Below are 72,089 nucleotides of genomic sequence, written 5' to 3'. Positions count from 1 at the left end.
GGTTTTCACGCTCCGTTTGTTGTTTTGTATATTTAAGTTATTTCATGTTTGTTCATTTTCATTAAAGAACATGAGTAACCACCACGCTGCATTTTGGTCCGCTTCTCTTTCAACGGAAGAAAGCCGTTACATCAATATCAGTCAGGAAGTTAAAGCTTGGTCACAAATGGGTCTTCCAAATGGACAATGACCCCAAGCATACTTCCAAAGTTGTGACAAAATGGCTTATATTGTAGTGGCCATCACAAAGCGAGCAAGGAGGCCTACAAACCTGACTCAGTTACACCAGCTCTCAGGAGGAATGGGCCACAATTCACCCAACTTATTGTGGGAAGCTTGTGGAAGGCTACCCGAAACGTTAAACAATTTAAAGGCAATGCTACCAAATACTAATTGAGTGTATGTAAACTTCTGACCCACTGGGAATGTGATGAAAGAAATAAAAGCTGAAATAAATCGTTCTTTCTACTATTATTCTGACATTTCACATTCTTCAAATAATGTGGCGATCCTAACTGACCTAAAAAAATGAATTTTTACTAGGATTAAATGTCAGGAATTGTGAAAAACTGAATTTAAATGTATTTGGCTAAGGTGTTTGCAAACTTCCGATTTCAACTGTATGATCACTTGTTAAATCCACTTCAATCAGTGTAGATGAAGGGGAGGAGACAGGTTAAAGCAACACACTGCTTGGAGTAACCCTGGATTGTAAACTGTCATGGTCAAAACATTTTGATACAACAGTATCTAGGATGGAGAGAAGTCTGTCCATAATAAAGTGTTGCTCTGCATTCTTAACAACCCTATCAACAAGGCAGGTCCTGCAAGCCCTAGTTTTGTCGCACCTTGACTACTGTTCAGTCGTGTGGTCAGGTGCCACAAAAAAGGACTTTGCAATTGTCTCAGAACAGGGCAGCAGAGAGATTCACTTCATCATCATCATTCATCATTTATGAGAGTTATTGACATGTTGAATGCACACAGCTGTCTGTTTGAACTATTGGCACACAGCTCGGGCACCCATACATACCCCACAAGATATTCCACAAGAGGTCTCTTCACAGTCCCCAAGTCCAGAACAGACTATGGGAGGCGCTCAGTACTACATAGAGCCATGACTACAAGTAACTGATGCAAGCAGTAAAATTAGATTTAAAAAACAGATAAAAACCACCATACGGAACAGTGTGGACGCAACACAAACATTGGCACAGACATACACATACACAATAACACACTATACACACACACACACACACACACACACACACACACACACACACACACACACACACACACACACACACACACACACACACACACACACACGGATTTAGTACTGTAGATATGTGGTAGTGGTGGAGTAGGGGCCCGAGGACACACAGTGTGTTGTAGATATGAGGTAGTGGTAGAGTAGGGGTCTGAGGACACACAGTGTGTTGTAGATATGTGGTAGTGGTGGAGTAGGGGCCTGAGGACACACAGTGTGTTGTAGATATGTGGTAGGGGTGGAGTAGGGGTCTGAGGACACACGGTGTGTTGTAGATATGTGGTAGTGGTGGAGTAGGGGCCTGAGGACACACAGTGTGTTGTAGATATGAGGTAGTGGTAGAGTAGGGGCCCGAGGACACACAGTGTGTTGTAGATATGTGGTAGTGGTGGAGTAGGGGTCTGAGGACACACAGTGTGTTGTAGATATGTGGTAGTGGTGGAGTAGGGGCCTGAGGACACACAGTGTGTTGTAGATATGTGGTAGTGGTGGAGTAGGGGTCTGAGGACACACAGTGTGTTGTAGATATGTGGTAGTGGTGGAGTAGGGGTCTGAGGACACACAGTGTGTTGTGAAATCTGTGAATGTATTGTAATGTTTTTAAAATGGTATAAACTGCTATAATCTTGGTGGACCCCAGGAAGAGTAGCTGCTGCTTGGGGATCCATAATAAATACAAATACAATGAAGGATTTTTAAGCCATGAGACAATTGAGAAACGGATTGTATATGTGTGCCATTCAGACGGTGAATGGGCAAGACAAAATATTTAAGTGCCTTTGAACGGGGTATGGTAGTAGGTGCCAAGCACAACGGTTTGTGTCAAGAAATGCAACGCAGCTATGTTTTTCATGCTCAATAGTTTCTTGTATGTATCAAGAATGGTTCACCAACCAAAGGACATCCATTCAACTTGACACAACTGTGGGAAGCGTAGGAGTCAACATGGGCCAGCATCCCTGTGGAATGATTTCGACACCTTGTAGGGTCCATGCCCTGACGAATTGAGGCTGTTCTGAGGGCAAAAGGGGGGTTGCAACTCAATATTAGGAAGGTGTTCTTAATGTTTGATATGCTCAGGACTACAACTCAGTATATATTAAAAAGTTGCTACAACTTCACTGAGGGGTAACTCTACTTTACATCTTTCCAACCAATACAATTCCTGAATACAATCATTATAATAATATAACAAATGCCATTTAGCATTTTTATCCAAAGCGACCAGGAGTTCCCTGCTTTTCTTAACTTGTTCTGAGCACCTGAGATTCACGATGCAATCTGACGCACGTCAAATCAGTTGCCTTGATCTTTTGATATTTGCGAGGACTATGACCTATGCACAGATCTTTACAGGAAACCAACTGATCGCAATAGCTTGTTGAGGGCTGATAGCTGTCACACGCCTCCCTTGAAACACAGTTATAACCAATTCTGTTGAATCAAAAGAACCTGCAAAAAACAATCACACATTGACTTTGATCTGAAACCATTCCTGTGATTATTGTGTTTTTGTAAATAATATTGTGTTTAATTATGATGAAATCGTATCTATGATCGTCTGATATCCATTCATTTATGTGTATTATGGATAGTTCTAAATTGACCAATGATATCATGCCACAGTCGGTCATGATTACAAACACCTGCACAAGTCCAATGAAATCCTGAAGACAGCTTGCTGTTGAAACGTTGGTGAATAATACATGATTGCGTCAGAGCTCTTGGAGTCGGCAGCTTCTCCTTGTCTTCTGAAGTTTCCATAGCGACTCACAGTAAAGTGAGTGTGTACATCTTTGTGAACATGGTATATAGTGCATCGTGCATGAATACATCTTTACAAAGGGGTGGTCACGGGAATCAAACCCACTATGCTGCATCTACGGTCCACCTAAAAATACTTTGTCCACATACAACAATCACGTTAAAACACTGTTTTTCTTTGATGAATTGGTAACGCTTCATTTGAACTGTTTAAATATAGGATGTACATTTCAAACAAAGTGTTTTCCAGAAAAATAAATACATTGAAAGCATCTCAGAGTAATAATTGGTGTTAACTGTTTACTGTAAACAGAATGACCTTAGTTTGATACTCAAAAAGAGCTAACACTTTACTTGACACTCAGTGTCATAACATGTCATAACAGCTGACATAACTGCTAATAACCTGTCATAATATGGTCATAACACTGTCATGACACATATATTTAGACCTGTTATGACATATATTGAGTTATTTTATGGCTGGTTATGACACCTACATAAGAGTGTTAAACCCACAAAGCAAAACATTCCATTACACCATAGCCTACGTGTCAACAGTATGTTTATGTTATATATTTAATTGCCCATATTAAATTACAATTGTACTGTAATTATGTACAGATTGATGTCGGACATGCACCTATCCCAGTTCTCTGTTTCTGGTGACTGGGATGAATGCAGGAGCAGATTTCAGGAGCAGGACAAGACACCCTCTTTTAGACTGATGACTGACATAAGGGCGTGTACGTGACAGGCCTATCTGGATTATATGATTATGATGTCATAATGCTTCTTGTCAGAGTGTATTTTCTTCATGTTATTTAAAATATGTTGGAAAAAAAATGTCTGTAAAAAAATATTTACAGCAGCAACAAAGAACTTTCAAACGAAAGAGAACTTCTTGGCAGGGAAAAATACATTTGAATAAATGTGGGTTTTGACACTCTTAAATAGGTGTCATTAACCAGCCATAAAATAACGCAATATACGTCACAACAGATGTAAGTATATGGGTCATGACAGTGTTATGACCCATATTATGACAGGTTATGTCAGCTGTTATGACATATTATGACATGGTTAGGACCATGGTTAAGATCATTCTGGTCTTTCCTCCACTACTTTGCTGCAAACGATTCATCTTTTATTTATATTCCTTGTGTCAGCCTAATTCTTCTCATTGCCTCATTGTTGAATAATTAATATAGTTTAACCGTATTCTCACAACAATGTTATCTGATAATGGAACTCATGAACATAGCTTATTTAACATTATGAATGTTCATAACAGATTTGCAGCTTCATTTAGAGAAAACGATAAGACAAATGAACCATTCAAAATCATATACACTGAAAGACTAAAGGCTTCATCACCTTCCTACTTTGTTGCACCTTAATCTCCTCTAGTAGCTCCAGAAAACATCTCCTCTAGTAGCTCCAGAAAACATCTCCTCTAGTAGCTCCAGAAAACATCTCCTCTAGTAGCTCCAGAAAACATCTCCTCTAGTAGCTCCAGAAAACATCTCCTCTAGTAGCTCCAGAAAACATCTCCTCTAGTAGCTCCAGAAAACATCTCCTCTAGTAGCTCCAGAAAACATCTCCTCTAGTAGCTACAGAAAACATCTCCTCTAATAGCTACAGAAAACATCTCCTCTAGTAGCTACAGAAAACATCTCCTCTAGTAGCTCCAGAAACATCGATCCGAAGCTCTCGTCACTATTGTACTTTGTACTGCATTGGTGCATTGTGTTTCTGGGTTCTGCTTGTATCCTGTTGTTTTCAGTTCTCCTCTGTAAAAGGGATTCTCAAATCTCAACGTAATCTCCTGATTAAACAAAGGAAACAAAAGTGGAATGCCATGCTTGTACTTACTGTAGAGGATGGTGCCCTGTGTAGCTCTGGTTTTGACAGTCAGATACAGGGTAACAGTGGTGTCTTTGGCAGGGTGAGAGGGATCCGCGCTGGCACCAGGAGACTGCAGCAGAGAGCCAAGGGGAGGCAGCTCCAGGTACGACGTGCCGTTGAAAGAGGGGATGAATATTGTGGTATCTGAAAAGAAAAACATTCATTATAAAATGATTCCTGACTTGAATGAAATCAAACAACATTATATTAAACATCCCTGTGACATCACGTATAGCAGGACTAAAACTAACAGGTCAATATTCTATATTAAAACAACCCCCGAACATCACATACAGCAGGACTAAAACTAATAGGTCATTATTCTATATTAAAACAACCCCCGAACATCACATACAGCAGGACTAAAACTAATAGGTCATTATTCTATATTAAAACAACCCCCAAACATCACATACAGCAGGACTAAAACTAATGGGTCAATATTCTATAAACATCCCCATGACATCACATACAGCAGGACTAAAACTAATAGGTCAATATTCTATATTAAACATCCCCATGACATCACATACAGCAGGACTAAAACTAACAGGTCAATATTCTATATTAAACATCCCCATGACATCACATACAGCAGGACTACAACTAATGGGTCAATATTCTATATTAAACATCCCCATGACATCACATACAGCAGGACTACAACTAATGGGTCAATATTCTATATTAAACATCCCCATGACATCACATACAGCAGGACTAAAACTAACAGGTCAATATTCTATATTAAACATCCCCGTGACATCACATACAGCAGGACTAAAACTAATGGGTCAATATTCTATATTAAACATCCCCATGACATCACATACAGCAGGACTAAAACTAATGGGTCAATATTCTATATTAAAACATCCCCGTGACATCACATACAGCAGGACTAAAACTAACAGGTCAATATTCTATATTAAACATCCCCATGACATCACATACAGCAGGACTAAAACTAATGGGTCAATATTCTATATTAAAACATCCCTGTGACATCACATACAGCAGGACTAAAACTAACAGGTCAATATTCTATATTAAACATCCCCATGACATCACATACAGCAGGACTAAAACTAATGGGTCAATATTCTATATTAAACATCCCCATGACATCACATACAGCAGGACTACAACTAATGGGTCAATATTCTATATTAAAACATCCCCGTGACATCACATACAGCAGGACTACAACTAATGGGTCAATATTCTATATTAAAACATCCCCGTGACATCACATACAGCAGGACTAAAACTAATGGGTCAATATTCTATATTAAACATCCCCATGACATCACATACAGCAGGACTAAAACTAATGGGTCAATATTCTATATTAAAACATCCCCATGACATCACATACAGCAGGACTAAAACTAATGGGTCAATATTCTATATTAAACATCCCCATGACATCACATACAGCAGGACTAAACTAATGGGTCAATATTCTATATTAAACATCCCCATGACATCACATACAGCAGGACTAAAACTAATAGGTCAATATTCTATATTAAAACATCCCCATGACATCACATACAGCAGGACTAAAACTAATGGTCAATATTCTATATTAAACATCCCCATGACATCACATACAGCAGGACTAAAACTAATGGGTCAATATTCTATATTAAACATCCCCATGACATCACATACAGCAGGACTACAACTAATGGGTCAATATTCTATATTAAAACATCCCCGTGACATCACATACAGCAGGACTACAACTAATGGGTCAATATTCTATATTAAAACATCCCCGTGACATCACATACAGCAGGACTACAACTAATGGGTCAATATTCTATATTAAACATCCCCATGACATCACATACAGCAGGACTACAACTAATGGGTCAATATTCTATATTAAACATCCCCATGACATCACATACAGCAGGACTACAACTAATGGGTCAATATTCTATATTAAACATCCCCATGACATCACATACAGCAGGACTACAACTAATGGGTCAATATTCTATATTAAACATCCCCATGACATCACATACAGCAGGACTACAACTAATGGGTCAATATTCTATATTAAACATCCCCATGACATCACATACAGCAGGTCTAAGACTAATAGGTCAATATTCTATATTAAAACATCCCTGTGACATCACATACAGCAGGACTAAAACTAACAGGTCAATATTCTATATTAAACATCCCCATGACATCACATACAGCAGGACTAAAACTAATGGGTCAATATTCTATATTAAACATCCCCATGACATCACATACAGCAGGACTACAACTAATGGGTCAATATTCTATATTAAACATCCCCATGACATCACATACAGCAGGACTACAACTAATGGGTCAATATTCTATATTAAACATCCCCATGACATCACATACAGCAGGACTACAACTAATGGGTCAATATTCTATATTAAACATCCCCATGACATCACATACAGCAGGTCTAAGACTAATAGGTCAATATTCTATATTAAAACATCCCCATGACATCACATACAGCAGGACTACAACTAATGGGTCAATATTCTATATTAAACATCCCCATGACATCACATACAGCAGGTGTAATGATCCTCGTATGAAGGAGTGGAACAAAACGCAGCGTGGTAAGAGCTCATGATAAATGTAATCCTCAAAACACTCGAACAAAATAACAAAAAGGGAAAACCGAAATAGTCCTGTCAGGTGCAGACACTAAACAGAAAACAACTACCCACAAAACCCAAATGAAAAAGGACAACTTATATATGATCCCCAATCAGAGACAACGATAGACAGCTGCCTCTGATTGGGAACCACACCAACATAGAAATAAAGAAACTAGAATGCCCACCCGAGTCACACCCTGGCCTAACCAGAGGTGCGGACTCCAGCCACAAAACCTGACTCTAAAAGGGAAGGTCCGGGTGGGCATCCCTTCACGGCGGCAGCTCTGGTGTGGGACATAGACCCCCTCCGCCCGCAGATCCCTCCGCTTTGGTGGCGGCCCTGGTGCATGGGCCGCCACCAAATCTGACATATTCGTTATGTCACATAGCATGTTTAGGGTAAGAGACAGAAATATCATAAAACTAGGTTGTAAATATGTGTGAATGAATGGTCTTCTGAGCTCAGCGTGATGATAGTGTTGTCTAATGAGCGAGTGGCATGTCTAGATTAGAGTCTTTATTATCCCACATATCTAGAGTAGTCTTTATTATCCCACATATCTAGAGTAGTCTTTATTATCCCACATATCTAGAGTAGATTAGAGTCTTTATTATCCCACATATCTAGAGTAGAGTCTTTATTATCCCACATATCTAGAGTAGAGTCTTTATTATCCTACATATCTAGAGTAGAGTCTTTATTATCCCACATATCTAGAGTAGTCTTTATTATCCCACATATCTAGAGTAGAGTCGTTATTATCCCACATATCTAGAGTAGAGTCTTTATTATCCCACATATCTAGAGTAGAGTCTTTATTATCCCACATATCTAGAGTAGAGTCTTTATTATCCCACATATCTAGATTAGTCTTTATTATCCCACATATCTAGAGTAGTCTTTATTATCCCATATATCTAGAGTAGAGTAGAGTCTTTATTATCCCACATATCTAGATTAGAGTCTTTATTATCCCACATATCTAGAGTAGTCTTTATTATCTCATATATCTAGATTAGTCTTTATTATCCCACATATCTAGAGTAGAGTCTTTATTATCCCACATATCTAGAGTAGAGTCTTTATTATCCCACATATCTAGAGTAGAGTCTTTATTATCCCACATATCTAGAGTAGAGTAGAGTCTTTATTATCCCACATATCTAGAGTAGAGTCTTTATTATCCCACATATCTAGATTAGTCTTTATTATCCCACATATCTAGATTAGAGTATAGTCTTTATTATCCCACATATCTAGAGTAGAGTATAGTCTTTATTATCCCAAATATGGGATAATAAAGACTCTACTCTAGATATGTGGGATAATAAAGACTCTACTCTACTCTAGATATGTGGGATAATAAAGACTCTACTCTAGATATGTGGGATAATAAAGACTCTACTCTACTCTAGATATGTGGGATAATAAAGACTCTACTCTAGATATGTGGGATAATAAAGACTAATCTAGATATGTGGGATAATAAGACTCTACTCTACTGTAGATATGTGGGATAATAAAGACTCTACTCTAGATATGTGGGATAATAAAGACACTAATCTAGATATGTAGGATAATAAAGACTCTACTCTACTCTAGATATGTGGGATAATAAAGACTCTAATCTAGATATGTGGGATAATAAAGACTCTACTCTACTCTAGATATGTGGGATAATAAAGACTCTAATCTAGATATGTGGGATAATAAAGACTACTCTAGATATGTGGGATAATAAAGACTCTACTCTACTCTAGATATGTAGGATAATAAAGACTATACTCTAGATATGTGGGATAATAAAGACTCTACTCTAGATATGTGGGATAATAAAGACTCTACTCTACATATGTGGGATAATAAAGACTCTACTCCACTCTACATATATGGGATAATAAAGACTACTCTAGATATGTGGGATAATAAAGACTCTAATCTAGATATGTGGGATAATAAAGACTACTCTAGATATGTGGGATAATAAAGACTCTAATCTAGATATGTGGGATAATAAAGACTACTCTAGATATGTGGGATAATAAAGACTCTACTCCACTCTACATATATGGGATAATAAAGACTACTCTAGATATGTGGGATAATAAAGACTCTAATCTAGATATGTGGGATAATAAAGACTACTCTAGATATGTGGGATAATAAAGACTCTAATCTAGATATGTGGGATAATAAAGACTACTCTAGATATGTGGGATAATAAAGACTCTACTCTACTCCACTCTACATATATGGGATAATAAAGACTACTCTAGATATGTGGGATAATAAAGACTCTAATCTAGATATGTGGGATAATAAAGACTACTCTAGATATGTGGGATAATAAAGACTCTAATCTAGATATGTGGGATAATAAAGACTCTACTCTACTCTAGATATGTGGGATAATAAAGACTAATCTAGATATGTGGGATAATAAAGACTCTACTCTACATATATGGGATAATAAAGACTCTACTCTAGATATATGGGATAATAAAGACTATACTCTATATATGTGGGATAATAAAGACTCTACTCTAGATATGTGGGATAATAAAGACTCTACTCTAGATATGTGGGATAATAAAGACTCTACTCTAGATATGTGTGATAATAAAGACTAATCTAGATATGTGGGATAATAAAGACTATACTCTAGATATGTGGGATAATAAAGACTCTACTCTAGATATGTGGGATAATAAAGACTCTAATCTAGATATGTAGGATAATAAAGACTCTAATCTAGATATGTAGGATAATAAAGACTCTACTCTACTCTAGATATATGGGATAATAAAGACTCTACTCTAGATATATGGGATAATAAAGACTAATCTAGATATGTGGGATAATAAAGACTATAATCTAGATATGTAGGATAATAAAGACTCTAATCTAGACATGCCACTCGCCCATTAGACAACACTATCATCACGCTGAGCTCAGAAGACCATTCATTCACACATATTTACAACCTAGTTTTATGATATTTCTGTCTCTTACCCTAAACATGCTATGTGACATAACGAATATGTCAGATCAGGTAACATATAACCAACTACATTGGGAGACAACTATCTAGCTTAGCGTAAATTTGTGTCTCTCAGCTTAGCAACATACCTCATAATTGTGAGCACCAGGAGCGTCCGTGTAGCCTCTCCCAAATACATTGGTTAAATGACACTATTTTGCCATATTCTAAAAAGAGCATGTTGTATATAGTTCATAGTGAGTGATGAGTCCAGAGACGAGATGAGGACAATTACCATCTGGTTAGCACTCTATTTCTCTGACCATTAAGCTTTTCTTCAGCTCATTTAATCAGCTCATCAGATAACATGGAAAGTTATCAATCATACAAGTAGAATAAAGCAGTTTGGAAATACTCCTAGTATATTACAGTGAACATACTCCTAGTATATTACAGTGAACATACTCCTAGTATATTACAGTGAACATACTCCTAGTATATTACAGTGAACATACTCCTAGTATATTACAGTGAACATACTCCTAGTATATTACAGTGAACATACTCCTAGTATATTACAGTGAACATACTCCTAGTATATGACAGTGAACATACTCCTAGTATATTACAGTGAACATACTCCTAGTATATTACAGTGAACATACTCCTAGTATATTACAGTGAACATACTCCAGTTTTTTTTATTATGAACACATTCCTCTGACTTTTTTCCATCACCACAAAAATATAACTGCAATAATCTATCATCTAAGCAATTGTAAATACTACTGGCTAAAATAAATAAGATAAAATGTTCAGAAAAAGCTCTCCTTCCCTCTCCCTGTCCCCTCTTCCCACCCTGACAGTTAGGCTATGAGCAGTCAGAAGGGCCCAGTCAGGTCTGCCTGGCCGCTGTGTTATCTCCCCAGAGGATGACAGAGGGTGATGACTTTAACAGGGTCTGGATGGAGGGGTCTGGAGGAGAGGGTGATGACTTTAACATGGGCAGGTTGGAGGGGGGGTGGAGCAGAGGGGGATGACTTTAACAGGGATGGAGGGGCTGGAGGAGAGGGTGATGACTTTAACAGGGTCTGGATGGAGGGGTCTGGAGGAAAGGGTGATGACTTTAACAGGGTCTGGATGAGAGGGTGATGACTTTAACAGGGGCAGGATGGAGGGGGCAGAGTAGAGGGGGATGACTAACAGGGATGGAGGGGGCTGGAGGAGAGGCTGATGACTTTAACAGGGGCTGGATGGAGGGGGCTGGAGGAGGGGAGATGACTTTAACAGGGTCTGGATGGAGGGGGCTGGAGGAGGGGAGATGACTTTAACAGGGTCTGGATGGAGGGGGCTGGAGGAGGGGGATGACTTTAACAGGGTCTGGATGGAGGGGGCTGGAGGAGGGGGATGACTTTAACAGGGTCTGGATGGAGGGGGCTGGAGGAGGGGGATGACTTTAACAGGGTCTGGATGGGGGGGCTGGAGGAGGGGGATGACTTTAAAAGGGGCTGGATGAGGGGGCGGAGGAGAGGGGGATGACTAACAGGTGGTGGATGGAGGGGGCTGGAGGAGAGGGGGATGAGGGAGAAGTGGATGATGGTGGAGGATGATCCTACTCAGGTCAGGGACTCCACCAGGTGGTAATGATGATCTGTTGGCTTCCACACAAAGGACCAAAGACTGGTGACTGTCAGGGTACAGTAGTAACATGTCAGAGGATTAGGACTGGTGACTCTGTCAGGGTACAGTAGTAACATGTCAGAGGATTAGGGCTGGGGTCTGCGGCTAGAGATGGAGGTTAGGGGCTGGGGGCCGAGGGCCGGGAGCTGGGGGCTGTTCAGTCTTACTGTCAATGCTAATGGTTTGGACTGTTCAGTTCCTGTCAATGCTAATGGTTTGGACTGTTCAGTTCCTGTCAATGCTAATGGTTTGGACTGTTCAGTTCCTGTCAATGCTAATGGTTTGGACTGTTCAGTTCCTGTCAATGCTAATGGTTTGGACTGTTCAGTTCCTGTCAATGCTAATGGTTTGGACTGTTCAGTTCCTGTCAATGCAAATGGTTTGGACTGTTCAGTTCCTGTCAATGCTAATGGTTTGGACTGTTCAGTTCCTGTCAATGCTAATGGTTTGGACTGTTCAGTTCCTGTCAATGCTAATGGTTTGGACTGTTCAGTTCCATACCCCATCATTCCCCATTATTAAGCATGTATTTTGTTATAATGTAACCATACCATCAACATAATGTTCCTATAACATTGGCATAATATCCCCATAACATTGCCATAATATCCCCATAACATTGCCATAACATCCCCATACTATCCAGAAATGCACCTTTGCTTGTTTGCGTTTGTTTTAAAGCGGTGGGATTAGGGACAATCTGAGTTTGTTAGTAGTAATCAAGCCCTTTCTGTTAATTTCAACAATGGGCCAATATCCTCCAAATGCAAAACAAACCTATGAAGAGTTAGGACTTGGGGAAATGAGGCGTGTTGAGGGTCATGATGGATACAGAAACCAGTGTGAATAATTAGCTGCTTCGCTGCTCATGACTTCTTTCCTAGCCCCCATCCTCATTTTACTCTGCTACTCATTTTGGCGATCACTTAGCTTTCAATTTAAGGCTTACAGACCCGACAGACTCTTTTGTCAGGGTCTACGACCCACTGTGTCTTCCCTGATAAAGATCATTTATCAGAGATTAATGGTTTGCACACACAGCTGTGACTGAATAATACCTGTGTGACCAGGCTGCTTGAGAAAGAAAGGTCTGGCCTGGTCACCAGGATGAAGCATATGATAGGCCAGGTTCCAATGTCCATACTTGCTTAATACTGTGCCTTGCGAAAGTATTCGGCCCCCTTGAACTTTGCGACCTTTTGCCACATTTCAGGCTTCAAACATAAAGATATAAAACTGTATTTTTTTGTGAAGAATCAACAACAAGTGGGACACAATCATGAAGTGGAACGACATTTATTGGATATTTCAAACTTTTTTAACAAATCAAAAACTGAAAAATTGGGCGTGCAAAATTATTCAGCCCCCTTAAGTTAATACTTTGTAGCGCCACCTTTTGCTGCGATTACAGCTGTAAGTCACTTGGGGTATGTCTCTATCACTGTAGCTAGTGAAGCAATGTATTGGTCATGCTATGTAAATGGTATGCCAGTGTGCCCCAACAAGGCTTGTAAATGGAAAGTACTATTACTGTAGTTGTTAGCCTACACATGAACATAATAAACGAGTCATTAGATGATACTGTACTGTATGTCATTATAACTAGCAGGGAGCAGAGAGAGAGAGAGAGAGTTGACTGGTCAAGTTATCAATCATGTGACAGGCATGTGGGCAGGCAGACAGGAGGCGGACAGGCAGCGGTTAGGCAGGCAGACAGGGGACAGTGGGCTGGGGGGAGACGGGGCAGACAGGCAGGGGTTAGGCAGGCAGACAGTGGGCAGACAGGCAGGGGTTAGGCAGGCAGACAGGGGACAGTGGGCTTGGGGGAGACGGGGTAGACAGGCAGACAGAGGACAGTGGGCTGGGGGAAGACGGGGCAGACAGGCAGGGGTTAGGGAGGCAGACAGCGGACAGACAAGCAGGAGGTTAGGCAGGCAGGCAGGGGACAGTGGGCTGGGGGAGACAGGGGCAGACAGGTAGGGGTTAGGCAGGCAGACAGGGGACAGTGGGCTGGGGGAGACGGGGTAGACAGGCAGACAGGGGACAGTGGGCTGGAGGGAGACGGGGCAGACAGGCAGACAGGGGACAGTGGGCTGGGGGGAGACGGGGCAGACAGGCAGGGGTTAGGCAGGCAGACAGCGGACAGACAAGCAGGGGTTAGGCAGGCAGACAGGGGACAGTGGGCTGGGGGAGACGGGGCAGACAGGCAGGGGTTAGGCAGGCAGACAGGGGACAGTGGGCTGGGGGAGACAGGCAGACAGGGGACAGTGGGCTGGGGAGAGACAGGGGCAGACAGGCAGGGGTTAGGCAGGCAGAAAGGGGACAGTGGGCTTGGGGGAGACGGGGTAGACAGGCAGACAGGGGACAGTGGGCTGGGGGAGACGGGGCAGACAGGCAGGGGTTAGGGAGGCAGACAGCGGACAGACAAGCAGGAGGTTAGGCAGGCAGGCAGGGGACAGTGGGCTGGGGGAGACGGGGCAGACAGGCAGGGGTTAGGCAGGCAGACAGGGGACAGTGGGCTGGGGGAGACAGGGGTAGACAGGCAGACAGGGGACAGGGGACAGTGGGCTGGGGGAGACGGGGCAGACAGGCAGGGGTTAGGCAGGCAGACAGCGGACAGACAAGCAGGGGTTAGGCAGGCAGACAGGGGACAGTGGGCTGGGGGAGATGGGGCAGACAGGCAGGGGTTAGGCAGGCAGACAGCGGACAGACAAGCAGGGGGGTTAGGCAGGCAGACAGGGGACAGTGGGCTGGGGGGAGAGACGGGGCAGACAGGCAGGGGTTAGGCAGGCAGACAGACAGGGGACAGTAGGCTGGGGGAGACGGGGCAGACAGGCAGACAGGGGACAGTGGGCTGGGGGAGACGGGGCAGACAGGCAGGGGTTAGGGAAGCAGACAGCGGACAGACAAGCAGAGAGTTAGGCAGGCAGACAGGGGACAGTGGGCTGGGGGAGACGGGGCAGACAGGCAGGGGTTAGGCAGGCAGACAGGGGACAGTGGGCTGGGGGAGACGGGGGGTAGACAGGCAGACAGGGGACAGTGGGCTGGAGGGAGACGGGGCAGACAGGCAGACAGGGTACAGTGTGCTGGGGGAGACGGGGCAGACAGGCAGGGGTTAGGCAGGCAGACAGGGGACAGTGGGCTGGGGGAGACGGTGCAGACAGGCAGGCAGGCAGACAGGGGACAGTGGGCTGGGGGAGACGGGGCAGGGGGCAGGCAGGCAGACAGGGGCAGACAGGCAGGGGGCAGACAGGCAGGGGGCAGACAAGAGGCAGACAGTGGGCAGGAGACAGACAGGGGAGTAGGGAGGGGCAGGAGGCAGACAGGATGCAGGCAGGGGGCAGGGAGGGGGTGGGGGCAGGGAGGGGAGCAGGCAGGGGGCAGGGAGGGTGGTGGGGGCAGGGTGCAGACAGACAGGGGGCAGACAGACATGGGGAAGGCGGGCAGGCAGACAGGCAGGAAGCAGACAAACAGATAGGGGGAGGCAGGGAACAGGCAGACAGACAAACAGATAGGGGGAGGCAGGGAACAGGCAGACAGACAAACAGATAGGGGGGAGGCAGGGAACAGGCAGACAGACAAACAAACAGACAGGTGTCTGTGACTTAATCTAATATGTGAGAGGATGCAGCAGTGTTGTTGTCACCCCGTAAAGTTGCTGTGGTACAGACATATTACTGTGGTACAATAATATACTAAGTTACTGTGGTACAATAATATACTAAGTTACTGTGGTACAGACATATTACTGTGGTACAATAATATACTAAGTTACTGTGGTACAATAATATACTAAGTTACTGTGGTACAGACATATTACTGTGGTACAATAATATACTAAGTTACTGTGGTACAGACATATTACTGTGGTACAATAATATACTAAGTTACTGTGGTACAGACATATTACTGTGGTACAATAATATACTAAGTTACTGTGGTACAGACATATTACTGTGGTACAATAATATACTAAGTTACTGTGGTACAGACATATTACTGTGGTACAATAATATACTAAGTTGCTGTGGTACAGACATATTACTGTGGTACAATAATATACTAAGTTACTGTGGTACAGACATATTACTGTGGTACAATAATATACTAAGTTACTGTGGTACAACATACATATAAGTAGACATATTACTGTGGTACAATAATATACTAAGTTGCTGTGGTACAGACATATGGTGGTACAATAATATACTAAGTTGCTGTGGTACAGACATATTACTGTGGTACAATAATATACTAAGTTACTGTGGTACAGACATATTACTGTGGTACAATAATATACTAAGTTGCTGTGGTACAGACATATTACTGTGGTACAATAAGTTGCTGTGGTACAGACATATTACTGTGGTACAATAAGTTGCTGTGGTACAGACATATTACTGTGGTACAATAAGTTGCTGTGGTACAGACATATTACTGTGGTACAATAAGTTGCTGTGGTACAGACATATTACTGTGGTACAATAATATACTAAGTTTTACTGTGGTACAATAATATACTAAGTTGCTGTGGTACAGACATATTACTGTGGTACAATAAGTTGCTGTGGTACAGACATATTACTGTGGTACAATAAGTTGCTGTGGTACAGACATACTACTGTTTTACAATAATACACTTCTAGACCAGGGCACTTTGTCAGCATGACAGCCTTTAGACTTCTACTTCAAACTTCAGGCTGTCAGTGTGTGTGAGTGTGTCAAACAGCGTCTGTGTGTGTGTGTGTGTGTGTGTGTGTACATGTGTGAGCGCGAGTGTATGAGGGACGAAGGGGGACTGACGAGCGAAGCCCATCACTAGCAGAGTGCTCAGTGCGTCACATGAGATTGCACCTAGGTTAATACGCTGGGACTGGGATGCCTTTCAACTCTATACCAATCTGTTTAACTCAGCATAAACTAGTGCAGCATGCCAGCGCTGGGATGCGTCCCAAATGGCAACCCATTACCTACATAGTGCACTACTTTGGACTGAAGCACTATGGGATAGCCCATTGCCTCTGGTCAAAAGTAGTGCACTATATAGGGAATGGGGCGCTGGTGTTTAGGGGAGGGCGGCGTTACGAGTGTGATGAACCGCGGTATAGGCTATAGAGCGTCATTAATGGACGTCTGGGAAAACAAACTCCAGGAGAACAAGTGAATGGATCTCATAGTTGTTTAGTTGATTATTATTCTTTCATTACAAATTGCTTTCGTCAATCTTAGAAAAAAAAAGGTGCTCTCTAGAACCTAAAAAAGTTATTCAACTGTCCCCATAAGAGAACCCATTGAAGAACCCTTTTTGTTTCCAGGTAGAACCCTTTTGGTGCCAGAAATGGTTCTCCGACCAATAGGGTCAGCTGAAGAACCTTTTCGGAAACATTTAGCCTTTTTTCTCTAGGAGTGTATGTTGATGTTATCGACTGTTCATTTATAAGGAAGATAAACCTTTCCTCTTAGGACCACGGTAAAGGTACTGTATCACAAAATAATATGAGATTACTGAATATAATTTAATTAGAATATTCCTGTATGACATTTTTGGCTTTTGTAAGAACCCTTCTCCACTGTGACCCAACACCTTACTAATATTGAGTTGCACCCCCTTTTTGCCCTCAGAACAGCCTTAATTCATCGGGGTATGGACTGCAAGGTGTCAAAATCTTTCCACAGGGATGCCGGCCCATGTTGACTCCAGTACTTCCCGCTCATAGCGTTCACCTGGATTCACCTGGTCCGTCTATGTCATGGAAAGAGCAGGTGTACCTAATGTTTTGTATACTCGGTGCATATGAGAGTAAATTACCAAATACACGGTACTACTTTTGACATGTTGTGACACGCTAAAATACATCCAGGTTAAGAGTTCATCTAGTACTTCCTTTTTATTCTCTGGAGACCTCTATTTCTATCTACCAGCTAGCTAGCTCTGCTGAATCAATATTAGATGCCTCTATTTCCATCTACCAGCTAGCTAGCTCTGGTGAATCAATATTAGATGCCTCTATTTTTATCTACCAGCTAGCTAGCTCTGCTGAATAAATATTAGATGCCTCTATTTCTGTTTGCCAGCTAGCTAGCTCTGCTGAATCAATATTAGATGCCTCTATTTCCATCTACCAGCTAGCTAGCTCTGGTGAATCAATATTAGATGCCTCTATTTCTGTCTACCAGCTAGCTCTGGTGAATCAATATTAGATGCCTCTATTTCCATCTACCAGCTAGCTAGTTCTGCTGAATCAATATTAGATGCCTCTATTTCTGTCTACCAGCTAGCTCTGGTGAATCAATATTAGATGCCTCTATTTCCATCTACCAGCTAGCTAGTTCTGCTGAATCAACATTAGATGCCTCTATTTCCATCTACCAGCTAGCTAGTTCTGCTGAATCAATATTAGATGCCTCTATTTTCGTATACCAGCTAGCTAGTTCTGCTGAATCAATATTATAAACAAAATTGTCACCAAGCACATCTCACTCATTAGTATAGGTCAAGTTATGTATATAAAAGTAGTAGCCACTCAGCCACCACTAACATTGAGTGGCTACTGCCAACACACTGTCAATGACACTGACTCTACTCCAGCCACTTTAATAATGGGAATTGATGGGAAATGATGTAAATATATCACTAGCCACTTTAAACAATGCTACCTTATATAATGTTACTTACCCTACATTATTCATCTCATATGCATACGTAGATACTGTACTCTATATCATCGACTGCATCCTTATGTAATACATGTATCACTAGCCACTTTAACTATGCCACTTGGTTTACATACTCATCTCATATGTATATACTGTACTCGATATCATCTACTGTATCTTGCCTATGCTGCTCTGTACCATCACTCATTCATATATCCTTATGTACATATTCTTTATCCCCTTACACTGTGTATAAGACAGTAGTTTTTTGGAATTGTTAGTTAGATTACTTGTTCGTTATTACTGCATTGTCGGAACTAGAAGCACAAGCATTTCGCTACACTCGCATTAACATCTGCTAACCATGTGTATGTGACAAATAAAATTTGATTTGATTTGATTTGATAAAATATGTTAGGGCCGTGCAGAGAGATTTTGCACACATTTAGGCTGCATACTAATATTAAACACTCAAAGAAATTCCTTAAAGGGTCTGGGTGATTATTCGGTATTTCTTTCCCATGGGACAGATGGGGCTGTAATGTAGGCTATAAATTTAGCTAGCCCATTGCAGCCCTGGAGATAATATAGGAGACTCTGTTGCTTTGTTGAGGCAAATAGAGAGACTAACAACATCTGAGAACGCACAGCGAAGGTGTCAAAAGAGGGTGGAAGGGTACACAAACAGACCTAGTACAGGGTTTTAGTTGAGACAGAGAGGGACTAAAGGTTGTGTCACTTCTTTGAACAGTGTTTAGCGACACATTCAATGTGCTTTGGAGTGTTTGACAACACTTGATTTCAGGTGTCAAAGTAGAAGGTTTATCTACTGCATGAATAGTTAATTCCTGGCTGGTTTAGAGAAAAGGTCACAGTGTCATCACATCACTTAATGATTCCCCACCAGGCTATGCAATGCAGGCTCTTCCCTTGCTGTCTATCCCAGTATTTTGCCCTGAGAGGATGTAAAGTTTTGCACCACTATGAGCTATATTTTTAGAGATCAGTTCAAATGACAGTGAAAAAGGAAAATGTTGCTAGGCAGTTATCTAACACAGTGACAACAGTGAACTGAAATGACTGTATCCAGTAGTGCCACTGTTTAAACAGCCACATCTAACTACTGACTAAAACATTTAAACAAAGTTGGGGTCCTTAATGTTAAGAAAAATCCCTAAATGAGAAACATTGTTTTTCCCCCCACAAAATGTTAATCACAGTGCAGTTATCATAAAACATATTATTTTCCTTGTTATAGCCTAACTCAGGGATGGCAACTGGTGGCCCGTGGGAAGCCCCCCTTTTGAAAGCCCTCGGCTCAGTCACCAATAGTCAGTCAATTAGCCCAGGTTCAGCTAACATTCTTTAGGTTGCTAAGTTAGCGGCCAGCTATCTACACTTGTTGTTATCATGTTATCATGAATTACCTGCCGGGGGTCCCCTATTGATTTTGTTTGTCAGTCTCACTCAGATGTCATATTAAAAACTGCAAACATTTCTCTACACCCTGTAAAACAGCAAAACATTTTGATGGGGGGGCGGTGTGGATGTGGGTATGCAGCCTCGCGAGCAGATTGTTTGTGGCCCCTACCCCCATCAAAGTCGCTAACTAGATGGTAGGCTATAAAGGCCCGGGCGGACAACACACGACTTATAAAATAGTAACACTGCTAAAGCCTCTCACATTAAATGACTGTCTTTCCAGGAGTTTGTTGTTTTGCCAACGTCGTGGTGCGCAGAAGAAACAATGTGGCACAGACAAAATTCTTCACTTGGACTTGAGGATTCTCCATACCACGCTGTCTCACTAAAACAATGATGTGATGATGCGATTAGATTTAACGTAGCTACGACAAGCTGTGGCTCAAAGCAGCCTCAAAAATGTTTTCAGTCAGACATTCATGTACAGAGTTGAAGTATCTAGCCAATACATTTTGAGTTGAATAACACAGTGTGTAAAGAGCTTGTCAGAGCTGTAACAATTTAACACTTTGGGAAGTGCAAAACCATCCTAGTAGTAGTCATCGCTACTACTCGAGATCTCATTGGCTATTGCTGATCACCGTTCTGAAATCTTGTAGTTGCATATCTCACACTACAAGATCATTGCAGATTTTGTGCTGATAAAATGTTGAAAATATTGGTCTGTCTGGGACTGCTTAAGGACTGGATAGGTAGCACACCGATCAGTTCACATTAAACGTCGGTGAGTAGCCAATGACTTGGGGATTTTGTCTCTGATCTCAACATCTCATAGTGTACACCCGAATTTAGGCTACTTTGGTGAACTTGCAAGGCATGCAAGACAAGAAATTGCGAGATACAGATTACATAGACATTCCCTCTTGCTGGCCTGCCTGCCCCCTCTTCTCTCTCCCTCGTGCTGGCCTGCCTGCCTGCACCTCTTCTCTCTCACTCGTGCTGGCCTGCCTGCCTGCACCTCTTCTCTCTCCTCGTGCTGGCCTGCCTGCCTGCCCCCTTTTCTCTCTTCCTCGCTCTGGCCTGCCTGCACCTCTTCTCTCTCCCTCGTGCTGGCCTGCCTGCCCCTCTTCTCTCTCCCTCGTGCCTGCCCCTCTTCTCCTCTCCCTCGTGCTGGCCTGCCTGCCTGCACCTCTTCTCTCTCCCTCATGCTGGCCTGCCTGCCCCCTCTTCTCTCTCCCTTGTGCTGGCCTGCCTGCCTGCCACCTCTTCTCTCTCCCTCGTGCTGGCCTGCCTTCCCCCCCCTCTTCTCTCTCTTCCTCGTGCTGGCCTGCCTTCCCCTCTTCTCTCTCCCTCGTGCTGGCCTGCCTGCCCCCCTCTTCTCTCTCCCCTTGTGCTGGCTCGCCTGCACCTCTTCCCTCTCCCCTCGTGCTGGCTCGCCTGCCCCTCTTCTCTCTCCCTCGTGCTGGCTCGCCTGCACCTCTTCCCTCTCCCTCGTGCTGGCCTGCCTTCCCCCTCTTCCCTCTCCCTCGTGCTGGCTCGCCTGCACCTCTTCCTCTCCCTCGTGCTGGCCTGCCTGCACCTCTTCCCTCCCCTCGTGCTGGCCTGCCTTCCCCCTGGCTGCCTCCCTTCTCCCCTCGTGCTGGCTCTGCCTGCACCTCTTCCCTCTCCCTCGTGCTGGCCTGCCTGCCCCCTCTTCTCTCTCCCTCGTGCTGGCCTGCCTGCACCTCTTCTCTCTCCCTCGTGCTGGCCTGCCTGCACCTCTTCTCTCTCCCTCGTGCTGGCTCGCCTGCACCTCTTCCCTCTCCCTCGTGCTGGCTCGCCTGCACCTCTTCTCTCTCCCTCGTGCTGGCTCGCCTGCACCTCTTCCCTCTCCCTCGTGCTGGCTCGCCTGCCACCTCTTCTCTCTCCCTCGTGCTGGCCTGCCTGCCACCTCTTCTCTCTCCCTGGTGCTGGCTCGCCTGCACCTCTTCCCTCTCCCTCGTGCTGGCTCGCCTGCACCTCTTCCCTCTCCCTTGTGCTGGCTCGCCTGCACCTCTTCTCTCTCCCTCGTGCTGGCCTGCCTTCCCCCTCTTCTCTCTCCCTTGTGCTGGCTCGCCTGCACCTCTTCTCTCTCCCTCGTGCTGGCCTGCCTTCCCCCCTCTTCTCTCTCCCTCGTGCTGGCCTGCCTTCCCCCTCTCTTCTCTTCTCTCTCCCTCGTGCTGGCCTGCCTGCCCCCTCTCTCTCCCTCTGCTGGCTCGCCTGCCCTTGTGCTGGCTCTGCCTGCCACCTCTTCCTCTCCCCTCGTGCTGGCTCGCCTGCCACCTCTTCCTCTCCCTCGTGCTGGCTGGCGCCTGCACCTCTTCCCTCTCCCTCGTGCTGGCCTGCCTGCCACCTCTTCTCTCTCCCTCGTGCTGGCTCGCCTGCACCTCTTCCCTCTCCCTCGTGCTGGCTCTGCCTGCACCTCTTCTCTCTCCCTCCCCTCTGGCTCGCCTGCCACCTCTTCCTCCCCTCGTGCTGGCTCGCCTGCACCTCTTCTCTCTCCCTCGTGCTGGCCTGCCTGCACCTCTTCTCTCTCCCTCGTGCTGGCCCGCCTGCCACCTCTTCTCTCTCCCTCGTGCTGGCTCGCCTGCCACCTCTTCTCTCTCCCTCGTGCTGGCCTGCCTGCCACCTCTTCTCTCTCCCTCGTGCTGGCCTGCCTGCCACCTCTTCTCTCTCCCTCGTGCTGGCCTGCCTGCCACCTCTTCTCTCTCCCTCGTGCTGGCTCGCCTGCTCATGCTCTTCGACAAAGATCTGTATATAATGAAAAGATCCACCAGTGGTGGAAAAAGTAGCCAATTTTCATACTTAAATAGTAAAGATATCTTAATAGAACATGACTCAAGTAAAAGTGAAAGTCACCCAGTAAAATACTACTATTTGGTTTTTAAATATACCTAAGTATCAAAAGTAAAGGTAATTGCTGAAATATACTTAAGTATCAAAAGTAAAAGTATATATCATTTAAAATAATTAAGCAAACCAGACGGCACCATTTTCAGTTTTTAAAAATGTATTTACGGATAGCCAGGGGCACACTCCAACACTCAGACATCATTCACAGACAAAGCATTTGTGTTTAGTGAGTCCACCAGATCAGAGGCAGTAGGGATGACCAGGACTGTTCTCTTGATAAGTGCATGAATTTGACATGTCCTGCTAAGCATAAACAAATGTAACTTTTGGGTGAGTACTTTTGGGTGACATGGAAAATATATGGAGTAAAACGTACATTATTTTCTTTAGGAATGTAGTGAAGTAAAAGTAAAAAATGGAAATAGTAAAGTACAGAAACCCCCAAAATGATATAAGTAGTACTTTAAAGTATTTTTGCTTAAGTACTATCCACCCCTGGTCTTCGCCCTAACAATGGGAGTCGTTGTCCCAGAGGTGGGAAGGCAGACAAGCTTAGGTCCAAAGGCTTATTTTGGACATATTTTGACGAGAGTAAAACCTTTCACTGTGCCTTTTACTCCCTGTCTACACTAATGATGCGAGTGTGTGTTCATTCTTTGGTCTGTTGTCCTGTCTTCGGTCGGTTGCTTGTAGAATGTCCTAGCCTATTCATTGATGATAGGCCCTGCTTTACTGAAGTTGCTTGTAGAATGTCCTAGCCTATTCATTGATGATAGGCCCTGCTTTACTGAAGTTGCTTGTAGAATGTCCTAGCCTATTCATTGATGATAGGCCCTGCTTTACTGAAGTTGCTTGTAGAATGTCCTAGCCTATTCATTGATGATAGGCCCTGCTTTACGGAAGTTGCGAGACATTGCAAGCCAAGAAATTTCAAGATACAGCATTGCATTGTGAGATACCGTTTTTGATTGCCGATAGATAGGATGTCTGATAGCTGACCTGCCTATACTGATAGATAGGCCTAGTGGACGGTTCTGACTTTCTGTCTGATAGCTGACCTGCCTATACTGATAGACAGGCCTAGTGCACGGTTCTGACTGTCTGTCTGGTGGCTGACCTATACTGATAGATAGGCCTAGTGCACGGTTTTAACTGTCTGTCTGATAGCTGACCTGCCTATACTGATAGATAGGCCTAGTGCACGGTTCTGACTGTCTGCTCCTACAACTGACTCACATGAACTGTTTGAACAGCCACATCTAGATTCTGACTCATATGACTGGTTTGAACAGCCACATCCCACATAACTACTGTCACCTTGTGTGTGTGTGTGTGTGTGTGTGTGTGTGTGTGTGTGTGTGTGTGTGTGTGTGTGTGTGTGTGTGTGTGTGTGTGTGTGTGTGATGAGTGAGTCTGATGAGTGTGAGATAGAAGTCACCCAGTCAATTACTGTCGCCCGTATTCATAAAGTGTTTCAGAGAAGGAGTGCTGATCTAGGATCAGGTCCCCCCTGTCCATGTAATCTTACTTATTATTATCTAAAAGGCTGATCATTATCTAAACTGATCCTAGATCAGCACTCCTACTCAGAGATGCTTTATGAATATGGGCCCTGCACTCTAGCAGATAACCTGCACCTCAAATCTCCCAGATAACCTGCACCTCATATGTCTCCCTGATAACACAGAAACCTAATCAGTTTGTCACCTGAAGACAGTTATTGATCTCAGCAAAATCAAAATTCTGACCTTTCAGTCACTCATTTTTATTATTTATACCTTTAATCTAACATCAATTCCTTTACTATATAACATCCTTTACTATATAACATCCTTTACTATATAACATCCTTTACTATAACATCCTTTACTATAACATCCTTACTATATCAAATCAAATCAAATGTATTTATATAGCCCTTCGTACCTCAGCTGATATCTCAAAGTGCTGTACAGAAACCCAGCCTTAAACCCAAAACAGCAAGCAATGCAGGTGTAGAAGCACATCCTTTACCATCTAACATCCATTCCTTTACTATATAACATCCTTTACTATATAACATCCTTTACTATATAACATCCATTACTATCTAACATCTAACATCCATTTACTATATAACATCCATTACCATCTAACATCCTTTACTAACATCCATTCCTTTACTATATAACATCCATTCCTTTACTATATAACATCCTTTACTATATAACATCCTTTACTATATAACATCCATTACCATCTAACATCCTTTACTATATAACATCCTTTACCATCTAACATCCTTTACTATATAACATCCTTTACTATATAACATCCATTACCATCTAACATCCTTTACTATATAACATCCTTTACTTTACTATATAACATCCATTACCATCTAACATCCTATATAACATCCATTCCTTTACCATCTAACATCCTTTACTATATAACATCCATTCCTTTACTATATAACATCCATTACCATCTAACATCCTTTACTATATAACATCCTTTACTATATAACATCCATTACCATCTAACATCCTTTACTATATAACATCCTTTACTATATAACATCCATTCCTTTACTATATAACATCCATTACCATCTAACATCCATTACCATCTAACATCCATTCCTTTACTATATAACATCAATTACATCTAACATCCATTACCATCTAACATCCATTCCTTTACTATATAACATCCATTACATCTAACATCCATTACCATCTAACATCCATTCATCCATTTATATAACATCCATACCATCTAACATCCATTACTATCTAACATCCATTACCATTACTAACATCCATTCCTTTACCATATAACATCCATTACCATCTAACATCCTTTACTATATAACATCCATTTACCATCTAACATCCATTACCATCTAACATCCACTTACATCCATTACTAACATCCATTACTATTAACATCCATTACCATCTAACATCCTTTACTATATAACATCCATTCCTTTACCATCTAACATCCTTTACCATCTAACATCCATTCCTTTACTATATAACATCCATTACCATCTAATATCCTTTACCATCTAACATCCATTACCATCTAACATCCTTTACTATATAACATCCATTCCTTTACCATCTAACATCCTTTACTATTTTCCTTCCACTACCAACATCCATTACCATGTAACATCCTTTACTATATAACATCCATTCCTTTACTATATAACATCCATTCCTTTACCATCTAACATCCTTTACTATATAACATCCATTTACTATATAACATCCTTTACTATATAACATCCATTCCTTTACCATCTAACATCCATTCCTTTACTATATAACATCCATTCCTTTACCATCTAACATCCATTACCATCTAACATCCATTACCATCTAACATCCTTTACTATATAACATCCATTACCATCTAACATCCTTTACTATATAACATCCATTCCTTTACCATCTAACATCCTTTACTATATAACATCCATTCCTTTCCATCTAACATCCATTACTATCTAACATCCATTCCTTTACTATATAACATCCTTTACTATATAACATCCTTTACTATATAACATCCTTTTTACTATATAACATCCTTTACTATTAACATCCATATAACATCCATTACCATCTAACATCTTTACTATATAACATCCATTACATCTAACATCCATTCCTTTACTATATAACATCCATTACATCTAACATCCATTACCATCTAACATCCATTACCATCTAACATCCATTCCTTTACTATATAACATCCATTACATCTAACATCCTTTACCATCTAACATCCATTACCATCTAACATCCATTCCTTTACTATATAACATCCATTCCATTACCATCTAACATCCTTTACTATATAACATCCATTCCTTTACTATCTAACATCCATTACCATCTAACATCCATTCCTTTACTATATAACATCCATTACATCTAACATCCATTACCATCTAACATCCTTTACTATCTAACATCCATTACCATCTAACATCCATTACCATCTAACATTATAACATATATCTAACATCCATTCCATTACCATCTAACATCCTTTACTATATAACATCCATTACTATCTAACATCCTTTACTATATAACATCCATTCCTTTACCATCTAACATCCTTTACTATATAACATCCTTTACTATATAACATCCATTACCATCTAACATCCATTACCATCTAACATCCATTACCATCTAACATCCATTCCTTTACTATATAACATCCATTCCTTTACCATCTAACATCCTTTACCATCTAACATCCATTACCATCTAACATCCATTCCTTTACCATCTAACATCCTTTACCATCTAACATCCATTACCATCTAACATCCTTTACTATATAACATCCATTCCTTTACTATATAACATCCATTTTTACTATATAACATCCATTACCATCTAACATCCATTCCTTTACTATATAACATCCATTACCATCTAACATCCATTCCTTTACCATCTAACATCCATTACCATCTAACATCCATTACCATCTAACATCCATTACTATATAACATCCATTCCTTTACTATATAACATCCATTCCATTACCATCTAACATCCATTACCTTTACTATATAACATCCATTCCTTTACCATCTAACATCCATTACCATCTAACATCCATTACTATCTAACATCCATTACCATCTAACATCCATTACCATCTAACATCCATTACCATCTAACATCCATTACCATCTAACATCCATTCCTTTACCATCTAACATCCTTTACCATCTAACATCCATTACCATCTAACATCCATTACCATCTAACATCCTTTACTATATAACATCCATTCCTTTACCATCTAACATCCTTTACTATATAACATCCATTACCATCTAACATCCATTCCTTTACCATCTAACATCCATTACCATCTAACATCCATTACCATCTAACATCCATTACCATCTAACATCCATTCCTTTACTATATAACATCCATTCCATTACCATCTAACATCCTTTACTATATAACATCCATTCCTTTACCATCTAACATCCATTACTATATAACATCCATTCCTTTACCATCTAACATCCATTACCATCTAACATCCATTACCATCTAACATCCATTACCATCTAACATCCATTACCATCTAACATCCATTCCTTTACCATCTAACATCCATTACCATCTAACATCCATTACCATCTAACATCCATTACCATCTAACATCCATTACCATCTAACATCCATTACCATCTAACATCCATTAATAATGGGTTTTTCATCCATTCTATAAAGTTGCAAAAAGAACACGACAACTTCACTCGGCTTCACTCATGTATAAAATTCATGTTTTCAATTTTAATACAAAAATAGGAACAAAAATAAAAAAATTATGAAATCTCTGTTTTTGAAAAGATGTGGTTAGATATTTAGAATGATTTATATTCATAAAATTATAAACTGGTATGGTCTTGAGAGAATAATAATTAATTTCAAGAACTCTTGCTCAAAGTGCAATGATACTCAGTTTTATTTGGTACCAAAGGAATGAGAAAAAGAAATATCTAGGATGATTAATGAATTCAACTCAGTGCATGACTGTGTCTGAAATGGCACCCTATTCCCTATATAGTGCGCTATTTCTGACCAGAGCCCTATGCGCCCTGGTCAAAAGTAGTGCACTGTATAGAGTGCATAGGGTGCTATTTCAGACACAGCCCATATGCGCCAAAATGTCTGATCTCGCATCGATAGAGATACATTAACTTATGACTCAGCAAATTAGCTCAGCAGCTGAACATTGACTTATTGACACCAGTAGAACAACGTGTTTAATCAGCTGATGTAGAAGATAGGAATACAATGAAAAGGCTATTAGCACAATAGAGGATAACATCAGGATGAACATCAGGAATATCACAGCCCTTAATCTGGATACAACGGGCTTGCAGTAAAGCATTTTTTAATTTTTTTTTTATTTGTCTTTTATTTAACCAGAAAAGACACTGAGATGAACATCTCTTTTTCAAGTGATCCCTGGCCATCTAACAACACACAGAGACACATTGAGATGAACATCTCTTTTTCAAGTGATCCCTGGCCATCTAACAACACACAGAGACACATTGAGATGAACATCTCTTTTTCAAGTGATCCCTGGCCATCTAACAACACACAGAGACACATTGAGATTAACATCTCTTTTTCAAGTGATCCCTGGCCATCTAACAACACACAGAGACACATTGAGATTAACATCTCTTTTTCAAGTGATCCCTGGCCATCTAACAACACACAGAGACACATTGAGATTAACATCTCTTTTTCAAGTGATCCCTGGCCATCTAACAACACATTGTGGCAACACTTTGCCAACAGGTATAACACGTTATTACATTTACAATATCTTATGATACAGATTATAACATTATATTAGACATATTTAATTATGTATCTCTAATGTAGCACATGTTTAACTGATTCAAAATGTATTTACTCGTGATCCGTATTTAGTTGTGATCAGTATTTAGTCGAGATCAGTATTTAGGTGTGATCAGTATTTAGTCCACAGGGTCAGTGGGAGCCCCAGTCAACCCCAGCATGTGTGTGAGGCTGTGAGCCTCAGAAGCCATAGAAATATAATTATTACTAGAATGGATAAGGGCAATTCCACGGTAACCAAGCGCATATGCAAAGTTTGGTAATAGAATGAGGGCACCAACAGCACAAACCGTTATTCTGTTACCAAACCTTTCATCTGCACTGTTCTTCAAGTACATTTTCAGAGGAAATTGTTAAAAGTGGTACTTGTGCATAGAGTTGTATGGTTTGTTTAACAGTGCAATCATTTGTTTTTGTTTGGAAGACATTTTAAAGTGAAAAATCAGTCTTGGCATCACTCTATTACCTTGGAATTACCCATAAGCCCCCTCATGGGTATAGTCAATACGGCTGCCGGTCCACAAATGACAGAAATGTTGACTTGAATGTGGCGTACAGTTCTAGTAATTATATTTCTATAGTACTAACCCTACTCAATACCCTAGCATGTGTACATGTTGACTTGAATGTGGCGTACCGTTCTAGTAATTACATTTCTATAGTACTAACCCTACTCAGTACCCTAGCATGTGTACATGTTGACTTGAATGTGGCGTACTGTTCTAGTAATTACATTTCTATAGTACTAACCCTACTCAGTACCCTAGCATGTGTACATGTTGACTTGAATGTGGCGTACCGTTCTAGTAATTACATTTCTATAGTACTAACCCTACTCAGTACCCTAGCATGTGTACATGTTGACTTGAATGTGGCGTACTGTTCTAGTAATTACATTTCTATAGTACTAACCCTACTCCATACCCTAGCATGTGTATATGCCTCGGAAGCAGCATTGGGGTCAATTTAATTTCAATTCGAGTCAATACAGAAAGTAAACCAAATTCCAATTCCAATTTTTCCTCATGGAAAAGCATTAAAGAGAATTGGAATGTCAGGGAACTTTTTGAATTGACTGAAATGTAAATGGTATTGACCCAACCCTGCTCATAGGACAGTGGCTCTAGTCAGTAGCCAGTATGTGTAGTAAGACAGTAGACAGCTCTAGTCAGTAGCCAGTATGTGTAGTAAGACAGTAGACAGCTCTAGTCAGTAGCCAGTATGTGTAGTAAGACAGTAGACAGCTCTAGTCAGTAGCCAGTATGTGTGCTAGCCAGGGAAGATCAGAGAGACCTGTTCACTCTTAGAAAAAAGGCTTCCAAAAGTGTTCTGTGGCTGTAGCCCATAAGATAACACTTTTTGGTTCCAGATAGTACTCTTTTGGGTTCCATGTAAAACCCTCTGTGAAAAGGGTTCTACATGGAACCCAAAGGGTTCAACCTGGAACCAAAATGGGTTCGTCAAAGGGTTCTCCTATGGGGACAACCGAATAACCATTTTTGGTTCTAGATAGCACCTACAGCCAGGGAGATGTCAGGTATCATTAGAGTTCTGATTTTTCTCTCTCTAGCTGAGAGGGGAAACTCTGCCCTTCCCCTCCACCCTCTCTCACATCTCCAGGGTCTCAATTTCTCTATTGCTGTCAAATGATAAAGGTTTGCAGTAGCAGGGTGGTAGTGGTGGTGTGATGGAGGGGTCAGACACAGAATCCAAAGAGTTCAGAGTCGCAGGGTAGTAGTAGGGTGGTGGGGGGTGGAATTCGATTGAATCCAAAGAGTTCAGATTGGCAGGATGGTAGTAGGTGGGAGGTGGGGATGGAGGGGGATGGACACAGAATCCAAAGAGTTCAGAGTGGCAGGGTAGTACTAGGTGGGAGGTGGGGATGGAGGGGGTTAGACACAGAATCCAAAGAGTTCAGAGTGGCAGGGTAGTAGTAGGTGGGAGGTGGGGATGGAGGGGGTTAGACACAGAATCCAAAGAGTTCAGAGTGGCAGGGTAGTAGTAGGGTGGTGGGGGGATGGAGGGGGTTAGACACAGAATCCAAAGAGTTCAGAGTGGCAGGGTGATAGTAGGTGGGGATGGAGGGGGTTAGACACAGAATCCAAAGAGTTCAGAGTGGTAGTAGGGTGGTGTGGGGCGATGGAGGGGGTTAGACACAGAATCTGGCATCTGCGATGTGAGTAGCCAAGGTCATCCTGTCATTTGCAGCGAGGGTTAAAGGTGATCATGGGCAAGCTTTGGGATGATCAACGCCAAGCTGCTCGTATGGATCCTTTCATTAGACGCACTATGAATAATTGACATCCTTAATAATACCAAACCTGTCTGTCTGTGTTTGTCTCTCTCTCTCTCTGTTTCTCTCACTCACTCAACTGGTGTTATGGGCTACGTCCCAAATTGAACCCTATTCCATATGAAGTGTACTACTCTTGACCAGGGCCCACAATGTAGGGAATAGGGTTCCATTTGGGACACAGTCATGGTGTCAGTCACTCAGTGTGGATTACTATTTTTAATCCTAATTCCCAATTTGTATTAAATCTGTATTCCTCTGAGGCCTTTGGTTGAAAAGAGGAAGTGATCCCAAGAGGGGCTGTAGGCTACAGAGGGAACTACTGAGCCAGTGTGGAGGTCTAGGAGAGTTACAGTATATCCTCTTCACATGAATGAGCTGAGCCTAACCGAGCCAAGCTGTACTGTGCTGGTTTGGTTACGGATCCACCACCTTAGTTGTTGGAAACGTGCAGGAATGGACAATGTGAAAGGAAGATATTAGAGTAAACACAGTAGGCCTACGGTTTGAGTGGCATGATAGTGTGAAAAGGGTATTAGAAGCCTACCTTTCTCACAGAGGAACCCAGATAAATGTCCATACTAGTACAGTAGCATACCACATAGAAAGCATGCCCAATACAAAGGGCTCGGAATTATCACGTTTCATTGGAAGCACTGGTTCTCCTATTTTCAAAAAGTTAGGAGCACCACATCCTTTTTAATTGATTGAGACATAGCCTACATTGGGCCTATGTGAATCCTAATTCATTTTTAATTGATTGAGACATAGCCTACATTGGGCCTATGTGAATCCCAGGAGTGGGAAGGTGAACGGAAAGGCTCTGGAGCAACGAACCGCCCTTGCTGTCTCTGCCTGGCCGGTTCCCCTCTTTCCACTGGGATTCTCTGCCTCTAACCCTATTACAGGGGCTGGGTCACTGGCTTACTGGGGCTCTCTCATGCCGTCCCTGGAGGGGGTGCGTCACCTGAGTGGGTTGATTCACTGTTGTGGTCATCCTGTCTGGGTTGGCGCCCCCCCCTTGGGTTGTGCCGTGGCGGAGATCTTTGTGGGCTATACTCAGCCTTGTCTCAGGATGGTAAGTTGGTGGTTGAAGATATCCCTCTAGTGGTGTGGGGGCTGTGCTTTGGCAAAGTGGGTGGGGTTATATCCTTCCTGTTTGGCCCTGTCCGGGGGTGACCTCGGATGGGGCCACAGTGTCTCCTGACCCCTCCTGTCTCAGCCTCCAGTATTTATGCTGCAGTAGTTTATGTGTCGGGGGGCTGGGGTCAGTTTGTTATATCTGGAGTACTTCTCCTGTCCTATTCGGTGTCCTGTGTGAAGTGTGCGTTCTCTAATTCTCTCCTTCTCTCTTTCTTTCTCTCTCTCGGAGGACCTGAGCCCTAGGACCTGAGCTCCAGGACTACCTGACATGATGACTCCTTGCTGTCCCCAGTCCACCTGGCCATGCTGCTGTTCCAGTTTCAACTGACTTGAGCCCTAGGACCATGCCCCAGGACTACCTGACATGATGACTCCTTGCTGTCCCCAGTCCACCTGGCCATGCTGCTGCTCCAGTTTCAACTTCCACCTGACTGTGCTGCTGCTCCAGTTTCAACTGTTCTGCCTTATTATTATTCGACCATGCTGGTCATTTATGAACATTTGAACATCTTGGCCATGTTCTGTTATAATCTCCACCCGGCACAGCCAGAAGAGGACTGGCCACCCCACATAGCCTGGTTCCTCTCTAGGTTTCTTCCTAGGTTTTGGCCTTTCTAGGGAGTTTTTCCTAGCCACCGTGCTTCTACACCTGCATTGCTTGCTGTTTGGGGTTTTAGGCTGGGTTTCTGTACAGCACTTTGAGATATCAGCTGATGTACGAAGGGCTATATAAATACATTTGATTTGATTTGAATTCATTTTTAATTGATTGAGACATAGCCTACATTGGGCCTATGTGAATCCTAATTCATTTTTAATTGATTGAGACATAGCCTACATTGGGCCTATGTGAATCCTAATTCATTTTTAAATGATTGAGACATAGCCTACATTGGGCCTATGTGAATCCTAATTCATTTTTAAATGATTGAGACATAGCCTACATTGGGCCTATGTGAATCCTAATTCATTTTTAAATGATTGAGACATAGCCTACATTGGGCCTATGTGAATCCTAATTCATTTTTAATTGATTGAGACATAGCCTACATTGGGCCTATGTGAATCCTAATTCATTTTTAAGCACATCTCATGAAGAAAAAAATAAATGTTCCTTTCAGGAAGAAAATATCACTTGTTGTTTCTTTCTGTCCCACCAAACGTTTGCATTTACTGGTACCATTTAAGCTACCAGGTTGTTAGGGCGATATGGGCAAAACAATCTAATTGTGATTTGACTTGCGATATAGATCAAAACACTGCGGTAAACGGTTTGAATCCTCTTAATAGAATGATCATTGTAATTCTATGGTTGGTGTTGTTTGGCATGAAAACACATGAAAAAGCCAGGTAGGAGTTATGACAGGGTAGGAACCAAAGTGTTTGTCAGTGTTTCCAAGGGGACCCTAATCACATTTTAATAGAGATGTTATATTTTGACAAATATTTTAAATAATAGACTACCTGATTCAGAACATGCCATAGCACAAACAATATGCTGATCACTACTGGTACCAGCCTGTATTAGATCTAACGTTTGCTTTGCCCCAGCTAGAGCATTTAGCTAAATGGCATTTAGCTAGTTTGGGATTAACATTATGCTAGGCACACGCTAGCTACCGTAACTAACTAATTAGCATTTTGCACAGAGCAAGATACACAAACTAATAGTATAACATAGAAAACATCTGGATTCACATGTAGAAGTGATGTGGAAAGCAGCATCGTTCTTGTTTTGGTAGAGTGGATAAATTGACAGCATGCTGAGAGAATAAACAGCATGGAGGAGCTGTGTACTGCCTGCTTGAGTGACAGGAGGCGGGGCTTGGTGTGTGTGGTCAGAGAACAGGAAGCAAGCAGCCGCAGAGGGAGAGAGAGGACTCTGTGGCACTCGGAGGCCGCGGTAAAGCGAAGCTTAATCATTACAACAATTATTATCTGGGTGATTTTAATTCTAGGCACACTGGTGTTCCCAAATTAAAATTCCAGGTCGCACAGAAAATTATTTATTTAGGAGCATATGCCACCAAAGTGGTTACACTTTTAGTGCCAATACACTGCTGTATTCTACTTGTATGCTACCTAGTGTAAATAGTATGTAACAGAATCATAGACCTACCTTTCTCACAGAAGCGTCCAGTGAAGTGTAGGGGGCAGTCGCAGTAGAAGGACAGAGCTCCACTGGGCCTCTGCAGCTCATGGCAGGTCCCACCGTTAAGACAGAGGGCAGCATGGCAGACTGGTGGTGGTGGTGGCTGCGTGGGAGCTGTTGGTGGCTGGGTAGGGGCTGGTGGTGGGGAATGGGTAGGAGCTGGTTGCCAGGGACGAGTAAGAGCTGGCAGTGGTGGCCGAGGGCGGGTAGTGGCTGTTTGCCAGGGCCGGGTAGGAATTGGCAGTAGTGGCCGGGTAGGCGCTGGTTGCCAGGGACGGGTGGGAGCTGGTTGCCAGGGACGGGTAGGAACTGGACTTGGTTGCCAAGGACTGGTAGGAACTGGACTTGGTTGCCAGGGACGGGTAGGAACTGGACTTGGTTGCCTGGGACTGGTAGGAACTGGACTTGGTTGCCTGGGACTGGTAGGAACTGGACTTGGTTGCCTGGGACTGGTAGGAACTGGACTTGGTTGCCTGGGACGGGGAGGAACTGGACTTGGTTGCCAGGGACTGGTAGGAACTGGTCTTGGTTGCCTGGGACGGGTAGGAACTGGACTTGGTTGCCTGGGACGGGTAGGAACTGGACTTGGTTGCCTGGGACGGGTAGGAACTGGACTTGGTTGCCTGGGACGGGTAGGAACTGGACTTGGTTGCCTGGGGACGGGTAGGAACTGGACTTGGTTGCCAGGAACTGGACTTGGTTGCCTGGGACGGGTAGGAACTGGACTTGGTTGCCTGGGACGGGTAGGAACTGGACTTGGTTGCCTGGGACGGGTAGGAACTGGACTTGGACTTGGACTTGGTTGCCTGGGACGGGTAGGAACTGGACTTGGTTGCCTGGGACGGGTAGGAACTGGTCTTGGTTGCCTGGGACGGGTAGGAACTGGTCTTGGTTGCCAGGGACTGGTAGGAACTGGTCTTGGTTGCCAGGGACTGGAGGGAGCCGGTTGCCAGGGACTGGTAGGAGCCAGTTGCCAGGGGCGGGTAGGAACTGGTGGTGGTTGGGATGGTGGTGGCTGGGTCCATACAGATGTGTTGACTCCTGCTGAACCTTGACCTCTCAGAGTGGTGGATATGGTGGTCCAATCATATGGACTTCTAGTGAAGGCATCTGGGGGACCTGGTGGGGCCCATTGGGACCTGGAATAGTATTCATAGAATACAATAACTCACCAAAAGAAAGGAAGACTTTACATGAAGTATACATCATAAAGGACTCTAACTCTATAAGTAGGTTAGAAACGGTTCATTATTTGTTTCTAGTTTATATATCTACAATAAACAGTTGAAATTGTGTGCTTGTCATAGCCTCTTGCCAAGGAATTACATTATCCCTTCATGTAAAACGTTACCAGAAAATCAATTGGCATTGACCAGTAGAGTGAAAAACAGTTTTGTAAAGGCTCACACGGTAGCACTCTGTTGAATCCAAATATAGATTTAAACACAGCAAATACATAATGCAGTGATATCAATAAAAACAACCAAGACCACTGTCCTGAAAATAGGCTTTGTGATGAACAACTCCTAACTGTCTGTATACAGGCCCTCCATGATAGTGTTCATCATGTGATGAAGGTCAGTGTGTTCTGCCTCATAGTAACAGGCATCATAATACATTCATGGTTTAACTGCAGCGATCCCACAGGAACCATAATCAATTCATTACTTACACAATGGGCAGATATTTAGGAATCTCAACATATAGGATGAGTCACAAAAGGCAGCCTATTCCCTACATAGTGCACAATGGCCTAACCCTATGAGCTCTGGTCAAAAGTAGGCTAGTGCACTAAACAGGGAACATAGTATCATTTGGGACCAGCCCTAATTTAATCCACACACAGGGATCAGCAAGGGTTTTTTACACAGTGTGTTGATTTATTAAGATCCCCATTAGCTAAGGCAAAGGGGGATACCTAGTCAGTTGTTCAACTGAATGCATTCAACTGAAATGTGTCTTCGCATTTAACCTAACCCCTCTGAATCAGAGTGGTGCAGGAGTTATTTAACCCAACCCCTCTGAATCAGAGTGGTGCAGGAGTTATTTAACCCAACCCCTCTGAATCAGAGAGGTGCAGGAGTCATTTAACCCAACCCCTCTGAATCAGAGAGGTGCAGGAGTCATTTAACCCAACCCCTCTGAATCAGAGGTGAATGAGTCATTTAACCCAACCCCTCTGAATCAGAGGTGAATGAGTCATTTAACCCAACCCCTCTGAATCAGAGGTAAATGAGTCCTTTAACCCAACCCCTCTGAATCAGAGAGGTGCAGGAGTCATTTAACCCAACCCCTCTGAATCAGAGAGGTGAAGGAGTCATTTAACCCAACCCCTCTGAATCAGAGGTGAATGAGTCCTTTAACCCAACCCCTCTGAATCAGAGAGGTGCAGGAGTCTGAATCAGAGGTGAATGAGTCATTTAACCCAACCCCTCTGAATCAGAGGTGAATGAGTCATTTAACCCAACCCCTCTGAATCAGAGGTGAATGAGTCATTTAACCCAACCCCTCTGAATCAGAGGTGAATGAGTCATTTAACCCAACCCCTCTGAATCAGAGGTGAATGAGTCATTTAACCCAACCCCTCTGAATCAGAGGTGAAGGAGTCATTTAACCCAACCCCTCTGAATCAGAGAGCCGACACCAATGACGACAGCTAGTCTTACTGGGGCCTGAAGCAGCACGGAAATACATTACAGACAAAAGACTTTACAACGTGTGTGTGTGTGTGTGTGTGTGTGTGTGTGTGTGTGTGCATCTATTAGTTCCACATACATGTCAGTACATACACACTACAAGTAGGTGACATGGGGGAGAGGCGTTGAAACAAGGTTTGCTGTTCACTTGCGCTGTATAAGATGGAAGGGAGTTCCATGCATTCCAATGGCTCTGTAAAATACTGTACGTTTTCTTGAATTTGTTCTGGACCTGGGGACTGTGAAAAGACCCCTGGTGGCATGTCTGGTGGGGTAAGTGTGTGTCAGAGCTGTGTGTAAGTTGACTATGCAAACAATTAGGAATTTCCAACACATTAATGTTTCTTATTAAACAAAAGAAGTGATGCAGTCAGTCTCTTCTCAACTCTTAGCCAAGAGAGACTGACATAGTATTAATATCAGCCCTCTGATTACACTGAAGAGCAAGACATGCTGCTCTGTTCTGGGCCAGCTGCAGCTTAACTAGGTCTTTCTTTGCAGCACTTGACCACATCACTGGATAATAATCAAGATAAGATCAAACCAGAGCCTGCAGGACTTGCTTTGTGGAGTGTGATGTCAAAAAAGCAGAGCATCTCTTTGTGTGTGTGTCACAGTGAGTCCAGCAGCCCATCCAATCAACACGCTCCAATTAAGAACACTAAGAACAAGCCTTCAACCAATGGAACACCATTGTTCTACACCATCGTGTTCCAGTCCATGGCTGTGGTGTTCAGACAATGGTCACATCATATATTGACTGTGTAGGAGCTGTTTTGGCTTGTTTATGTGTTGTGTATGAGTTGTCTGTCAAGGGTTATTTTTACTTGTTTTGTGCAATAGAGGGCACTATACTTTGGGGTCATGGGTCACTGGTCACGTGTGTACATATAGGTAACACAGGTGACCAGGAAGGGTTATCACAGGTGAGGAGAGCACATGCATTTGTTACCGTATCACAGCTTATAGAATGCATCTCTCTGCACCTTTTATATAGGAATATGTGTTTTGGAGCAATTTATATTTTATATGCCAATAAATGAGAAATTCACCCCAAAAAGAGTAAAAAAAAGTTTAGAATGCTGATGTTTGTGGACATGTTATGGACAGCTCTCTCCTGTTCAAGTGGCAGATCATAGGGAATCGCCACTACAGACTGTATCTACTGTTGGTGATACAACTGATGAAGGGATTTACCACACTATAATGTTAAAGCATTTTATATAAGGCTGTGCCCCCACCCACACCTTGCATGTAAACATGCTTTGAGATTGATGTCTGTATGCGCTCGTGTGCTTGTGTGAGTGTTTGAGTGTGTGTCTGAGTGTGTGAGCATGTGAGTGTGCCAGTGTGCCAGTGTGTATGTGCGTGATGCTTGTGTGAGTGTTTGAGTGTGTGTCTGAGTGAGCATGTGAGTGTGCCAGTGTGCCAGTGTGAGTGTTTGAGTGTGTGTCTGAGTGTGTGAGCATGTGAGTGTGCCAGTGTGCCTGTGTGAGTGTTTGAGTGTGTGTCTGAGTGTGTGAGCATGTGAGTGTGCCAGTGTGTATGTGTGCCAGTGTGTATGTGTGCCAGTGTGTATGTGTGCCAGTGTGTATGTGTGCCAGTGTGTATGTGCGTGATGCTTGTGTGAGTGTTTGAGTGTGTGTCTGAGTGTGTGAGCATGTGAGTGTGCCAGTGTGCCAGTGTGAGTGTTTGAGTGTGTGTCTGAGTGTGTGAGCATGTGAGTGTGCCAGTGTGCCTGTGTGAGTGTTTGAGTGTGTGTCTGAGTGTGTGAGCATGTGAGTGTGCCAGTGTTTGATGTGTGCCAGTGTGTGATGTGTGTGCCAGTGTGCCAGTGTGCCAGTGTGTATGTGTGCCAGTGTCATGTGTGCCAGTGTGTATGTGTGCCAGTGTGTATGTGTGCCAGTGTGTATGTGCGTGATGCTTGCATGCATGTGCACGGATCCCAAGAGAAAAAATACAGTTCTTTATTTCTTTCAAACAGGAACACTGGAGGACAAATGGGCCCCAAAAGAGGGAAACAAATATTATTAAGTCCAGTGACTCTTTGAAAATCTAATTATTTTACCTGCAGTTGTCTACGTTGCTGCCGGCAACGGCACTGGATGTGTAGAATCCCCGCAGCTTATTAATTTCAATTATTTCTACGCAGCCGGTGTAGTTGGAGAAGGGTTGGGCTCCCTTAGGGCGACAGAAACAAGACTTTTTTAGACTGTTGCTTTCAATAAGGTAGGCTACCAGGACACACATCACTACAATACTTTATTAGACTGTTGCTTTCAATAAGGTAGGCTACCAGGACACACATCACTACAATACTATATTAGACTGTTGCTTTCAATAAGGTAGGCTACCAGGACACACATCACTACAATACTATATTAGACTGTTGCTTTCAATAAGGTAGGCTACCAGGACACACATCACTACAATACTATATTAGACTGTTGCTTTCAATAAGGTAGGCTACCAGGACACACATCACTACAATACTTTATTAGACTGTTGCTTTCAATAAGGTAGGCTACCAGGACACACATCACTACAATACTTTATTAGACTGTTGCTTTCAATAAGGTAGGCTACCAGGACACACATCACTACAATACTTTATTAGACTGTTGCTTTCAATAAGGTAGGCTACCAGGACACACATTACTACAATACTTTATTAGACTGTTGCTTTCAATAAGGTAGGCTACCAGGACACACATCACTACAATACTTTATTAGACTGTTGCTTTCAATAAGGTAGGTAACCAGGACACACATCACTGAAAAGTAATATACTGTAGAACTGACTGATGTTGTCAACATATTGGAAGGAACCTAATAACCAAGCCATCATCTTGTAGGAGTGTCACATTTTAGGCAAAAGGATACTTGTATAACGTAATCCTTGTATAACGTATCGCTATAGTAGTACAAGACCCTCTTTAGAACCTTGTCCATTGCATACGTTACATTATCCCTGACATACAGTACATTATCCCTGACATACAGTACATTATCCCTGGCATGCGTTACATTATCCCTGACATACGTTACATTACCCCTGACATGTATTACATTATCCCTGACATACGTTATATTACCCCTGACATACGTTATATTATCCCTGGCATGCATTACATTACCCCTGACATACGTTATATTATCCCTGGCATGTATTACATTACCCCTGACATACGTTACATTATCCCCGACATACGTTACATTATCCCTGACATGCATTACATTGCCCCTGACATATGTTACATTATCCCTGACATACATTTCATTATCCCTGACATGCGTTACATTATCCATGACATGCATTACATTATCCCTGACATACGTTATATTGTCCCTGACATACAGTACATTATCCCTGACATACGTTATATTACCCCTGGCATGCATTACATTACCCCTGACATGCGTTATATTATCCCTGGCATGCATTACATTACCCCTGACATATGTTACATTACCCCTGACATATGTTACATTACCCCGGACACATGTTACATTATCCTTGACATACATTACATTATCCCTGACATGCATTACATTATCCTTGACATGCATTACATTATCCTTGACATACATTACATTATTCCTGACTCGGCTAATTCAGTAACAGACACTCAGGGTTGTATGATGTCATACTGCAGCTATAGGGAGTGCCCCTCATTACCCCATACTCACTACATAGTGTACTACTTACTTTTGCTAAGGACCCATTGGGCTGTATTCAAAAGTGGTGCACTATATAGGGAATAGGGTGTTTTACACTATGCCTATGAAGAGTACTGGAGCAAATGGTATACAACAGGATTCTATGTAATACAATAGAAGTACCATAAACTTCGTATTATGTTAAACACTTGGGTATTATGCATGTAGTAAATTGCACTTCATTTACACTCCAAGGAGAGGAGGTTGTGTCAGCGACAAAAGAAAGAGCATGCACAATGCCTACAAAAATTATAAAAATAAACACATTTACTGTTACAAAGTGGGATAAAATGAGATTTTATTTGGATTTGAAAGGGATTAAATGATATAGTATATATAACATCACATATTACTACCGATATGTATTGTCAATAGGTATAGACCTCAGAAACCACACTAACTCACCTGATATGGCAGGTATCGACGAGGCAAGCCCCCTATAAACAGATGGCTCGTTCTCTGTATGGTGAGTCCTGACCAGTAGTTGCTGGGCTGGCTTCTGACTCTCTCATACCCAGACACGACCACCTCCGCTTCGCATGGCGCCAGTTGTTGTCTGTAACAAATGTCCACAAGAAATATGTTAACAATAAATATGTTCACAGGAAATACAGAGGTTCTCAATATACATTTCCAAACCAGACATAAAAAATAAAAATAAATGTCATATTGGAATAGTCTCTGTATTATTAGAAAACCAACATTTTTAAAGGGTTGTAATATGTTTGCTTAATGAACGTAAATATTCAAAACTAATGATGGTGTTTTACATAAATATCACCAATGGACATTATAAGACTAAACTGCCTTATTGTAATAGGTTTCTATTAGGCTTGCCTGAGGAGTACACAATTACTTTAACAGCTTTCCTAATGCTTATTTCATGACTGTTTTGCCTTCTTAATATTTTCACACAGAAAACAGGTTGACAGAGTGAGAAGGGTACTAATGAATAAGACCAGTGTTTCCAAGGATACCAGGTATACACTATATATACCAGGTATACACTATATATACAAAAGTATGTGGCCACCCCTTCAAATTTGTGGATTCGGCTATTTCAGCCACATCCATTGTTGACATGTGTATAAAATTGAGCACACAGCCATGCAATCTCCATTGCCAAACATTTGGCAGTAGATTGGCCTCTGCCCTGCTAGAGCTGCCCCGGTCAACTGTAAGTGCTGTTGTTGTGAAGTGGAAATGTTTAGGAGCAAATAACGGCTCAGCTATGAATTGGTAGGCCACACAAGCTCACAGAAAGGGACCGCTGAAAAGCGTAGCCTGTCCTTGGTTACAACACTCACTACCGAGTTCTAAACTGCCTCTGGAAGCTACGTCACAATAACCGTTCGTCAGGAGCTTCATGAAATGGGTTTTCATGGACCCAGCAGCCCAACACAAGCCTTGCATCACCATGCGCAATGCCAAGAGTCGGCTGGAGTGGTGTAAAGCTCGCCACCATTGGACTCTGGAGCAGTGGAAACACGTTCTCTGGAGTGATGATTCACACTTTACCATCTGGTAGTCTGATGGAACGAATGCTACCTGCCCACATGTATAGTGTTTTGGTGGAGGAGGAATAATGGTCTGGGGCTGTTTTCCATGGTTCGGGCCCCTTAGTTCCAGTGAAGGGAAATCTTAAAGCTACAGCACACAATGACATTCTAGACTATTCTGTGCTTTCAACTTTGTGGCAACAGTTTTGGGAAAGCCCTTTCCTGTTTCAGCATGACAATGCTCCCGTGCACAAAGTGAGGTCCATACAGAAAGGTTTTGTCAAGATAGTTGTGGAAGAACTTGACTGGTCTGCACAGAGCCCTGACCGTAACCCCATCGAACACCATTGAGATTTATTGGAACGCCGACTGCGAGCCAGGCCTAATCACTCAACATCAGAGCCCGACCTCACTAATGCTCGTGGCTGAATTGAAGCACGTTCCTGCAGCAATGTTCCAACATCTAGTGGAAAGCCTTCCCAGAAGAGTGGAGGCTGTTATAGCAGCAAAGGGGGGACCAACTCCATATTAATGCCCATGATTTTGGAATGAGATGTTTGACGAGATGGTATCCACATACGTTTGGTCCTGTCGTGTATATTGTATACTGCATTGAGTTGAATGTAGGATATTACCCCTCTGGACTAACGTTGTAGCTACGTGACACATGCTGCAATACATCAACTTTCATTTCAACTTCTGGCTTGTACAACCTAAATGATGTTGAAACTCCAGCACTTTGGTAATGTTGAACATCGTCCCACAATGTAATGGATATCTTATAAGTCATGTTTTGGGTGGAAAGAGCTTCATCAGGGTTGCAACAAGCACCAACATGGCCTGTTGACTTAAGAGTCACGATGTGAGATTGCAGTGGTTAGGTTGAAGCTGTGTTATAATTACCAGATGTTTTTATGTGGATATGTTCCAAATGCCACCCTATTCCCTGTATAGGGCACTACTTTTGACCAGGGCATATAGGGAATAGGGTGCCATTTGGGACTCGATAGTTTAGTTCCAATAGTGTCTTTTCTCTTCCACTTGATTACAAATATGTCTCTGTTGATTGGATGCTCAACCGTGACAGAGTCACAAACAACATCCTCTCGTCTCCCTCCATCTTCAGCCAGCTATCCTCATTCATTTCAAAATGACACAGTTGGAGTGACATGTGAGAGGATATTGCAAGGCAAGCTTCGTCCGTCCATTCCGTCTGTCCGCCCCCCTCCTCCTCACTCACTCACTCACTCACTCACTCACTCACTCACTCACTCACTCACTCACTCACTCACTCACTCACTTCACACACTCACTCACACACCCCTCTCTTTCCATCCCCCCACCCAGCCCCCTCCCCCTCTTTCACGTTCTCTCTCTTCAACTACAGGTGGTCATGCCTGCTGAGAGCAGCAAGGCTGACAGCGTGGCTTGGAGGCTCATCATAACATTAAAGCACAAACACACAGGAGCAGCAACATGATGTCTCAGACCTAGCTAATGTAATGTGCTTCCACATGGAACACAAACTGAACCATATCATCACATCTATTCCCCATCAATGCTCCCAATCTAACACATTTTACCATAAATTAGGCCATTATAAATTGCTTATACATTCCCTATGTATAACAGAAAAAGAACTGGTGATCGTTTATTTGGCAACCACTGACAAGGGGTTACCCTCCAGAGACACTCTGGCACCTTCTATACATATGTCATCTAACCACATCCTCTCTACCCACATGTCATCTAACCACATCCTCTCTGCCCATATGTCATCTAACCACATCCTCTCTACCCATATGTCATCTAACCACATCCTCTCTACCCACATGTCATCTAACCACATCCTCTCTACCCATATGTCATCTAACCACATCCTCTCTACCCATATGTCATCTAACCACATCCTCTCTACCCATATGTCATCTAACCACATCCTCTCTACCCATATGTCATCTAACCACATCCTCTCTACCCATATGTCATCTAACCACATCCTCTCTACCCATATGTCATCTAACCACATCCTCTCTACCCATATGTCATCTAACCACATCCTCTCTACCCATATGTCATCTAACCACATCCTCTCTGCCCATATGTCATCTAACCACATCCTCTCTACCCATATGTCATCTAACCACATCCTCTCTACCCATATGTCATCTAACCACATCCTCTCTACCCATATGTCATCTAACCACATCCTCTCTACCCATATGTCATCTAACCCTCTCTGCCCATATGTCATCTAACCACATCCTCTCTGCCCATCTAACCACATCCTACCCATATGTCATCTAACCACATCCTCTCTACCCATATGTCATCTAACCACATCCTCTCTACCCATATGTCATCTAACCACATCCTCCCATATGTCATCTAACCACATCCTCTCTACCATATGTCATCTAACCACATCCTCTCTACCCATATGTCATCTAACCACATCCTCTCTACCCATATGTCATCTAACCACATCCTCACCCATATGTCATCTAACCACATCCTCTCTACCCATATGTCATCTAACCACATCCTCTCTACCCATATGTCATCTAACCACATCCTCTCTACCCATCTAACCACATCCTCTCTACCCATATGTCATCTAACCACATCCTCTCTACCCATATGTCATCTAACCACATCCTCTCTACCCATATGTCATCTAACCACATCCTCTCTACCCATATGTCATCTAACCACATCCTCTCTACCCTACCCATATGTCATCTAACCACATCCTCTCTACCCATATGTCATCTAACCACATCCTCTCTACCCATATGTCATCTAACCACATCCTCTCTACCCATATGTCATCTAACCACATCCTCTCTACCCATATGTCATCTAACCACATCCTCTCTACCCATATGTCATCTAACCACATCCTCTCTACCCATATGTCATCTAACCACATCCTCTCTACCCATATGTCATCTAACCACATCCTCTCTACCCATATGTCATCTAACCACATCCTCTCTGCCCATATGTCATCTAACCACATCTAATCTACCCATATGTCATCTAACCACATCCTCTCTACCCATATGTCATCTAACCACATATGTCTCTCTCCCATATGTCATCTAACCACATCCTCTCTACCCATATGTCATCTACCCATATGTCATCTAACCACATCCTACCTCATCTAACCATCCTCTCTACATATGTCATCTAACCACATCCTCTCTACCCATATGTCATCTAACCACATCCTCTCTACCCACATGTCATCTAACCACCCTCTCTACCCATATGCCATCTAACCTGTTTCACCTAGACCCTGCCCTGCCAGGGGACATACAGTGATCTCACCACTGAGATTGTGGCCACTGAAGAGGTGAAAAAAGAAAAGAGTGAATTACTTAAATAATAAAAATAGTGCAGTCTATGCTATTGCTATAGGAATCATCCATTTTTAATTTGGAATAATAATGGCTTTTATTAAATGTTATTGCCACAATTATAGTTCTATGAAATATGAAAATAAATCTTTAGTTAGTTTAATAGATCAAGTCATTTTTTCTGCAGGGTCAAGCAACAGAGCCAACAGGAGCAGACTCGGAGGCATCTCCTCCACAAAATAATTCGCCCATGAAGGAGCTTTTCGGGGAGACCTTTAAGTACAAGAACACAGGCAAGAAGTTTGCCAACACCATCAAAGAGGAGGTGGCATCCTACAAGGCAGCAAGCGGCGTTCCAGTGGAGGGTGATCCACCGGCATGGTGGAAAAGCAACGAGTGTAAATACCCTCACATTGTCATGACGACAAGATGCAACCTGGCTGTGACTGGCACTTCAGTTCCTAGCAAGAGGGTGTGTCCTCCACGGCAGGAGACATAGTGACTACAAAGAGGTCTACCCTCTCCCCAGACAATGTAGTCATCCTCATCTTGTTAAAAAGGAAGTTAAAGTTAGAAGCTCAGGTCTGCTTTGTTTTCTTTATTTTTATTGATAATGTGGACACAGGCTATTTTTTCATTCACTATGTGGTTAGATGACATATGGGTAGAGAGGATGTGGTTAGATGACATATGGGTAGAGAGGATGTGGTTAGATGACATATAGGGATGTGGTAGATGTGGTTAGATGACATATGGGTAGAGAGGATGTGGTTAGATGACATATGGGTAGAGAGGATGTGGTTAGATGACATATGGGTAGAGAGGATGTGGTTAGATGACATATGGGTAGAGAGGGTAGAGAGATGTGGTTAGATGACATATGGGTAGAGAGGATGTGGTTAGATGACATATGGAGAGGATGTGGTTAGATGACATATGGGTAGGACATGTGGTTAGATGACATATGGGTAGAGAGGATGTGGTTAGATGACATATGGGTAGAGAGGATGTGGTTAGATGACATATGGGTAGAGAGGATGTGGTTAGATGACATATGGGTAGAGAGGATGTGGTTAGATGACATATGGGTAGAGGGATGTGGTTAGATGACATATGGGTAGTGGTTAGGATGGGTGGGATTAGATGACATATGGGTATGGGTTAGATGACATATGGGTAGAGAGGATGTGGTTAGATGACATATGGGTGTGGTTAGAGAGGATTTGGTTAGATGACATATGGGTATTGAGGATGTGGTTAGATGACATATGGGTAGAGAGGATGTGGTTAGATGACATATGGGTAGAGAGGATGTGGTTAGATGACATATGGGTAGAGGGATGTGGTTAGATGACATATGGGTATTGAGGATGTGGTTAGATGACATATGGGTAGAGAGGATGGGTTAGATGACATATGGGTAGAGAGGATGTGGTTAGATGACATATGGGCAGAGAGGATGTGGTTAGATGACATATGGGTAGAGACATAGGATGTGGTTAGATGACATATGGGTAGAGAGGATGTGGTTAGATGACATATGGGTAGAGAGGATGTGGTTAGATGACATATGGGTAGAGAGGATGTGGTTAGATGACATATGGGTAGAGAGGATGTGGTTAGATGACATATGGGTAGAGAGGATGTGGTTAGATGACATATGGGTAGAGGGATGTGGTTAGATGGGGTATTGAGGATTTGGTTAGATGACATATGGGTATTGAGGATGTGGTTAGATGACATATGGGTAGAGAGGATGTGGTTAGATGACATATGGGTAGAGAGGATGTGGTTAGATGACATATGGGTAGAGAGGATGTGGTTAGATGACATATGGGTAGAGGGGATGTGGTTAGATGACATATGGGTATTGAGGATGTGGTTAGATGACATATGGGTATTGAGGATGTGGTTAGATGACATATGGGTATTGAGGATGTGGTTAGATGACATATGGGTAGAGAGGATGTGGTTAGATGACATATGGGCAGAGATGTGGTTAGATGACATATGGTTAGATGACATATGGGTAGAGAGGATGTGGTTAGATGACATATGGGTAGAGAGGATGTGGTTAGATGACATATGGGTAGAGAGGATGTGGTTAGATGACATATGGGTAGAGAGGATGTGGTTAGACATTTAAACGTGTTAACCCTCGCAAGGCTGCAGGCCCAGACGGCATCCCCAGCCGCGCCCTCAGAGCATGCGGAGACCAGCTGGCCGGTGTGTTTACGGACATATTCAATCAATCCCTATACCAGTCTGCTGTTCCCACATGCTTCAAGAGGGCCACCATTGTTCCTGTTCCCAAGAAAGCTAAGGTAACTGAGCTAAACGACTACCGCCCCGTAGCACTCACATCCGTCATCATGAAGTGCTTTGAGAGACTAGTCAAGGACCATATCACCTCCACCCTACCTGACACCCTAGACCCACTCCAATTTGCTTACCGCCCAAATAGGTCCACAGACGATGCAATCTCAACCACACTGCACACTGCCCTAACCCATCTGGACAAGAGGAATACCTATGTGAGAATGCTGTTCATCGACTACAGCTCGGCATTCAACACCATAGTACCCTCCAAGCTCGTCATCAAGCTCGAGACCCTGGGTCTCGACCCCGCCCTGTGCAACTGGGTACTGGACTTCCTGACGGGCCGCCCCCAGGTGGTGAGGGTAGGCAACAACATCTCCTCCCCACTGATCCTCAACACTGGGGCCCCACAAGGGTGCGTTCTGAGCCCTCTCCTGTACTCCCTGTTCACCCACGACTGCGTGGCCACGCACGCCTCCAACTCAATCATCAAGTTTGCGGACGACACAACAGTGGTAGGCTTGATTACCAACAACGACGAGACGGCCTACAGGGAGGAGGTGAGGGCTCTCGGAGTGTGGTGTCAGGAAAATAACCTCACACTCAACGTCAACAAAACTAAGGAGATGATTGTGGACTTCAGGAAACAGCAGGGGGAACACCCCCATCCACATCGATGGAACAGTAGTGGAGAGGGTAGCAAGTTTTAAGTTCCTCGGCATACACATCACAGACAAACTGAATTGGTCCACTCACACAGACAGCATCGTGAGGAAGGCGCAGCAGCGCCTCTTCAACCTCAGGAGGCTGAAGAAATTCGGCTTGTCACCAAAAGCACTCACAAACTTCTACAGATGCACAATCGAGAGCATCCTGGCGGGCTGTATCACCGCCTGGTTTGGCAACTGCACCCCCTCAACCGTAAGGCTCACCAGAGGGTAGTGAGGTCTGCACAACGCATCACCGGGGGCAAACTACCTGCCCTCCAGGACACCTACACCACCTGATGCTACAGGAAGGCCATAAAGATCATCAAGGACATCAACCACCCGAGCCACTGCCTGTTCACCCCGCTGTCATCCAGAAGGCGAGGTCAGTACAGGTGCATCAAAGCTGGGACCGAGAGACTGAAAAACAGCTTCTATCTCAAGGCCATCAGACTGTTAAACAGCCACCACTAACATTGAGTGGCTACTGCCAACACACTGTCAATGACACTGACTCTACTCCAGCCACTTTAATAATGGGAATTGATGGGAAATGATGTAAATATATCACTAGCCACTTTAAACAATGCTACCTTATATAATGTTACTTACCCTACATTATTCATCTCATATGCATACGTAGATACTGTACTCTATATCATCGACTGCATCCTTATGTAATACATGTACCACTAGCCACTTTAACTATGCCACTTGGTTTACATACTCATCTCATATGTATATACTGTACTCGATATCATCTACTGTATCTTGCCTATGCTGCTCTGTACCATCACTCATTCATATATCCTTATGTACATATTCTTTATCCCCTTACACTGTGTATAAGACAGTAGTTTTTTGGAATTGTTAGTTAGATTACTTGTTCGTTATTACTGCATTGTCAGAACTAGAAGCACAAGCATTTCGCTACACTCGCATTAACATCTGCTAACCATGTGTATGTGACAAATACAATTTGATTTGATTTGATTTTTTTTAGATGACATATGGGTATTGAGGATGTGGTTAGATGACATATGGGTAGAGAGGATGTGGTTAGATGACATATGGGTAGAGAGGATGTGGTTAGATGACATATGGGTAGAGAGGATGTGGTTAGATGACATATGGGTATTGAGGATGTGGTTAGATGACATATGGGTATTGAGGATGTGGTTAGATGACATATGGGTAGAGAGGATGTGGTTAGATGACATATGGGTAGAGAGGATGTGGTTAGATGACATATGGGTAGAGATGATGTGGTTAGATGACATATGGGTAGAGAGGATGTGGTTAGATGACATATGGGTAGAGGATGTGGTTAGATGACATATGGGTATTGAGGGTGTGGTTAGATGACATATGGGTAGAGAGGATGTGGTTAGATGACATATGGGTAGAGAGGATGTGGTTAGATGACATATGGGTAGAGAGGATTTGGTTAGATGACATATGGGTAGAGAGGATGTGGTTAGATGACATATGGGTAGAGAGGATGTGGTTAGATGACATATGGGTAGAGAGGATGTGGTTAGATGACATATGGGTAGAGAGGATGTGGTTAGATGACATATGGGTAGAGAGGATGTGGTTAGATGACATATGGGTAGAGAGGATGTGGTTAGATGACATATGGGTACAGAGGATGTGGTTAGATGACATATGGGTAGAGAGGATGTGGTTAGATTACATATGGGTAGAGAGGATGTGGTTAGATGACATATGGGCAGAGAGGGTGTGGATAGATGACATATCCTATGACATATGACACATCCTCTCTACCCATATGTCATCTATCCACACCTCTCTGCCCATATGTCATCTAACCACATCCTCTCTACCCATATGTCATCTAACCACATCCTCTCTACCCATATGTCATCTAACCACATCCTCTCTACCCATATGTCATCTAACCACATCCTCTCTACCCATATGTCATCTAACCACATCCTCACCCATATGTCATCTAACCACATCTACTACCCATATGTCATCTAACCACATCCTCTCTACCCATATGTCATCTACCACATCCTCTCTACCCATATGTCATCTAACCACATCCTCAATACCCATATGTCATCTAACCACATCCTCTCTACCCATATGTCATCTAACCACATCCTCTCTGCCCATATGTCATCTAACCACATCCTCTCTACCCATATGTCATCTAACCACATCCTCTCTGCCCATATGTCATCTAACCACATCCTCTCTACCCATATGTCATCTAACCACATCCTCTCTACCCATATGTCATCTAACCACATCCTCTCTACCCATATGTCATCTAACCACATCCTCTCTACCCATATGTCATCTAACCACATCCTCTCTGCCCATATGTCATCTAACCACATCCTCAATACCCATATGTCATCCGACTACATTCTCAATAGCCATTTGTCATCTGACTACATTCTGTCTACTAATCAGTCATCCGACCACATCCAAACATCATTCTCACATGATTCAGCAGGCATTAAGACATGAATTGCCTTGCTAGAGCATAAACAGTAGCAGGGCATGGTATTCACAATCTTATTTATATTATAGACATGTTAGTTCTGTTCCAATATCCACACTAATATACCACATAGAATTCATGTCAGTATATTGCCTCATACTAAGTAGCATGCTAGTGAACATGTTGAAGAGAAATGGATCTTAAGCACGTACAAAATCCTAACATATTGTACAAATGCACATAATAATTTGTAACATTTCATACGAATTGGGTATCACTGTACACAATAGTGCATGACTTTATGGGACCCGTATTGACTCGTGAGTGCATCTTACATCGTATATATCCTCGTTATTGTTGTCATTATCTTGTGTTACTTTTCTATATTTTTTTGTATATATTTTTTTTAACTTTAGTTTATTTTGTAAATATTTTCGGAACTATTTCTTGAACTGTATTGTTGGTTAAGGGCTTCCAAGTAACCATTTCACGGTAAGGTTGTACCTGTTGTATTTGGCGCATGTGACAAATAAAATTAGATTTTGATTTGATTTGATATTGAAATATTGAACTAAAGTTAAGACGTAAGGATAGTAAATCAATGTGTTTTTAACATGGCACAGTTACTCAGGGATCATTTCATGTCTCAATCAAGGCTCAGAGTAATGAAACACTAGATGCTATCATGTCATGATATGTAAGGATGTACTTCAGATACAGCAGGTATCATGTCATGATATGTAAGGATGTACTTCAGATACAGCAGGTATCATGTCATGATATGTAAGGATGTACTTCAGATACAGCAGGTATCATGTCGTGATATGTAAGGATGGACTTCAGATACAGCAGGTATCATGTCATGATATGTAAGGATGTACTTCAGATACAGCAGGTATCATGTCATGATATGTAAGGATGTACTTCAGATACAGCAGGTATCATGTCATGATATGTAAGGATGGACTTCAGATACAGCAGGTATCATGTCATGATATGTAAGGATGTACTTCAGATACAGCAGGTATCATGTCGTGATATGTAAGGATGGACTTCAGATACAGCAGGTATCATGTCATGATATGTAAGGATGTACTTCAGATACAGCAGGTATCATGTCATGATATGTAAGGATGGACTTCAGATACAGCAGGTATCATGTCGTGATATGTAAGGATGGACTTCAGATACAGCAGGTATCATGTCGTGATATGTAAGGATGGACTTCAGATACAGCAGGTATCATGTCATGATATGTAAGGATGGACTTCAGATACAGCAGGTAGCATGTCGTGATATGTAAGGATGGACTTCAGATACAGCAGGTATCATGTCATGATATGTAAGGATGGACTTCAGATACAGCAGGTAGCATGTCGTGATATGTAAGGATGGACTTCAGATACAGCAGGTATCATGTCATGATATGTAAGGATGGACTTCAGATACAGCAGGTATCATGTCATGATATGTAAGGATGGACTTCAGATACAGCAGGTATCATGTCATGATATGTAAGGATGGACTTCAGATACAGCAGGTAGCATGTCGTGATATGTAAGGATGGACTTCAGATACAGCAGGTATCATGTCATGATATGTAAGGATGGACTTCAGATACAGCAGGTATCATGTCGTGATATGTAAGGATGGACTTCAGATACAGCAGGTATCATGTCATGATATGTAAGGATGGACTTCAGATGCATACATGTCAGGTACTTCAGATGTCATGTGATATGTAAGGATGGACTTCAGATACAGCAGGTATCATGTCGTGATATGTAAGGATGGACTTCAGATACAGCAGGTATCATGTCGTGATATGTAAGGATGGACTTCAGATACAGCAGGTATCATGTCATGATATGTAAGGATGGACTTCAGATACAGCAGGTATCATGTCGTGATATGTAAGGATGGACTTCAGATACAGCAGGTATCATGTCATGATATGTAAGGATGGACTTCAGATACAGCAGGTATCATGTCGTGATATGTAAGGATGGACTTCAGATACAGCAGGTATCATGTCGTGATATGTAAGGATGGACTTCAGATACAGCAGGTATCATGTCATGATATGTAAGGATGGACTTCAGATACAGCAGGTATCATGTCGTGATATGTAAGGATGGACTTCAGATACAGCAGGTATCATGTCGTGATATGTAAGGATGGACTTCAGATACAGCAGGTATCATGTCGTGATATGTAAGGATGGACTTCAGATACAGCAGGTATCATGTCATGTAGACTGATATGTTAATTAAAAGTGTATCTGATCATTTTGAGTCTGGTGGTATGGAGATTTTAGAAAAAGGTCTCATGTCTTTCAAATGCAGTACATAATCTACATGATTCTATATGTGGATTTATCTCTGTCCCAACAGTCCTTTACAATAAGCTATTTCAACTATTTAGGGTGCCATGAGAATAAACCAATCACTATCCTGCTCCATAAACAGCAGCAACCACAACAAAAGGCCGGCCGATGAGACGGGGAAGCAGTCACATTTAACCTCGAGGTATTTTTATTCCACTTTCCTCTGGGCACATATACCCTTTTATTTTATTATACCCTTCCATTTCCCCTCTTCCTTCCCCACTTACCTCCCCTCTTACCTCCCCTCATCCCTCCCCCCCACTTACCTCCCCTCATCCCCCCTCCCCTCCCCCCTTACCTCCCCTCCCCTCCCCACTTACCTCCCCTCATCCCTCCCCTCCCCACTTACCTCCCCTCATCCCTCCCCTCCCCACTCATCCCTCCCCTCCCCACTTACCTCCCCTCCCCACTTACCTCCCCTCATCCCTCCCCTCCCCACTTACCTCCCCTCATCCCTCCCCTCCCCACTTACCTCCCCTCCCCTCTTACCTCGCCTCCCCACTTACCTCCCCTCATCCCTCCCCTCCCCACTTCCTTCACCTCTTACCTCCCCTCCCCACTTACCTCCCCTCATCCCTCCCCTCCCCACTTCCTTCACCTCTTACCTCCCCTCCTCCCTCCCCTCCCCCTCTTACCTCCCCACTTCCTTCACCTCTTACCTCCTCTCATCCCTCCCCTCCCCTCTCTACCTCCCCACTTCCTTCACCTCTTACCTCCCCTCATCCCTCCCCTCCCCTCTTACCTCCCCACTTCCTTCACCTCTTACCTCCCCTCATCCCTCCCCTCCCCCTCCCCACTTACCTCCCCATCCCTCCCCTCATCCCTCCCCCCCCCTCCCCTCTTACCTCCCCTCATCCCTCCCCTCCCCTCTTACCTCCCCTTCCTTCCCTCTTCCATCCCCTCCCTCTTTCCTCCCCCCTCTTCCTTCCCTCTTCCTCCCTCCCTCTTCCTCCCCTCTTCTCTTCCCTCCCCTCTTCCCTCCCTTTCCTCCCCTCTTCCCTCCCCTCTTCCCTCCCCTCCCCTTTCCTCCCCTCTTCCTTCCCTCTTCCCTCCCCTCTTTCCTCCCCTCTTCCCTCCCCTCTTCCCTCCCCCCCTCTTCCTCCCCTTTCCTCCCCTCTTCCCTCCCCTCTTCCCCCTCTTCCTCCCCTCTTCCCTCCCCTCTTCCCTCCCCTCTTCCCCCCTCCCTCTCTTCCCTCCCCTCCCCTTCCCTCCCCCTCTTCTTCCTTCCCCTCTTCCCTCCCCTCTTCCCTCCCCTCTTCCTCCCCTCTTCCCTTCCCCTCTTCCCTCCCCTCTTCCCTCCCCTCTTCCCTCCCCTCTTCCTGCCCCTCTTCCCTCCTCTCTTCCTTCCCTCCCCTCTTCCCTCCCCTCTTCCTTCCCCTCTTCCTTCTCATCTCCCCTACCCTCTTCAGACACCTTGTGCGTATTGGAGTCGGACAGCCAGCCTGCTCTGGACTGGAGCCTGAGCCATCACTGAGCCGAGCCGTGAGGATCCACTGGGAGATTTCCAAAGCTAATTCAGCCCCTTTTCCAAACAACAGGGGAGAGGAGATAATTACCTGATTCTGGGATAACTATGTGCAGCTGGAGGGTACTCTGTCCACAGATGTGCTTCCTCTTCCTCCCTCTTTCATTACATCCCTCTATCCCTCCCTCCCTGGTGCCTACTGATACCCCCCCGTCGAGGGGAGGGATGGCAGGATGGAGAGAGGGAGGGAGGTCTAGGAAGCAATCAACCCTGATTTGTTAAACCTGTCATTTGCAGGCTGGCTGTGTGGCGTTTGGTGGCTGTGGCACAACTATCGGGGTGAGAGAGAAGAGAGAGAGACCCGGGGCTACCTAAGTCCTTCCTCCAGAGTCGGCGTGGAAAGAGAGAGATGGAGGATGTGGAGGAGGGAGGGAGGATGTGGAGGAGGGAGGGAGGTGGTTAATTTAGGATCGCTCTGCCAGAGAAAAAGGACTGCCTGGCCTCTAGCCAGAGGGCACCAGGCCCCTCAGACAGACAGAGTCCTTGAGAAGCATTACAAATGGCATCCTATTCCCAATTTAGTGCACTACTTTTGTCAAAAGTACGGGACTTTGTAGGGAATAGAGTTCCCTTTGGGACACCACCCTTCAGAAGCCATGCAGCCACAGCCTCTGGGGATTTCTATTAAACATATTGACATTGGTCTTAGACGGGAAGATCTATTAAAAGGTTCAAACGTTATAATGAAGCAGGCTGGTGGACAGGTGGGTGAAGCAGTGATGTTGGGGATGGATAGAGGGAAGGAGGGAGGGATGGATAGAGGGAAGGAGGGAGGGATGGATAGAGGGAAGGAGGGAGGCCCATCCTTGTCCCAGTGGTGGCTCTATCTCTGGATCAGACAGAGATGGAGGCTGTGGTCATCAGCCCATCACTAAACACTTGCTTTAGTCGAGGTGAAGCTTGGAGACCTGTTTTCTCCTCTCCCTCCATGTGTCTCTATACTGGTTATGCCAGCTCTCCCTCTCCCCTCTCTCTGTCTCTATACTGGTTATGCCAGCTCTCCCTCTCCCCTCTCTCTGTCTCTATACTGGTTATGCCAGCTCTCCCTCTCCCCTCTCTCTGTCTCTATACTGGTTATGCCAGCTCTCCCTCTCTCTGTCTCTATACTGGTTATGCCAGCTCTCCCTCTCCCCTCTCTCTGTCTCTATCTCTATACTGGTGTATGCCAGCTATGCCAGCTCTCCCTCTCTCTCTCTGTCTCTATACTGGTTATGCCAGCTCTCCCTCTCCCCTCTCTCTGTCTCTATACTGGTTATGCCAGCTCTCCCTCTGTCTCTATACTGGTTATGCCAGCTCTCTCTCTGTCTCTATACTGGTTATGCCAGCTCTCCCTCTCCCTCTCTCTGTCTCTATACTGGTTATGCCAGCTCTCCCTCTCCCCTCTCTCTGTCTCTATACTGGTTATGCCAGCTCTCCCTCTCCCCTCTCTCTGTCTCTATACTGGTTATGCCAGCTCTCCCTCTCCCTCTCTCTGTCTCTATACTGGTTATGCCAGCTCTCCCTCTCTCTCTCTGTCTCTATACTGGTTATGCCAGCTCTCCCTCTGGTTATGCCCTCTCTGTCTCTATACTGGTTATGCCAGCTCTCCCTCTCTGGTTATGCCCTCTCTCTGTCTCTATACTGGTTATGCCAGCTCTCCCTCTCCCCTCTCTCTGTCTCTATACTGGTTATGCCAGCTCTCCCTCTCCCCTCTCTCTGTCTCTATACTGGTTATGCCAGCTCTCTCTGTCTCTATACTGGTTATGCCAGCTCTCCCTCTCTCTGTCTGTCTCTATACTGGTTATGCCAGCTCTCCCCCTCTCTCTGTCTCTATACTGGTTATGCCAGCTCTCCCCTCTCTGTCTCTATACTGGTTATGCCAGCTCTCCCTCTCTCTGTCTCTATACTGGTTATGCCAGCTCTCCCTCTCTCTGTCTCTATACTGGTTATGCCAGCTCTCCCTCTCCCCTCTCTCTGTCTCTATACTGGTTATGCCAGCTCTCCCTCTCTCTGTCTCTATACTGGTTATGCCAGCTCTCCCTCTCCCCTCTCTCTGTCTCTATACTGGTTATGCCAGCTCTCCCTCTCCCCTCTCTCTGTCTCTATACTGGTTATGCCAGCTCTCTCTCTCTGTCTCTATACTGGTTATGCCAGCTCTCCCTCTCTCTGTCTCTATACTGGTTATGCCAGCTCTCCCTCTCTCTGTCTCTATACTGGTTATGCCAGCTCTCCCTCTCTCTGTCTCTATACTGGTTATGCCAGCTCTCCCTCTCCCCTCTCTCTGTCTCTATACTGGTTATGTCAGCTCTCCCTCTCCCCTCTCTCTGTCTCTATACTGGTTATGTCAGCTCTCCCTCTCCCCTCTCTCTGTCTCTATACTGGTTATGCCAGCTCTCTCTGTCTCTATACTGGTTGTCAGCTCTCCTTCTCTCTGTCTCTATACTGGTTATGTCAGCTCTCCTTCTCTCTGTCTCTATACTGGTTATGTCAGCTCTCCCTCCCTCTCTCTGTCTCTATACTGGTTATGCCAGCTCTCCCTCCCCCTCTCTCTGTCTCTATACTGGTTATGCCAGCTCTCCCTCTCCCCTCTCTGTCTCTATACTGGTTATGCCAGCTCTCCCTCTCTCTGTCTCTATACTGGTTATGTCAGCTCTCCTTCTCTCTGTCTCTATACTGGTTATGTCAGCTCTCCTTCTCTCTGTCTCTATACTGGTTATGCCAGCTCTCCCTCTCCCCTCTCTCTGTCTCTACACTGGCTGCTGCCAGGGCGTAATGATGGATTTGTGCTGCTGTTGCATTTTCAAGTGATGCTAGTTTTTATTCAATTGAAAAACAGACATGACAGACTAATACACTTAAAATGAGGAATTGGCATCAAGTCACAGCCAGCAGCCCTTAGCCTTAAATGAGAAACATTTTGAAGCTGCAGGGCCACTTTTATTACTTTAGAGCACTGATCAGTTTATCATTTTGAAACGGCATAACTCTTGTCATTCACTGGAGATATTGTATTTTGACACCCCAAAACAACTTAGGAACATATTGGGCATGTCAATCGGTACAAATTCATATCTCAAGCTAATTCTATGAGACTTATGATGTTGTATTTACCATGTCATTACAGGTTTGTAAACCATTTTGGTGATTCTTTAGGCCTACAGGTATAATGCTTCGTTACAACTTGTTTTAACCATGTACCAGCCTCTATGCAGTAGGCTTATGTTTTCATTAAAGGGCCAGTGCAGTCAAAAACTGAATTTGTCTGTGTTTTATATACATTTCCACACTATGTGGTTGGAATAAGACTGTGAAATTGTGAAAATGATGATATTGCCCTTTTAGTGTAAGAGTTGTTTGAAAAGATCGCCTGAAATTTCAGCCTGCTTTGGTGGGATGGAGTTTTGGCCTGCCTGGTGACATCACCAAGCGTAAATAAGTTAAATAGACCAACAAGAAAGAGAGTTCCAAACCTCTCTGCCTATAACATCTGGTTTTCAGTGTCCCCTCCCCACTCAGACCACTCCCAGGCAGTCCTAGCAAAATTATTGCTTGAGAAATTGCTCTTTGCTAAGAATTTGAATTGAAAACAAATCACAGTAAGGTACTTAATTGTTACCAAGAAATTATTTGATATTTAGATTAAAACAGCTTCATTGGATCTTTAGGATGTGGTTTCCCAGACATAGATGAAACCCCGTCCTGATTCTCCATTCAAAGCACTTTTTTGTCCAGGACTAGGTTTATTCTGTACAGGGGAAAGCGGCCCAACATCCCTAAGAAAGTAAACCCACCTGACGTAGACGATGTATGGATTGCCGTCGTCAACACGGATGGATGTATTGATCCTTCTGATCCCTTCCTCTCGGTTACAGGAGAAGACATACTGAAACACAGTACAGAGAAGAAACAGTCTGCATGGTGCATCAGAACAGGGTGATAGTCTGCTACATCAGAACAGGGTGATGATAAGAGTCTGCTACATCAGAACAGGGTGATGATAAGAGTCTGCTACATCAGAACAGGGTGATGATAATAGTCTGCTACATGATGCATCAGAACAGGGTGACGATAAGAGTCTGCTACATCAGAACAGGGTGATGATAAGAGTCTGCTACATGATGCATCAGAACAGGGTGATGATAAGAGTCTGCTACATCAGAACAGGGTGATGATAAGAGTCTGCTACATCAGAACAGGGTGATCAGAACAGGGTAATAGTCTGCTACATCAGAACAGGGTGATGATAATAGTCTGCTACATCAGAACAGGGTGATGATAATAGTCTGCTACATCAGAACAGGGTGATGATAAGAGTCTGCTACATCAGAACAGGGTGATGATAAGAGTCTGCTACATCAGAACAGGGTGATGATAAGAGTCTGCTACATCAGAACAGGGTGATGATAATAGTCTGCTACATCAGAACAGGGTGATGATAATAGTCTGCTACATCAGAACAGGGTGATGATAATAGTCTGCTACATGATGCATCAGAACAGGGTGATGATAAGAGTCTGCTACATCAGAACAGGGTGATGATAATAGTCTGCTACATGATGCATCAGAACAGGGTGATAGTCTGCTACATCAGAACAGGGTGATGATAATAGTCTGCTACATCAGAACAGGGTGATGATAATAGTCTGCTACATCAGAACAGGGTGATGATAAGAGTCTGCTACATCAGAACAGGGTGATGATAATAGTCTGCTACATCAGAACAGGGTGATGATAAGAGTCTGCTACATCAGAACAGGGTGATGATAATAGTCTGCTACATGATGCATCAGAACAGGGTGACGATAAGAAAGAGTCTGCTACATCAGAACAGGGTGATGATAAGAGTCTGATACATGGTGCATCAGAACAGGGTGATGATAATAGTATGGTACATGGTACATCAGAACAGGGTGATGATAATAGTCTGCTACATCAGAACAGGGTGATAATAATAGTCTGCTACATGGTACATCAGAACAGGGTGATGATAATAGTCTGCTACATCAGAACAGGGTGATGATAATAGTCTGCTACATCAGAACAGGGTGATGATAATAGTCTGCTACATGATGTATCAGAACAGGGTGATAATAATAGTCTGCTACATGGTACATCAGAACAGGGTGATGATAATAGTCTGCTACATGGTACATCAGAACAGGGTGATGATAATAGTCTGCTACATGGTACATCAGAACAGGGTGATGATAATAGTCTGCTACATGATGTATCAGAACAGGGTGATAATAATAGTCTGCTACATGGTACATCAGAACAGGGTGATGATAATAGTCTGCTACATGGTACATCAGAACAGGGTGATGATAATAGTCTGCTACATGGTGCATCAGAACAGGGTGATGATAATAGTCTGCTACATGGTACATCAGAACAGGGTGATGCTAATAGTCTGCTACATAGTGCATCAATTGTTTGGGAAAAAACATAGCACAAAGCACTATGGTCCACAAAACATGCACAATTCTAGGCTGCATCAGCCGATTTCGGCAGTAGAGTACTGTAAACAACAATGAAACAGACAATAATCAAAGACTTCATAGAGACTAGAAACATAGAGGCTGTGTCCCAAACATAACCCTATGTAGTCTGTTGACCAGAGCCCATAGGGCCTCCCATAGCAGATATAGAGAATAGGGTGCCATTTGGGACAAAACTTTTATCTTTCAAGTTTCAAGTTGTTGAGTCTCATGAGCCCTGGTCAAAAGAATTGCACTATATAGGGAATAGGGTGCCATTTGGTACTCAGAAAAAGCCTCACCTGTAGCATTCCCTCCTGGATGAAGAGTTTCATGAAAAAGAAGCCCCTGGTCACTGCTCCTTGGTCAACGTACAGGATGGTCCCCTGGGCCTCCTGGGTCTGAAACCTCACAGTGATGTTGTTGTTGGCACCAAGGTCTATGCCCTCAAACTCCAAGTAGGAATTACCAGAGTACTGGACGTAGCTGGAGTCTGGAGATGGGAAAAGGGGGTGGGAGAGAGACGGGGAGATGACGGACAACTTAGAAAAGTATAATATTTCATAAAACACCCTCACAGTACAGAGCACTGAGAAATTGGCTATTGTGTCGAATGTATTAATTTATAGAAGTGATGATTTTTTTCCCCAAAATATTGTCTGTATCTTATGGGGAGGCAGGTAGCCTAGTGGTTAGAGCGTTGGGCCAGTAACTAAAAGGTTGCTAGATCGAATCCCCGAGCTGACAAGGTAAAAATATGCAGTTCTGCCCCTGAACAAGGCAGTTAACCCTATTCTAGGCTGGCATTGTAAATAAGAATTTGTTCTTAACTGACTTCATGAGTTAATATAAATAAATACCTTGTTGAAATAGTTGCAGTTGAAAGTTTACATACACCTTAGCCAAATACATTTAAACTCAGTTTTTCACAATTCCTGACATTTAATCCTAGTAAAGATTCCCTGTTTTAGGCCAGTTAGGATCACCACTTTATTTTAAGAATGTGAAATGTCAGAATAATAGTAGAGTGAATGATTTATTTCAGCTTTTATTTCTTTCATCACATTCAGAAGTGGGTCAGAAGTTTGCATACACTCAATTAGTATTTGGTAGCATTACCTATAAATTGTTTAACTTGGGTCAAACGTTTCGGGTAGCCTCCAGCAAGCTTCCCACAATAAGTTGGGTGAATTTTGCCCATTCCTCCTGACAGAGCTGGTGCAACTGAGTCAGGTTTGTAGGCCTCCTTGCTCACACAAGCTTTTTCAGTTCTGAAAAACAAATAGAACAAATGTTCTATAAGATTGAGGTCAGGGCTTTGTGATGGCCACTCTAATACTTTGACTTTGTTGTCCTTAAGCCATTTTGCCACAACTTTGGAAGTATGCTTGGGGTCATTGTCCATTTGGAAGAACCATTTGCGACCAAGCTTTAACCTCCTGACTGATCTTGAGATGTTGCTTCAATATATGCACATAATTTTCCTCCCTCATGATGCCATCTATTTTGTGAAGTGCACCAGTCCCTCCTGCAGCAAAGCACCCCCACAACATGATGCTGCCACCCCTGTGCTTCACGGCTTGCAAGCCTCCCCATTTTTCCTCCAAACATCAGACCAGAGGACAGTTCTCCAAATAGTACAATCTTTGTCCCCATGTGCAGTTGCAAACGATAGTCTGGCTTTTTTATGGCGGTTGTGGAGCAGTGGCTTCTTCCATGATGAGCAGACTTTCAGATTGTGTCGATATAGGACTCGTTTTACTGTGGATATTGATACTTTTGTACCTGTTTCCTCCAGCATCTTCACAAGGTTCTTTGCTGTTGTTCTGGGATTGATTTGCACTTTTAGCACCAAAGTACGTTCATCTCTAGGAGACAGAACACGTCTCCTTCCTGAGCGGTATGACAGCTGCGTGGTCCCATGGTGTTTATACTTGCATACTATTGTTTGTACAGATGAACCTGGTACCTTTAGGCGTTTGGAAATTGCTCCCAAGGATGAACCAGACTTGTGGAGGTCTTGGCTGATTTCTTTTGATTTTCCCATGATGTCAAGCAAAGAGGCATCGAGTTTGAAGGTAGGCCTTGAAATGCATACACAGGTACACCTCCAATTGACTAAAAAATTATGTCAATTAGCCTATTGGAAGCTTCTAAAGCCATGACATCATTTTCTGGAATTTTCCAAGCTGTTTAAAGGCACAGTCAACTTAGTGAACTTCTGACCCACTGGAATTGTGATACAGTGAATTATAAGTGAAATAATCTGTCTGTAAACAATTGTTGGAAAAATGACTTGTATTATGCACAAAGTAGATGTCCTAACCGACTTGCCAAATCTATAGTCTGTTGACATTAAATTTGTGGAGTGGTTGAAAAATGAGTTTTAATGACTCAAACCTAAGTCTATATGTAAACTTCTGACTTCAACTTATATGAAAACTGTCTGATTGGTATGCCACTATTCAGCTGCGATGCAACACGTCATCCCTATTGAGTTTGTCAGTCTAGGAAGCAGCGCCAGGGGTCTGGGGCAAAATGATAAAAAAAAGGACCCTTCAACTGAGTGTGTGATAAGTTACAACGCCAGCCTTGAAATGTAATTACGCTCCATAGAGAGTTCTAGGATGCCTCCCAAATGGCACGCTCTTCTGTATATAGTGCACTACATTTGATCAAAAGTAGTGCACTATATAGGGAATAGGGTACCATTTGGGACGGAGCCTTAGTGTTCTTCATAGAAATATGAAATATGGATCTGAACAGAAATAATGTATCAAAGGCTTCTGATTGTGATTGCCCCTCCTACAGAGTGTCAGGGGAGGCAGGGAGCTGTGTTTCTTTGGTTTTCTTGAGAGTTCATCACTGGTATACCATGAATAACAAAATATATAGGCCCCCTACAAATCTCCTTACATGAGTCAGTGGTGTGTTATCTTGTGGTGCCAATACATAGACTGTATGGCACCTGTTACTGAATGCATATTTTGGAGGCTCATTATTAAGTCTTTATCTCACTTCTAAACTCACTCAGACTCATAACACAGTAATGGTGATGGGAGTTTTAACTGTACAATAGTTACGTCAACATTGGCTGCCACTACCAACTGTGAAAACATCACATGGAATGGATTTCTTAGTCCCAGAATGCAGAGGAATTTATTAACATTTTTATTTATTGTCCAGGGTAAAGATCTTTTCCTCAAAGCTAAGACGTCAAATGTCTGCAGGAGTCACGGATCAATTCAAGCCCTCTCGCTGTTTAATGCTGTCAGACATCCCAGCCTACCCTCTTTCAAAGCCATGTCTCTCTCTAACCGAAGGTTCTTTATGAATATTAGGGCCTGTAATTGTCCAGCACTGAACACTGATTAAAAGGAAAGAGGAAAGCCTCACAGCTGGAAACACAAGCCATCACAATTCTAGATCAACTAGGTACGCGTCCCAAATGTCACCCTACTGCCTATATAGTGCACTACTTTTGACCAAGGCCCCATTGGAATATAGGGAATAGGGTGCCATTTGGGATGCACATTAGGAGTTCTGGAATGTGGCCCTACCCTGCCTATAATGAGGTAAAGACGAGGGTGGACCGTAGCCTTGGTGTGTCTTGTATTTGTCTCTAATTGGCAGGGTATATTGAAATATTAGCTTTATTCATCGCAGGTGACAAAGTGATCATCCTTTTTTTATGCTTTTCTCAGTGGAGGTGTGGAATGGAGATGGGCTTTTACGATCTAAACATGTGCACACTACAAAAAACCTTACGGTAATCAAACTGGGGTAGAAAATGATTCACAACAAGTGCAAACATGGACATGGTTATTGTCTAAATATTTACTGAAGCAGATAGATGCAAGAAAGAACACTCAACACAAAGGATGTGTAGCTCTTCTAGTTCACTTAGGAGACTGACTATCCACAAGCCAGACTGTACAGTACAGTACGAAGACAATGGCTGAGGACATACAGATGGTAACTGAGAGAGATTGATTAGTCTGCATTCACCAGAGTGGAATTAAAGCCAGGGTGGAGTTACTGGAAAGAAAATGATGATATGAAAAACCACTGTGCTGGTGCTCTCCGATGGGTAAACACTATAGGGCCACAGAGACTTGGTAGAAGCTGCTCGTAGAAAACTGTTTTCTGTTGACTGGCAGAAAAACTTAAAGCATGATGGGAATTAATTTTTCCATCAATGCACTCTTGAAGAATTATGATATGTTTGCAAATGTATTTATGAGGAAGGAATGTTGACAGATTTCATAAGAGGGAAAACATTTCTGCTGCATGACCCCAAATACTGTAGTCTTTACAAACATATAAACCGATAATAAAATCACACATTAACAGCATAGACCCTTTTAGCTCTGTGAATGAAAAAGTATATTGTCCTGCGATTGTTAAAAGCCCTCACACCTCTTCCATTTATGAGTTGTAAAAGGGGTAAATAGGATTGCTTTGCTACAAGCCGTGAAGCATGTAAATGACACAATATACTGAAGGTAGAGAGGCGGAGAGAAGGGAAGAAGCCTGGCTGAAAGGAATTTCATCATACAACATTATTACATGGCTCATTGTATAGCATGATATTCTGCTTCATATCATCCGTGTCAGTAAGGCAATTATGGGACATTTCAGGAAGGCTTGTTCTAATGCCTGGAAGTTTATTGAGGGTAGTGACGCAGACCGTTTTAAGAGACTGACTCAGACTCCAGTAATTTGGGGCAGAGAGAGCATTAGAGAATCTCATCATGCTTTATGTACTGTATTCCTCCTTTGCGACAAACGTTGCTATTTGTTGACAAAAAATAGCCCCAACCCGTCTGAAAAATCCTGTTATAATCATAAGCGCTCCCTAATACACCTGTATTGTAGTTCTTCTTCTATTTCTTCTTTTCACTATTAAATGGCTACAACTCAGAAATCAGACAGACATATCACTGTTAAGTGGCTACACCTCAGAAATCAGACAGACAGATCACTGTTAAATGGCTACACCTCAGAAATCAGACAGACAGATCACTGTTACATGTCTACACCTCAGAAATCAGACAGACAGATCACTGTTAAATGGCTGCACCTCGGAAATCAGCCAGATCACTGTTAAATGGCTACACCTCAGAACTCAGCCTCTTTTAGGTTGTTGTCGTGATTTATCGACCTGCTAGAAGCGAGACCTCTATCAATATCAGTTAGACTTTGAGTCCCAATAGACCAGCCTGTTTGATCTGATGCAGGGTGGCCTCCAGGGTAGATGGGCTAACCTTAACACCCCCCTCCGTCTGACCCTCCTTCTCTCTGGACAGTAATGGGACCAATACCCTGAGGAGAAAGAAAAGACAGAGAATTATCAGGGAGAGAGAGATAATTATCAGGAAGAGAGAGATAATTATCAGGAAGAGAGAGATAATTATCAGGAAGCGAGAGAAAGGGAGAATATTCAGGGAGAGAGAGAGATAATTATCAGGAAGAGAAAGAGAATTATCAGGAAGCGAGAGAGAGAGAGATTTTTCAGGGAGAGAGAGAGATAATTTTCAGGGAGAGAGAGAATTAATCAGGGAGAGAGAGAGAAAAAGAGAGAATTATCAGGGAGAGAGAAAGAGAATTGACTGTGATCTGAGAATTAATGAGGATAAATGCAAGCCAACAACGGTGTGCTCTCTCCCTCTCGCTCTCGCTCTCCCTCTCCCCCGCTCTCCCTCCCTATTCAGTCCCTGACAATAGGGTTTGCCAATGCTGATGATGGAAAATTACCCCTCAGAGACAAAGCCATTCATTAATTTTAAAGCCCTTGTTTGGTCTGATGTAGGCTTTGATGCAGTCTGAGGCTGGTGTGTGCGCGCACGTGTGTGTGTGTTCGTGAGTGGCTGCTAACTGCTGCCACGAGGCAGGGGTATGCCTCATTAACAGTTAGCTCCAGTGTCTCTCCCAGGTCTCTCCTTTTCCACTAGCTACCTTAAATTATCAGGTTTTACTGTAGTTACCATCCTGGCTATCATCCTCCAGTAGCTATCATCCTCCAGTATAATTGGCCTTTAATGTAGTTTACATCCTGGCTATCATCCTCCAGTAGCTATTATCCTCCAGTATAACTAGACTTTAATGTAGTTGCCATCCTGGCTATCATCCTCCAGTATAACTAGCCTTTAATGTAGTTTACCATCCTGGCTATCATCCTCCAGTAGCTATTATCATCCAGTATAACTAGACTTTAATGTAGTTACCATCCTGGCTATCATCTTCCAGTATAACTAGCCTTCAATGGAGTTACCATCCTGGCTATCATCCTCCAGTAGCTATTATCCTCCAGTATAACTAGACTTTAATGTAGTTTACCATCCTGGCTATCATCCTCCAGTAGCTATCATCCTCCAGTATAACTAGACTTTACTGTAGTTACCATCCTGGCTATCATCCTCCAGTAGCTATCATCCTCCAGTATAACTAGACTTTAATGTAGTTACCATCCTGGCTATCATCCTCCAGTAGCTATCATCCTCCAGTATAACTAAACTTTAATGTAGTTACCATCCTGGCTATCATCCTCCAGTAGCTATCATCCTCCAGTATAACTAGACTTTACTGTAGTTTACCATACTGGCTATCATCCTCCAGTAGCTATCATCCTCCAGTATAACAAGACTTTACTGTAGTTACCATCCTGGCTATCATCCTCCAGTATAACTAGACTTTACTGTAGTTACCATCCTGGCTATCATCCTCCAGTAGCTATCATCCTCCAGTATAACAAGACTTTACTGTAGTTACCATCCTGGCTATCATCCTCCAGTAGCTATCATCCTCCAGTATAACAAGACTTTACTGTAGTTACCATCCTGGCTACAACATTAACAATGTCTGCACTGTATTTCTGATCAATGTTATGTTATTTTTATTTATTTAACCTGGCAAGTCAGTTAAGAACACATTCTTATTTTCAATGACGGCCTAGAAACAGTGGGTTAACTGCCAAAATAAAAAGCTTTTCTTTCAAAAACAAGGACATTTCTGAGTGACCCCAACCTTTTGAACGGTAGTTTATATATATATATATAAATATATAAATAAATAAATATATATAATATATATAATATATATATATAATGTATAGGGAATCAAAAGTAGATACAGTATGCTATGCTTGTTAAAGAGCCAATCTGTGATTGACACATCCATTAGGCAGACCACTTTATAGATGTTTGAATCTCAGCTTCCCCCTTTAAGATTGTCAACATCATGTAGAAACATTAAAATAAATAATTTTTTTCCCATTCAGGTTGAGTACAGGATTGCACAATCACTGTCTGTTTCCATCCATTTAGCTAATAAAACATCCCCCCCCCCCCAGGGGAAACATTACAAGAGGCCAGGAAGAGGTTCATGACCTTATCTTATCTCAGTCCGATGACACCTTCAATCAGTCAGTTCATTATGCTGCCTGACAAATCAACCACAGAAGAAGACTCACGTCCTGCTATTATGTTATATATCGGAGACATTAAGTCCATATCAATTACATCTCGCTGTCTATAGTTGGCTTCATTAATTGATTTTAAGTTCCCATTCTTCCTAAGTTTTTTTTAATGAAAAGATTTGTCCTTTGCGTGTCATACTTAACCCCTCTCAATGTAATTTACTACCTTGGTGTACAGTGTATTATCAACTATGTGAACGGCTGGCTCATGTCTACTTTACATTAGTGTTTGGAAGCAGCTAAATTAAAATGATTTGGTGCTTGACAGCACATGAAGGATTACTTGTTGTTTACTGTTCAAATGTATTATGAAGTTATGAGTAATGGTTAAAAAAACACCACAAAATTGCAGAATTTCTGTACTACTCCTTACATGAATGTCACTGTGTCGTTAGCCACCTCTGTCAGACTGGGACAAACAATATGAATGTCACTGTGTCGTTAGCCACCTCTGTCAGACTGAGACAAACAATATGAATTTCACTGTGTTGTTAGCCACCTCTGTCAGACTGGGACAAACAATATGAATTTCACTGTGTTGTTAGCCACCTCTGTCAGACTGGGACAAACAATATGAATTTCACTGTGTCGTTAGCCACCTCTGTCAGACTGGGACAAACAATATGAATTTCACTGTGTTGTTAGTGTTGCCACACTCTGTCAAACTGAGACAAACAATATGAATTTCACTGTGTCGTCTGTCAGACTGGGACAAACAATATGAATTTCACTGTGTCGTTAGCCACCTCTGTCAAACTGGGACAAACAATATGAATGTCACTGTGTTGTTATCCACCTCTGTCAGACTGAGACAAACAATATGAATTTCACTGTGTTGTTAGCCACCTCTGTCAGACTGGGACAAACAATATGAATTTCACTGTGTCGTTAGCCACCTCTGTCAGACTGGGACAAACAATATGAATGTCACTGTGTTGTTAGCCACCTCTGTCAGACTGAGACAAACAATATGAATTTCACTGTGTCGTTAGCCACCTCTGTCAGACTGGGACAAACACTATGAATTTCACTGTGTTGTTAGCCACCTCTGTCAGACTGGGACAAACAATATGAATTTCACTGTGTCGTTAGCCACCTCTGTCAGACTGGGACAAACAATATGAATTTCACTGTGTCGTTAGCCACCTCTGTCAGACTGAGACAAACAATATGAATTTCACTGTGTCGTTAGCCACCTCTGTCAGACTGAGACAAACAATATGAATTTCACTGTGTCGTTAGCCACCTCTGTCAGACTGAGACAAACAATATGAATTTCACTGTGTCGTTAGCCACCTCTGTCAGACTGAGACAAACAATATGAATTTCACTGTGTCGTTAGCCACCTCTGTCAGACTGAGACAAACAATATGAATTTCACTGTGTCGTTAGCCACCTCTGTCAGACTGGGACAAACAATATGAATTTCACTGTGTCGTTAGCCACGTCTGTCAGACTGGGACAAACCATATACAAAAATGACGCATCCTGAGCAGCCCGTTCATCTGATAGAATATATGTCTAAATCAGACAAACACACATTGATTGAAAGTGTTCTTGTATTTCTGATGTGAAGTGCTACTCCGACGTAAATGTGGTATTTATAATCCCCTGCACAAGACGAAGAAGTTGGTTCCAAATGTGGAAGTAATATGGAAGTCTGTGTATGTCTGTTTAATACTCATGAGGCAATGAAAATGTTGCATGGACAGTTAGGTAAAGTTACACTCATTGGAAGCACAGGACATAGGCCTATCAAAATAAACCTTATTTGATACAGTCAGATGTATAGTGTTTGTTTTAATTGATAAAAACTGCAATAAAAACATTTCAAAGACAAGTATTTGAATCATGTTTTTGAGCCCGTGCTGAGTCTCATACAACTATGGATCAGTATTCTACCCTTATGGAAAAAACACTGGAATTTCATGTGATCTTATGTGAAGTTAATGTGATAATAGGTGACAACACGTAAAGCAACATGTGATAACATTAAACTACACATGTGAAAACGTGTGAAGTGTTCCAAAAACACATGTTGTCCCAATAATTTAAAAGGTCAAATTTGATGTGAAATCATGTGGTTTTTCTGTTAAGGGTAGAGCTTTCTGTGGATTTAAGAGTTTACTAGTCTATTCTTCATGGCCCTCTCTATATTGACTTTCATCTGGGAATAGCAAATATAGGTGGAAAACCGCTTCAAGGTGATCAGCTGAAGAGAATCTATATCTCCGTGATGGGCTGAGATTTTTGTACGTGTGCTGGCTGACAACATTCTAGGGATTCTATGATCTTTCAACAAATGTCTCACATCAGGAGCACCTCTACATGAGCCTATAAGCTACAGTGAATTCGCTACAACTACATTACAGCCACTGCTGTACTGGTTACGAACTGAACGTCGGGAAAGTGGCATTGATAAACCAAGGTCACTAGATGATGATTCATTAATACACATAGTCCATTACAGAGCATGGAGATCTTATTAGTAGGATTAAATCCACATCCCTCACTATCTAATGAGTCATTTTAAAGGGTGATCCAGTACAATCACAGGATATAAGCTTATTTTCCATCCTGACAACACAGTAGTTTAACATGTGTATTTGATGTATAGTGTACAGACACAACTATTCAGGATTTCAGCATGACCAGTCAATTGAACAAGAAAATTAATTCAGGACGCACTTTGTAATTTCTTGAGGTGGAAAGACATTTTGATTATTATTATATACAGTTGAAGTCAGAAGTTTACATACACTTAGGTTGGAGACATTAAAACTCGTTTTTCAACCACTCCACACATTTCTTGTTAACAAACTATAGTTTTGGCAAGTCGGTTAGGACATCTACTTTGTGCATGACAAGTAATTTTTCCAACAATTGTTTACAGACAGATTATTTCACTTATCATTCAGCGTATTACAATTCCAGTGGGTCAGAAGTTGACTGTGCCTTTAAACAGCTTGGAAAATTCCAGAAAATGATCTCATAGCTTTAGAAGCATCTGATAGGCTAATTGAAATCATTTGAGTCAATTGGAGGTGTACCTGTGGACGTATTTCAAGGCCTACCTTCAAACTCAGTGCCTCCAAGCATACTTCCAAAGTTGTGGCAAAATGGCTTAAGGACAACAAAGTCAAGGCATTGGAGTGGCCATCACAAAGCCCTGACCTCAATCCTATAGAAAATGTGTGGGCAGAACTGAAAAAGCGTGTGTGAGCAAGG

General features: G+C 42.9%; 2 protein-coding genes across 2 annotated transcripts in view; both read right to left on the bottom strand.

Moving 5' to 3' along the window:
• LOC112241036 (protein eyes shut homolog) overlaps positions 1–7,988 on the bottom strand; it is a 138,796-nt gene extending 130,808 nt beyond the window's left edge. Inside the window, exons 1-2 of the mRNA XM_042316659.1 lie at positions 7,892–7,988; positions 4,913–5,089 (exon numbers count right to left, since the gene is read on the bottom strand). Of these exons, the coding sequence (XP_042172593.1) occupies positions 4,913–5,089; positions 7,892–7,988 (274 nt within the window). The remainder of the gene's footprint in view (positions 1–4,912; positions 5,090–7,891) is intronic.
• Positions 7,989–35,294: 27,306 nt separating this feature from the next.
• Positions 35,295–61,978, bottom strand: LOC121845393 (mucin-5AC-like). Its single transcript, XM_042316664.1, has 6 exons — positions 61,687–61,978; positions 59,699–59,790; positions 42,054–42,204; positions 39,997–40,109; positions 36,014–36,371; positions 35,295–35,885 (listed from the first exon to the last, which is right to left on the bottom strand). The coding sequence occupies exons 1-6, from the start codon at positions 61,717–61,719 to the stop codon at positions 35,295–35,297; spliced, it is 1,338 nt and encodes a 445-aa protein (XP_042172598.1). The 5' UTR covers positions 61,720–61,978.
• Positions 61,979–72,089: the final 10,111 nt, after the last annotated feature.

The sequence above is a fragment of the Oncorhynchus tshawytscha genome, unplaced genomic scaffold (assembly GCF_018296145.1).
Source record: "Oncorhynchus tshawytscha isolate Ot180627B unplaced genomic scaffold, Otsh_v2.0 Un_contig_4237_pilon_pilon, whole genome shotgun sequence".
In the NCBI taxonomy this organism is placed as follows: Eukaryota; Metazoa; Chordata; class Actinopteri; order Salmoniformes; family Salmonidae; genus Oncorhynchus; species Oncorhynchus tshawytscha.
Note: the sequence above shows the minus strand (reverse complement) of the source record. Positions and strands in the feature narration are given on the sequence as shown.

Excerpts from the sequence above, each read along its gene's own strand:
- LOC121845393 (XM_042316664.1), bottom strand. The coding sequence starts at position 61,719 with ATGAAACTCTTCATCCAGGAGGGAATGCTACAG. Across the intron at positions 59,791-61,686 it reads TCCAGGAGGGAATGCTACAG|TATGTCTTCTCCTGTAACCG; the intron begins GTGAGGCTTTTT and ends ACTGTGTTTCAG. Across the intron at positions 35,886-36,013 it reads CAAGTCCAAGTCCAAGTCCA|GCAACCAAGTCCAGTTCCTA; the intron begins GTTCCTACCCGT and ends ACCCGTCCCCAG.